At 38.4% G+C, this 64,040-nt stretch overlaps 2 protein-coding genes across 7 annotated transcripts; both read left to right on the top strand.

Moving 5' to 3' along the window:
- Positions 1-6,150: 6,150 nt before the first annotated feature.
- Positions 6,151-31,994, top strand: nubp1 (nucleotide binding protein 1 (MinD homolog, E. coli)). Its single transcript, XM_057817724.1, has 10 exons — positions 6,151-6,210; positions 10,789-10,893; positions 17,268-17,401; positions 17,486-17,554; positions 17,711-17,743; positions 20,158-20,248; positions 20,381-20,535; positions 28,802-28,912; positions 29,222-29,408; positions 31,666-31,994. Exons 1-10 carry the CDS (start codon positions 6,180-6,182, stop codon positions 31,716-31,718), a joined length of 969 nt encoding a protein of 322 aa, XP_057673707.1. The 5' UTR covers positions 6,151-6,179; the 3' UTR covers positions 31,719-31,994.
- A 2,184-nt stretch (positions 31,995-34,178) lies between these two features.
- ciita (class II, major histocompatibility complex, transactivator) lies at positions 34,179-60,475 on the top strand. 6 transcript variants are annotated; one of them, XM_057818022.1, is made up of 22 exons: positions 34,180-34,640; positions 42,475-42,525; positions 44,514-44,561; positions 44,633-44,683; positions 45,458-45,562; positions 45,669-45,737; positions 45,947-46,144; positions 46,290-46,346; positions 48,463-48,558; positions 48,634-48,696; positions 48,768-48,985; positions 52,469-53,682; positions 53,902-54,414; positions 54,516-54,695; positions 54,769-54,840; positions 56,781-56,861; positions 57,570-57,653; positions 59,282-59,365; positions 59,447-59,530; positions 59,664-59,747; positions 59,846-59,945; positions 60,027-60,475. In XM_057818022.1, the coding sequence occupies exons 2-21, from the start codon at positions 42,483-42,485 to the stop codon at positions 59,919-59,921; spliced, it is 3,420 nt and encodes a 1,139-aa protein (XP_057674005.1). In that variant the 5' UTR covers positions 34,180-34,640; positions 42,475-42,482; the 3' UTR covers positions 59,922-59,945; positions 60,027-60,475. The 6 variants fall into 6 exon arrangements, with proteins under 6 accessions (XP_057674006.1, XP_057674007.1, XP_057674005.1 ...); XM_057818023.1 differs by having other exon boundaries at positions 34,179-34,640; positions 45,672-45,737; positions 59,846-60,475; XM_057818024.1 differs by having other exon boundaries at positions 34,179-34,640; positions 45,461-45,562; positions 59,846-60,475.
- Positions 60,476-64,040: the final 3,565 nt, after the last annotated feature.

Consider the following 64,040-nt stretch of genomic DNA (forward strand, 5'->3'; position numbering starts at 1 on the left):
GTGGCTGCTGCTGGCCGAAAAAAAAACTTCTAATATCCCTCCTCTCCGAGGGGTGCGGAGGAGGCGGGATGTTGTCGACATGAATCTGTTGGAGCTGTGTGAGTATGTGTGTCTGTGTTGTGTAGGGGGGGGCGTGGACCGGCACATTCAGCAAGTGAAAAGGGATAAATTTAAGTCTGAATATAATGAAAATAATTCACTTAATAATGGTAGGGTTTGTTCTATCATTACAACATATGGGAAGACAATCTAAATTACCTATGTAACTGAACTCTTTATATAATGCAAATAAAGTTGCTTAAAATTGGGTGGGGACAATTTTGAGCATCCTGAAAAGTTGGTAGTGTTATGTCCCTACCGTCCCGACGCAAACCTACGCCCCTTGAGTAAATGTAACACAGCAACCTCTGTCTACCTGTTGCCACCTATTGATAAGGAAGAGTATTACGTGATTACTCTACTCACTAACTATTGGATAGCAAAACAACAGCACATTTGCGGATTCATCCCCCCCGATTTTTTTTTTTTTTTTTTTTTGACAAAAATTAAGCGAAAAGTGGATGATTTTCCACGCACAACACTACGCCATGGCACAAAGTGGTTGAGACACAATGCAAAATAGCACAATTTGGAAGGATAGACATGAAGGATGACTGGACAACAATATTACATTTTAAGGTACAGACAGCTTTTAAGTATGTATAAATCCCCACTTTTTTTCACCAAAGTTTTTGGCTGCTTTTGAATATCCGTTATATGCCTACGCCCACATATTTATACAAATAGGTGAGACCAATGCCAGTGGCATTTATGGCCTTTAATGCAGGATACTCAGTATTGTTGGGAGTTGAGGGGTTTGGATTTTTGTTTTTAAATACAAGATTAGATGATATATAATAGAGAGATATATAAATATATAAATTAAAACAGTCTGAAGATGAGTCAGAGCTTGGACTAGGATGAGTAGGGAAGCCGCTAAGGATGGACTAGGCGGCCCATAAAATGCTTTAAAAAAGAAAAAGTACTAGTTTTGAATAATTGTACGTTGGATTTGGGTAAATAGGAATGGTCCAAGAATGGATCCCACTCAATCTTTCTTTTAATCGTCAAGGTATGTAATATAGCGAGTTATAACTCATACCAATACCATAGAATGTATTCCAGGTGTGTGCTTTGTAGTGTCAACACTTGCACCCCTTCCTTTAAGGGGATTTTAACATTTACTTTTGTACCTCACTAATCAGGTTTTCCCCCTTTAATCTAACATAGTTCCATTCAATTAAGTAGCGCTCTAATTAGGGCCCGAGCACTAGGCGTGCAAAGGCCCTATTGTTTTGCAAAGGATTTTTTTTTTTTTTTTTCAGGGCAAATGAAAACGGCCAATTTGGAGGCCTGAACATGCACGAAAAGTCACCAAAGTTTGCACATACGTGCGGAAAATTGTAAATTTCGATAATTTTGCAACGTTGAAAAAAAATGTAACAAAATGGCTCAGTGGCGCCCCCTTGAAATTTTAAAATTGGCCTATAACATTAGGGTCTGTCAACGTAGAGCAATGAAATTTGGGGAGTCTATACCTTGTCCAAAACCGCTCCAAAAAAGCATTGGCACCCATATTCCAAACCCAACAGGAAATCGGTTATTTTGGATCGAATATGAAATTTTTATCGATTTACAGGGTGCACATTTGAGGCCTTTTCGCCGAGGGGGTTAGTTGGATCATCTTCAAAATTGGTAAGACTGTTCAGGAGACATATGAGGTCTTAGGTTTTTAAAATGGTGCGTTTTCATTCACGGGTCTGACCTGGGCGTAGTGCCAAAGTCGGCCATTTTTTCGGCAAAATGACAAATTCAGTAAATGACTAATAGTTCCTTCACACAACGTTCAATCTTTTTCATATCTGGCATGTATGTGCGACATCCCACCCTTAACACGAGTGCATTGAAATATTACCCATTAGGCCTAGCGCCCCCTAGTGAGAACAGGAAATGCCTTTTTTTACGAGACAGGTTCTTCCTCCAAGGAAAAAAAATCTGTTGACCTCAAACCTGCATCAGGGGAGCCTTAAAACCTGTGTTCAGGTGCCTGATGAAAAATATTGAGGTTTCGTTGAAGCGGAGGGGTCCAAACAGGAAAGTAAAAATGACCATCAACAATCAGTCTCGCAAAAGACTTTGAACAGTCATAACTCGGCAGATATACAACATATCTGCGCCAAACTTCCCGTGTTTGTTGAGAGTCATACCTTGAAGGTTCTTGTAGGGGTCATTTGCATCAACTCTACAGTGCCAACTAGTGGCGACAGAAAGAAGTTTTAAAAAAGGCCTTTCCTATTGGGTTTTTTCAACATAGAGCGAGGAAATTTGGGGAGTAGATACCTTATGCAAAACTGCTCCAAAAAGTCTATGCACCCATATTCCAAATCCAACAGGAAATTGGGTATTTTGGATCAAATGTGAAATTTTTATCGATTCACAGTAGGAGTTTACATTTGGAGGCTTGAACATGCACGAAAACTCACAAAAACTTGGACATACATGTGGCTTTGCATAACGTTCAATAATTTTGCAACGTTACGAAAACATGTAACAAAATGGCTCAGTGGCGCCCCCTTGAAATTTTCAAAAAGGCCTCTCCATTTAGGTTTTTTCAACGTAGAGGGATGAAATTCGGAGTGTCAATACCTTGTACAAAACTGCTCCAAAAAGTCTCTTGCATGCGTATTCCAAACCCAACAGGAAATCAGGTATTTTGGATTGAATGTGAATTTTTTTTATCGATTTACAGTGTGCAAATTTTACACCTTGGCACCTAGGGAATTAGTTTGATCATTCTCAAAATTGGCGAGACTGTTCATGAGGCATATGAAATCTTAAGTTATCAAAATGATGTGTTTTCATTCACGGGCCTGACCTGGGCGGGGTGCCAAAGTCGGCCATTTTTTCGCCAAAACACCGAATTCGGAAAATGACTGATAACTCCCTCATACAACGTTCAATCTATTTTAAATCTGGCATGTGTGTGAGGTATACCAGCCTGAGCACGACTGGATTGAAAATTTACCATTTTTGCCTGGCGCCTCCTAGTGGGAACAGGAAATGCCCTTTTTTACGGGACACACTCCTCCTCTAAAGGGAAAAAAATCAATCTACCTCAAACATGCTTAAGGGAAGCCTTAAGACCTGTCTTCAGGTGCCTGATGAAAAATATTGAAGTTTCGTTGAAGCGGAGGGGTCCAAACAGGAAAGTGAAAATGACTGTCAACAATTTTTCTCTCCAAAAACTTTGAACAGTCATAACTCGGCAGATATACAACATATCTGCGCCAAACTTCCCTTGCTTGTTGAGAGTCATACCCTGAAGGGCCTTGTAGGGGTCATTTGCATCAACCCTACAGCGCCAACTAGTGGCAATAGAAAGTCACTCGTTTTTCCAAAACATGTCCAGTTCTTTTCAGGTTGGTCATTGTAGTTTCAAGACCTATTAAAATACTTATTTACGGCCCATGTTCACGTGTCTCTGTCTGTTGCCGTGACGACTCTTTGTTCGCCACTTAAAGGAAATATTTTTTTTCAGAGACTCAGGCAGCTTATAGAGGCACAATATTTGGCACACTTGGTCGAATTGGTCCAGTTAGAAGATTAATTTTGGTTTTGAATAAGGGCTTGGCTGCACAGCTCAGTAGTGGCTCCTTTTTTGTAGTACTCTCTCCAATAGGGGTTTTTATCTCTTGGGTGTGGGAATGTAAATAGGCGACTTTCGAGCATATTAGGTTCTAATGAGATGATTAGAGAGGAGGATCTGCCACCACCCTGACCTGCACACAGTCCGAGTTGCGTGACGTCCGAGTTGCGCTAGATTGCGAGGGCCCGTTCAGTCCTGCTTGCAGGCCTAGTTAGTCTTGATTCACAAGAACAGGACTTTTATTCACTTTTTTTGGATTCATACAATTTCGTTTATGTAGCAGTCAGAACAATCATGATAGATTTAGCATTTTTGCATGTTTTGGGACATCAAAGCAATCATTAATGATTTAACTGGAATATTACCGTAATTTTTGGACTATAAGACGCTACTTTTTTCCTTCATTTTAAATCCTGCGGCTCAAAGTACAGTGCGGTTTATTTGTTGATTTATTGGGTTAATAGGTTAAACTTTTTTAATATTATTATTATTTTATTATTACTATTTGACAGCGGCGTCATAAGACTGTCATAAGACCGTCATTATTATGACATGACACTATCATAGGCATTACTGAATACTTATGACAGATGTCATTCAGTGCCATCCGGCAAAATTATGTCACCAACTCCATTTATGTCCAGCTTGAATCTTTTACATCCATTCAAAAGTGAGATAATTTGCCGGATAACACTATGACATCTGATATAAGCATTCATTAATGCTCATGACAGTGTCATGTCATAATTATGATTGTCTAATGACAGTCTTATGGCACCACTGTCAAATAAAGTGTTAGCAAATACCATAACTAGCAATTAATGAAACAACTGGAACAGTAACTGAAGAATTAAATACCACTGAATTTTGATTGTTATTTAAATCTGTAGCGCTGCAATGCGTGCTAGAAGGCATGTTGGACGACAACAGTGTTGACAGCAGGTAGCAGCAGAGGTTGACTGTCTCCCGCAAGGGAGCAGTGATGGCCAAATGACGCTTCTTGAAGCAATGAAGTCCATGAAGCTTTGAACCAATTGGCTGCAAAGCTTCATGGTGGTTCATTTGGTCTTATGACAGTCGTATGATGCCGCTGTCAAATAAAGTGTTACCGGTGAATATATTTGGTGTAAATATCCCATAATACAGTGAGGACAACCACGGCTTGTAGTCCAGTGCGGCTCATCTATGGACAAATGCCGTTTTCAAGCCAGATTTGGTGGGTGCGGCTTATAGTCAAGTGTGCCTTATAGTGCGAAAATTACGGTAATCATGCTAAACATGATAAATGAAATCTCGGGACCCCATGCAACTGCCTGTCTTTGTCCAAACAACCTTTCATTTCAGTATGTCTAGACTCTTTACAGATGGATACGAGGCATTTGCATGAAGCATGTTCACCATGTTTGATGAGTGTGTTGCAGTCAGACTGGACTTTGACAAACTGCTGCAAAACGCAAGTGTTCCACTCATGTCGATAGAGGTCTTATTTGTAATTGAGTTAAGACTGTAAATTGCAACAACATGGGAAATTTACTTGGTTTGATCAAATAAACTGCCCTTGAGCTTCGGGTTTACAGTCGAAGGTTAAATCGTACTGTTTGTACTTCAACGGCCTGAAATAATCTTTACACACACCTTTGTTAGCATACACCGCAATAAAACAATTGATTACTCACATAACTTTTTAATATTTATGTCCATTGTTCCGAAGAATGGGATACATTTGTGATGTATCAGATTACCGGTACATTTCACTTTGACAAATAATAAAGTCAGAAATCCCTCACATTCAACAATCTACTGTTTTATATCACTCTGAGACACAATATAAAAGTTGAGTAATGACAATTAAAACTTAAACACTACAATTATGAGCAAATTTTGACACCACACTTTACACAGACACACAAACAAGTGTCACGCTATTGTATTTGCATGACAACATTTTTATTTATGAAAAAACTCTGGAAAATGAATAGAGGAAAACATTCATTAGTGTACCGATGAGACAACAATAATGAGGATCAGAATAAGGATGGTTATTAAATCTTGTTTGTGACATTTAGAATGGTGGTTTTCAGTTAGAGTTGCCATTATTGCTTACCATAAGTATTTAAGATGTCTCAAGAATGTTAGCAAGTGATTGAAAAGTTTCAGTTAAAGAAACAAAATACCGGTACGTGATCTCGTTATGCTGCGTTTTCGTGGCACAGCATAGAAGCAACACTGTCGCCATCTAGTGGAGAGATGATGTCAAATACTGTCGTTATCCTAAATTCAATGCACACCACACAGGTGTGCGCAGTGATTTATTGCATAATTTTTGCTATAAAACAAAACAAAACAAAACAAAACAAAAAAAAGCATGTCCATCATTTTGTTGTTGTTTTTGTTTTAAAATATCACTTATTCTTGCTCAAGTGATTTGCGTCAGCCTGATATAACATCCGGAACCTTCAATGGGGGGAACTTTTAATAGTCGGACACAAAAAGAATGGACGACGTACCAGCGAACGCAAATGAGCGTAAGTTTTTACACTTATATCAACATTTAAATCAAACTTTAACTACAAAAAGTGAAAACACGAAGTTTAATTTTATGTTTGATTTCTATGTAGTGATATGTAAATTTTTACTGGCCTTACTGCGTCATACCCTGACGCACCTGACTTTCCAGTGAATTGAGTTGTCTATGCAGACGCGATGTTCAAATAAAATCATTTTAGAGGCAACTATTAACGTTATAACCTTAACCGTGTGTAGGGTATTTGTTTGTTGACCAAGAAGAACATAGTAAAATTGCTGAGTCACAGTGACACAACTTTCCGTTTGATAAGGAGATATGGAGATATTAAATATGTGCATTTAATACGTAAAACAAGCTACCTCAATTTCAAAACGAACACTCCGTGTAGGTTATAAATTGCTATTTTTTTCCCTTAATGTATACATGGCTGTAACTATTTCAGGATGTCGTGACCGACCAGTAATATTTTCAACTTGATATGAATGCAAAAATAACAATAACCCAACTCGATGGCATTTTCGATACATTTGCTTTTTCAAAGTTATTTTTTATTAACTCTTTCAGTGTCATTGACGGCAATAGACGTATAGTCATGTAGCGCTTAATTCAAATAATTAAATTTTAACTCTTTAAATGAGTATATAACTAATAGACGGCCAGTCCATTAGAACGGGAAGGGTTGGCAGAGAATGAACAAACGTGCCGCCAATGACAGCCAATGAGTTAACAAAGAAACGTCCTCCAATATTAACAAGAGTAGTGCAAAATCAAATTCACTCCGCAAGAATACATTTCTGGTGACTGGTGGTCGTGCAAAAACAAATAACTGAGTATCGTTACTTTTGCAATCAAATATGGTATCCAGATACATTTCAGTATCAATACTTTGATACTTTTGAAAGTTCTAGTCGTGACTTGTATTTACAGTGCTGGCCAAAAGTATTGGCACCCCTGCAATTCTGTCGGATAATGCTCAATTTCTCCCAGAAAATGATTGCAGTTACAAATGCTTTTGTTGAAATATCCTCATTTATTTTGCTTACAATGAAAAAAAATACAAAAGAGAATGAAAAAAAAATTAAATCATTATCATTATACACAAAACTCTAAAAATGGGCCCGAGTATTGGCACCCTCAGCCTAATACTAGGTAGCACAACCTTTAGACGAAATAAATGCGAACAACCTTCCGGTATCCATCAATGACATTCTTACTAGAGGTGTGCAAAATTTCCGATTCTTAGATTATTCGCGATTCGGCCGTGGAAGATTCGAGAACGATTCACAAACATCCAAATTCCGATTATTGAAATATGCCAAGTAAAGCGGAAGTACAACACACTCAGCGCGCCGCGCGGTCAATGAGGAACGGCGCGAGAGTAGCTAAACATCATGCTTCTCTCTCTCGGGTAATGCCAATGCTCAACTCACGCCACGAGATAAAAAAAAAACACAACAACATACCTGACTGCTGCCAAAAAGCTGCTGCAAAGTACATCCACATAATGTTACGGTAGATATCATTTATATAGGACTAGATGCATTACAGATTCGGTAGCGTTAGCAGCACACCTACAAAAAGCTAGATGCGGGCGTTAGTAAGTGGCCGCCATCTTAAAGCAGTACACTTCCCTGCAAGGCTGTTGAGCGAACCTTCCAAACAAACCTAATTAACTTTTTATCTAAAATACTCCTAAATCGGTAAAATATTGACTTGAATCTATCTTTAAAATTGTTTTAAAACTTTCACATGTCAAAAGTAGACAAAAGGGAAATTATGGAATAAAGGGAGCAATTTTAACAACTTTAACGGTTGATTCACAACATTAAATTAATTGAATGTAGTTTAAAGCTGCTGATACAGAATGGGAACTGGAGTTTTTTATTTACTGTTATTTTTGTATATTTGTTTACTGCTATATGTTAACTTGATACTGAAATAGTAGTTTGGCTGAGAGTATTTTTGAACAATTTTGGAACTAATGTACAAAACATTTTTTTTTTTAATTTAAAAAAAAGGAGGGGGGTGCATCAATAATCATTTTATAATCGAATCGGAGCCTCTGAATCGTAATCGAATCGTTAGGTGCCCAAAGATTCCCAGCTCTAATTCTTACTATGCTCTGCTGGAATTTTAGACCATTCTTCTTTGGCCAACTGCTCCAGGTCTCTGAGATTTGAAGGGTGCCTTCTCCAAACTGCCATTTTCAGATCTCGCCACAGGTGGTCTATGGGATTCAGGTCTGGACTCATTGCTGGCCACTTTAGAAGTCTCCAGTGCTTTCACTCAAACCATTTCCTTGTGCTTTTTGAAGTGTGTTTTGGTTCATTGTCCTGCTGGAAGACCCATGACCTCTGAGGTAGACCTAGCTTTCTCACACTGGCCCCTACATTATGCTGCAAAATTTGTTGGTAGTCTTCAGACTTCATAATGCCGTGCACACGGTCAAGTAGTCCAGTGCCAGACGCAGCAAAGCAACCCCAAAACATAAGGGAAAACTACAACATGTTTGACTGTGGGGACTGTTGTTTTTTTCTTTGAAGGCCTTATTTTTTTCTGTCAACTCTTATGTTGATGCCTTTTCCCAAAAAGCTCTACTTATGTCTCATCTGACCGGAGAACATTCTTCCAAAACATTTTTGGCTTTCTCAGGTAAGTTTTGGCAAACTCCAGCCTGGCTTTTTTATGTCTCTGGGTCACAAGTGGGGTCTTTCTGGGTATCCTACCAGTCCCTTTTCATTCAGACGCCGACGGATAGTACGGGTTGACACTGTAATACCCTCGGACTGCAGGGCAGCTTGAACGGGTTTGGATGTTAATCGAGGTTCTTTATCCACCCTCCGCACAATCTTTCGTTGAAATCTCTCGTCAATTTTTTTTCTGTCCACATCTACGGAGGTTAGCCACAGTGCCATGGGCTTTACACTTATTGATGACTCTGCGTACGGTAGACACAGGAACATCCTGGTCTTTGGAGATGGACTTGTAGCCTTGAGATTGCCTATGCTTCCTCACAATTTTGCTTCTCAAGTCCTCGGACAGTTCTTTGGTCTTCTTTCTTTTCTCCATGCTCAATGTGGTACCACACAAGGACACAGGACAGAGGTTGAGGCAACTTAATCCATATTAACTGGCTGAAAGTCTGATTTAGTTATCGCCACCACCTGTTATAAGCCACAGGTAAGTAACAGGTGCTGGTTATTACACAAATTAGAGAACCATCACATGATTTTTCATAGGATGCCAATAGACCCTACTCACGTGACTTCACAGCCACGCCCCCGCGCCATGATGTCCGCATACTCGCCATAGAAATGCATTAGCGCTTCGTAAATTCTTCCTATTATTGCACGTTTTACTGCTCGTCAACATTAATACTCAAAATGGTGAAGTCGTGTGTGGCGGTCGGTTGCAAAAACAGAGAAGATAGACGGAGAGACTTGAATTTTTACCGTATTCCGAGAGACACGAAGAGGAGGCCGCGATTGACTGCTGCAATTCGACGAGACAACTGGGCTCCAAACGACTACCACAGATTATGTAGTAGTCATTTTATATCTGGTAAGATGCATTTAATATATATTTAGAGGGTTTCGGGCTGACAACCACAATTAAGATCATTGCTAGGCTAATCGCCGACAACATACACGTATGTATGTAGTGAGAGTGCTATCGCTAAACCATATAAACATTAAAAGCCCTAGCTCCATTGACAAATGACATGAAATACATTAGACTTGACAGTGGATGTTAGCAAGAACAAAAGATTTTCAATTGAAAATTTCGTAACTCACCTTCCGAGCACAAGATTCCTGCCGAATTTTCGTGTACGAGGACGTGTTTCACCTAACCAGCAACGTAGCATTTATAAGCCTCCAAGCTCTTAAAGTTTTTCAAACTTTCGTGAGAATAGGCTGATTTTGTGTGGGTATCAGATGTCAGGCGAAGCCAGCGGGTCGAAAAACATCGCTTTAGGCATCAAATACGGATCTGGCGAATGGATAAACTAAAGCTTTTCCACGTAACTCCTTTTATGCAACGGATCCAATGAGTTTACAGCGTCAGATAACACCGGGGCTTCCATGAATTGCTCTATAACTTGCTCGACTAATAGAAAACAATGAGAATAGGTCTGAAAAAGAGGTACAATATGGCGGCCGGAAACAGCGACACGCCCATTTTGTGACGTAGGTGAGTAGGGTCTATACCTTTGTCCGGTCCATTTTTGGAGTTTTTTTAAAAAAATGATAATGAGTTAATTTTTTTTCCCCCATTCCCTTTTGTGTTTTTTAATTGCAAGCAAAATAAATGAGGATATTACTACTGAAGCATTTGTAATTGCAATCATTTTCGGAGAGAAATTGAACATTATCTGACAGAATTGCAGGGGGGCTATACTTTTGGCCAGCACTGTATGACTTTCCTGCTGTGAATTTTCAATAATTGACAATGGGTTATGACTTTGTCGTTCTGATTAGAGAGTTTGCATTTTTCCCCAGATAATGTGGCAGTTTTCTGTTGGTCTAAAAAGAAACTCATGCATAAGGAGACTCATGACATGTTTTTAATCTTTCAGACTGTCCAGGTACCAGGAGTGAGCAGGCTGGGAAGTCTTCATCATGTCAGGGTTGTCCTAATCAGAAACTGTGTGCATCTGGCGCTACCAAGGCCCCAGATCCAGGTGCGGTCTGTTTTTTTTTTTTTTTTTTTTTAATATTCATCACCTCTGCTTTCTAATATGCATATGTGTGCTAAGGGAGTTCTAAAAAATCGATTATTCGATGCATTGCGATTCGAGACGTGACGATTCGATCATGATTCAGAAAGTTTAAAAAACGATGATTTTCTCTAATAACTTTATGACAGCCGCTTGTCGCCGAACGAAATTCAAGACACGTCTGCCGCCCGGATGCACGCACAACGTTATGATGGATGCTGCCGGTTACTGAGCGAGAGATATACTCCTTTTCAAAAGACTTGAAAATAAATTTGTGTATGAGACGGGCAGGGTCCTGGCGGTCGCGCTTCTGTGCGCAAGTTATTTTTTAGAGCGAGAGGGGAAGAGAGATGGTTCGTTGCTCCTTGTCTTTCAGTTGTCCAGCAGTAGGTTCAAGTTGTGTTAATTGGAAAAAGCCCTTAGTGTTTTGCTAAGTCCCGTGTCCGTCTATCAGAGATGAGTAGACCCTCTTGTACTGTTTAGCCTTTATTGTATAACACCATTTACCATTTGAGATGTTACTAGTTAGCGCCAAGCGCTATGCTAATTAGCCACTTCGCTAACATATATTTCAATGTCAAGTTGTTCGTTGTGTGGTAGGCCTGTTGCGATAACAAATTTTATTGGGTGATAAATTCTCTCATAAATTATTGCGATATGCAATATTATTGCGCCCTCCCCCCAAATTTTTTTAACCAATTTACAATAACGCAGTAAAAAAACAGTATATATTAATAATACTAAGTAATATTAAGTACGCCCATTTAAACGCAATAAACGTTAACTCTTAAATTAAAAAATACTTTTTAAGAAATCCCAACTAAAAACAATAGACCATGCCTCTTTTTAGTAAAAGACAACAATATCAATACTGCACAGAAACGCAGAATTAATAAAATGTCTTTTTCAAGGAAAGATAAAATTGCACTTCAATAAGTTAAGCATTTAGGCACAGAGGTATAAAGTTGTAGTAACAAAAAAACAATTGCACTTCAATAGCAGAGAAAAATAGATTAATTAAGTCGCAGTAACAAAAATTTGGCTTCAACAAGGCTAGGTTCATACTGCAGGTCTTAATGCACAAATCCGATTTTTTGTCACGTCTGGTTTTTTGGCGTGCCCTTTCCGACTGCCTTTGTCCATGGAGCCCGTTCAAGTATCACGCATACGCACTAATTCGCAGTCCGAGATGCGCTCAGCAAAGTGACCATATGCGCAGAAGCATAAAAACAAATGACACATGCTAGCTTTATGTCATTCCAGGGTGATCATATTTTGATTTCCAAAAAGAGGACACAAATAACAGACATTAATAATCCCCGTTTAGTCCTATATTCAAAGTAGTGCTGCAACGATTAATCGATTAACTCGAGTATTCGATTAGAAAAAAATATTCAAAAATAAATACAAAATACATTTTGCTGCTTCGAGTATTCGTTTAATTAAAGTGATGTTATAATGGTTTATTTTGAAAGTGTTTGCATTTAGTTTAATTGATTTGGGTGGATACACTGCCTTCTAGTCGGCCTCAATTCACATGGCTGAATCCAGGTGCTCCCTGTTAAGACCAACATAAATTTTTTTTGAGCTAATGTTTTTTTTTTTTTTTTTTTTTTTTTATGCATTTGTAATTTAGTTTAACCCTTGAGAGTCGAAGGACGCGCCGGCGCGTCCTCAGCGCACGTCGTCTTTGAAGCGCCCTCACGTTTTAATTACGTCACCCACATGCCGATGGTTGGTCTCTTTTTAAAGTGCGGAAGTTGCGGTTTACTCTCGTTATTATTTGAAGTCAATCGACCAACTAAAACGTGAAATATTGTCATTTAAGTTTTATAGTTTTATTGTCCTCTCAAAAAAACATTAAAACGCTGCATGGATCATTTGTTTATGTCTATATTTCCATCATTTCTTGTCCTTTTTCAAAACGGAAGCTCCATAAAAAAAACACAAATCAAACGAACCCTTTCGAAGTCACGGTGGAAGCACAAAATGCGTTTTTTTAATAAATATAACTGCCGTGCGAGGTTCCACCGAACGAGAGGGAGGAGTGTTCTGAAGCAGCGAGGTGGCGAGCGACGGCCGTTTGGATCGAGTAGCGACTTTGTGTGACTTTGAGAATGAACGGAAAACTAAATTTAGCGCAAGCAATTGTGCTTTTTGATCAACTTGAGGAAGAGGATGGTCCAAATTCGTCATCGTCTTCTTCGGAAGAGTCCTCGAGTGAAGATAGTGACGGATTTGAACACGTGGGTGACGCCATCGACGAGCAGAGGTAAGCAAACGCACTTTTTTTTTTAATGCTGAAAAAGTTTCTTTTGATATTGCAAGACAAAGTTAATTTTGATGCAATATAAGTGTGTGTTTGTGTATATAATAATAAAATGTGCATATCAGATCAAAGTCGTACGTGCACTGTGTGTATCCAAGGCAGGAATTTATAATTGTGGTGATCTTCTTTCTATAGACCCTACCCACGTGACGTCACAACTCCGCTCTCCTGACTGGTGCCGCCCAATTGTCCGTCAACACATCGTGTTGACCTGTTACGGCTACGTACATACCTCCTATTTACGGCGTGTTTTTCTGCTCGTTAACATTAATAATCAAAATGGTGAAGGCGTGTGTGGCGGTCGGTTGCAATAACAGAGAAGATAGACGGAGAGACTTGAAGTTCTACCGGATTCCGAGAGACACTGAGAGGAGAGAGCGAGATGGGCTGCTGCAATTCGACGAGAAAACTGGGCTCCAAACGATTACCACAGATTATGTAGAAGTCATTTTATATCTGGTAAGATGCATTTAATATATATTTAGAGGGTTTTGGGCTGACAACCACAATTAAGATCATTGCTAGGCTAATCGCCGACAACATACACGTATGTATGTAGTGAGAGTGCTATCGCTAAACCATATAAACATTAAAAGCCCTAGCTCCATTGACAAATGACATGAAATACATTAGACTTGACAGTGGATGTTAGCAAGAACAAAAGATTTTGAATTGTAAATTTCGTAACTCACCTTTCCAAGCACAAGATAGATTCCTGCCGAATTTTCATGGACGAGGACCTGTTTCACCCAACCAGCAACGAAGTATTTATAAGCCTCCAAGCTCTTAAAGTTTTTCAAACTTTCGTGAGAATAGGCTGATTTTGTGTGGACAAGATAATTGTAAATATCAGCGTAGCAGATGTCAGGCAGACAGGGCGAAGACAGTGGGTCGAAAAACATCGATTTGGGCATCAAATATGGATCTGGCGACTGTATAGAACGGAGCTTTTCCACATAACGCCTTTTATGCAACACATCCAGTGAGTTTACGGCATCAGAAAGCACCGGGTCTTCCATGAAATGCATTTTAAATTCCTCGATCAATTGAAACCAATGCTAATACAGAGACAAAATGACGGACAAGTGGGCGGAACCATACAGCGAGCACGTGGTTTTGTGACGTCGGTGGGTAGGGTATATATGAAGATTAGGGATGTAGCACATATTCAGCTATGGTATTCTTTCTATTGTCATACATATAGATTTGCATTATTATTTATTGCTGTATGTATTTTTATTTTATACTTTATCATTTTCATAAATACTGACTTTTTTTTCATGTACATTTATAGTGACAATGGAAGTAAAGTGAAATGAAAATGGAAGGGTGGAAAGAGGACCGACACCCCATGGAAGTGTGGGCTGTGTGATGTCGCCCTGTGTCGAATTCCAGGACGAAACTGCTTTTCGGAGTGGCATGCCTGAAAAAAATTTAACTTGTTTATTGTAAATATTTTTGAAAATACTTTTTTTCCCCCAATGTTATATATATATTTTTTTTCCCACAATCAGTCTTCTCAATTTGTGTATATAAATGTGTGTTCAAGAAGCTTGATTGTGTGTACATAGTTTTCATCGGGTGATGGGCCGCAATACCTAAACTCATAAAGAGATGGCCTCTAAACACTTTTTGTGTTAGATGGTATATATTTTTTCACTGTTCGGTCTGCTGTATATAACCTGTTTTGACTAGAGCATGTATAAAGGCAAAAAAACGCCTATGGCTATATCTGTTGTTAATGTTGAATTGTCAAATATAAGACTATTTATTCTAAATTTTTTTGGTTGAATGTTCATCCTAACATGTTGAATAAATATTACAAAGTTTCAAAACGGTTCGTTACGCATGTTTGGTTGTCAATTGGACATCAATATTAAAAATTTTGACAAAACGATTTTGGAATTTTTGGTCTTTTTGGGCCCAAAATGTTGATTTATAATTGGTCAGTGAAGGAAACAACAGTTTGGACATGAAGTTCAAGGTGTCACAAAAAAAGGGACCAAACCAGGCCATCGTAAACAATTCTTTCTTTGAGATATAAAGGCAACTTCAAAGGCATGCAAAATCAGACAAAATAGGCCCAGACCTTAAAGGGTTAAAGGTATATTTAGCCTATTTTTGTGGGAATATGTGTCTGAGCCATTGGGAATATGTGTCTGAGCCATTTATTAAGAGCATTGTAAAAAAGTTTATAGCATTTTATAGAATTTAAACCAGCGGACTTTTGCGATGTAAATTAACCAATTTTTGCAAATTTTGTTGTACGTAGATCCTCATTGATTTTTTTTTTTTTTTTTTTAAATATCGTTTGAGGCTCAGCTCAGGTAATTCAATTTTTCATGTTGCTTATCCGATTATTCGATTATTCGAACTAATGGTTTATCGATTTATCGATTACTAAAATAATCGATAGCTGCAGCCCTAATTCAAAGTTTATATGGACTGATAGAACGCATACACGCACACACATAAGCCTTGACTTTTGTGCGTGACATGTCGTGGGTGTGTCAATTTGCCCCGTCTCGGCCATGTAAGCAATACTGAAATATTGCTCATTCTGCGCATAGAATTAAAATGAAAAAAAAATTTTATGACCGTGTTCAAGCCCGTTTCGTGCATAAAAGCAGAGTTCAAGCTAGAAGCTAATGCACAGCTACATCGGGTGGGGACGGGATTTAATAAACCCAAGCTTCTCCTGTCAGCCCTTGTCTTTTCTTCGGGTTAACTAATCTTATCGCAATGCTATCTTGTAACTGTCAATGATACCGATGATGATGACAATAAACAACAACATCGCTCCCGTCCTGCCTGCCGCTTTCGCTTTGCTGATATCATTGCTGCATGAATTCCGATTCGGGAGACTTTTCTGGGAAAATGTGATCCAGATCGGATTTAGACCACATACGAAAGTGACCCATATTGGATTTGGAATGGTCCACTTCTATGCGAGTTGTCAAGTTCAGGCCGTCAAGCTAATGCCTCGCTCGAGTCGGAAAAACACAAAAAAATCTCATTCATTCATTAAGACCTGTAGTATGAACATAGCCTTAGGCTAGGTTCAAATGTGTAAAACGAACATACCCAGAAGTCAATAAAACGGAGTGAATCCTCATCACAGCATATTGCTCTGTTGGTAACAAGGAAGCTGAACTTTTAAGAGCATGTGCTCCACACATCCGCTGCACGCGCACGCACGTACGCACGCACGTGAGGCGATAGATCGCAGTGGGAAAATTACCGCCTTCATTTTCATTTACCGTGCGATAAATGGAATTATTGCATATTGTGACAGGCTTATTGTTTGGTGGTGTACGTAAATTACTCCAGATAGAGAACGTTTAAAACCAGGATTAAGTACAGAGGTAACACTACAAACATGTGAAATAGTACAGAAATCTGTGAAAACAAAGTATATTGGTTATGGTCTTATTTTTAAAGCCACTTTGTTTCCAGAAAATATGGAATTCATTCCACCAGTGTAAATTTTATTGTATTGTTGAGAGAAATAAGTACTGCCTTTGAAACAGCTAATGTTTTTGCACCTTCTTGTGAAAAAGAGTATCTCAAGGTCAGCTGTCTGTTGTATGGGCATGTTGAGAAATAAGTACTGCCTTTAAAATGGTTAATGTTTTTGCACTTTCTTGTGAGAAAAAAAAGCCGTTTAAGGGGATTTTTTGTTGTTGTATGGGCATGTTTCCATTGTTCCTGTTGAATCATTAGGGTATTTTAAATAAATAATAGACATAAATGTATTTGGCTACTTTATTAATTAGTAATGTACGATGCCTCGATAATTGTGATAACTGTGATCATCGTCAACACCGTGATCATCGTTTAATAATCGAATCGTAGCATTCTGAATTGTAATCGAATCATGAGGTGCCTAAGATGGAACACCCCTAATGTGTACACTGTGTGTGCATTACATTTAAGCTTGATACAAAATATATTTCAACTAACCAAACGTATCTTGTTTTCTTCCATTCACACCTTTTGGCCTCTGTAGCAATTAAAGAAATAGGATCAAAACTGTCCATGGTCAAACACAAGATCCTGGTGCTGTCTGGGAAAGGAGGCGTGGGGAAGAGTACGTTCAGTGCTCACCTGGCACACGCCTTGGCAAATGATGAGACCAAGGAGGTAATGTTTATTTTTGGACCTTGCATAGCTAAGCAAAAATTATGGAAAAGATGTGACGGTGTTCTCTGCCTTCTTGGATTGTAGGTTGCTCTTTTGGATGTCGACATTTGTGGTCCATCCATTCCTAGAATCATGGGTTTGGAGGGAGAGCAAGTAAGTAATGATTAGTTTTACCAAGAATGCAAATACTATAGCATGAAGAAATTCTTTGCTTTGAATGTCGATAATATTTTGGTATTGATCCAAATCGGTATTAATTTGTATTATTTTCCATTAGGGCCAGTAAGTGATTTATTTCCCTGTCCTTAGGTACACCAGAGCGGATCGGGCTGGTCCCCTGTGGTGAGTCACTTTAGACAACGAGTACAATTCAATATAGTCACTGCTGTTTAATTCAGTACATTGGGCTCCTCTGAGATCCAATACAAGAGGTTATATCACATTTTCTGCCTTTACAAACATAGTCATAATTAGTTAGTAATGTTGGGAATCATACTTTAAAAAAAATAATTAGTTACAGTTACAAATTACCTCTCCCAAAAGTAATAGTTATTAACTCGGTTACCTCATTTTAAGAGTAATTAGTTACTCAGCAAAGTAACTGACTTTACTTTTCATCTTTTAAACATTATTACATTACACAGTCTAAATAACATCTTTCACATTAAAGATGTTGATATTAACTGATAGACGAATAAAAACTACAAACAGTATTTTAGAGCATTTGTTAATTATTTGGATCAAATATATTGTACTCTGTTGACCCTTTAACACCTAAGCCTATTTTGGCCGAATTTGCATGCATTTGATGTTGCCTTTATATTTCAAAGGAAAAAAAGTTTACAATGGCCAAGTTGGGTCCCTTTTTTCAGGACACCTTTAACTTCATGTCCAAACTGTTGTTTTCTTCACTGACCAATTATAATCCACATTTTGGACCCAAAAAGACAAAAAATCCCAAAACCTTTTTCAAAATTTGTAATGTTGTTGTCCCATTGACAACCAAACATGCTCGTCCAACCGTTTTGAAGTTGAATATCTATTCAACTTGTTAGGATAAACATTCAATAGAAAAAAATAACATTGAATAGTTTTATGTGGGCAATTCAACACAAACAGCAGGTATGGTCATAGGCGTTTTTGGCCTTTACACATACTATGGTCAAAACAGGTTATATACAGTGCAAAATAGTGAGAAAAAAGATTATATATATCATCTAACCAACAAAGGGTTTGGAGGATATCTTTTTTTTAAGTTAGGTGTTGTACCCATCACCTTATCAAAAGTATATACGTACATGCAATCAAGCTTCTCAAACAAAGCTTCACGAACACACATCTACATAAAATTGAAAAGATTATAGTGAAGAAAAAATATATATAACATTGAAAAAAAGTATTTTAAAAAATATTGACAAGTAGTTCAGTTCAATTGCAGGCATGCGACCCAATAAAGTTTTTTTTTTTTTTTTTTGCGCACTCAATAAAGCTGCTTCTTGAACAGGTCACGGAGCTGCGTCACACACAATGTTACACAGCCTACTCTTTTGCCGTTTGCGCGCTGCTGTCACTTCTACTCGCCGAGATGGCGACTCATCCAAAGAAAACAACGACAAATACGGCTCATCTTCTTCCTTGAGTTAAAGAAATAATGCATTATCTTGCGCTAAATGTGGTTTTAGATTCATTCTGCACGTTTCAAAGGCACTCGCTCAAACCAACGGGGCGTTGCTTGCTTCGTATGCCTCGCGTTCATTCGGAAATTTATTAAAAATGATCACATTCGGTTCGTCCTTCTTGACATCACAACGGCTCATGGGATATGTAGTCTTTTTTGCTGCTTTCGGTTTTGAAAAAGGACAAGAAATGGAAATATGGAGATAGATACATGGTCCATGCAGCGTTTTAATGCATATTTATGAGTGCAATAAAAATATAAAAATCAAATGACATTATCTCCCGTTTTTCTTGGTCGATTGACTTCAAATAAAAACTGGTGTAGACATCAACTTCCGCACTTTCAAATGAGACCAACCAGAGGCACGTGGGTGACGTAATTACAGCGTGACGAAGCTTCAAAGATGATATGCGTAAACGCGTCGCTGCCGACACGTTCGGTGTTAAAGGGTTAAGAAAACACAAATGTAAACTGACCAATAACCCGTGTAAATCTCTGAAACTGTATGTAAGGCCTACTGCACAATAAGCAAAACACTATCCCTAAATATCCCGTAAAGTAACAATATTAAATACAATTAAAGTATGAGAACGCTACCTTTGAAATTCCCTGGCCCGTCACCATTATCACTGTCTTGTTGTGTTTGCCAGAGCATGCAGTAAAGCAGGGCATGATCCGCTCACCAAGCCAATCATCATCACGTTTGCAACGGCGTCAACACCCCCTTCTCTCCTCCCCCCTCCCGTTCTGCTCTCTCCAGGCAGGCAGCTGATATGTGACAAAATCAGACAACTCGTGCTTCATTCAACCAAATTGTAGTAATGCGCCCCTTCACATTCTCAGGAACGGTAACGGCATTGCAAAGATGGGAAAGTAATTAATTAGATTACCCACTACTGAAAAAAATAACGCCGTTAGAAACGCTGTTATACTCTTACAACACTGGTATAATGAATTAAGACCTCCCCATCAGTGTCAACTGTCAACCAAACTTTTAGATTGAGCTCTTCTCCCAGTTCTCATTTGATTAGATCGTCCAGCCGAACCTGATTGTTTCTGTCTTGTGCCCATGTCTCAGTATGTGGAAGACAACCTAGCTGTCATGTCTATTGGCTTCCTCCTCAGCAGTCCTGATGATGCTGTAATCTGGAGAGGCCCCAAGAAAAATGGTACATTCTACATACCGTGTATACTGTATATATGCAACAGGGATGTGAATATTAGTTTTTATGTAATGTATTATATAAAGGATCAAAGGGGTACTTTATGAGTGTTACAGTAGGTCTGATTTGCAATTCCAGGAATGATCAAACAGTTTCTGAGGGATGTGGATTGGGGGGAACTGGATTACCTGGTAATTGACACACCCCCTGGCACTTCTGACGAGCACCTGTCAGTTGTACAGTACCTAAGCTCAACCCATGTGGACGGAGCTGTCATAATCACCACACCACAGGTAAAAACAAGGACAGTACACTACCACTGATAAGAGCTGTCTTAGAAAGTAAACATGCAGTATAATGTGCAAAAATGCCGCTACTTACTACTGTTGTAACAATACTAAAATTTTCAACTCTATATATCAAAACAAAAAAAAAATGCTCGATACCGTTTTCCACACTACATAAATAAAACCCCCAAATGAAATGTCATTTTTTTATAACTCTTCTAGTGCTACTGACGATTATAGACTTCCAATCACGTGGCATCCGATCATCCTTCTGCTGTGAATTGAAGTGAGTTTGTCACTAGTAGACGTCCAATCCATTTGAAGCGGAAAGGCTTGCAGCAAATGAACATTTGTGCCTTCATTCGTTGCTAGCCCTTCCACTTCAAATGGATTGGATCTCTAGCGCTGTTAATGTCAACCAATGAATTAAAACAGCATTTGTTGCTCGTCTCATCCATTTGGACTGGGAGGGGCGGATTAATAAATTTTCAATTCATCAGAAGTGATCCGTAAATGCCCAAAAGCCAACAGAAATTACCTGAAATGAAAAGGAAATGATCCAAAATGTACAGGAAGTGACCCCAAAATCAATACGAAGTGATGCGTAAGTACCCCAAAATTAACAAGAAAGTGGCCGAAAAAATTACTCATTTGCCATTAGGGGTGTGACAAAATATCGAAATGGTGATATATCGTGATACTTTGTATCCCAAAAGGTTATCGATATGCTCCTGCAAGAATCGAGATATCGTTTTAAAAAGGTGTCAATGTCTTAAAAAAAAAAAAAAAAAAAAAAAAAAGAGGAACCAACCATACCATAATAGTGTTTCAGTTAACTCTAAGGCTGCCTTGACGGTGCTTAACACCCAATCCGTTTAGAAACCAGAGCATTCACAGTCATTCTGTCAGATTTTCAGGGCATTCATAGGTCACATGCTGTTCATTTTAGGGCATTTCCAGGTCATTTCCTGTTGCGTTTGAGTCACTGCCTATTCATTTGGGTGATTCCCAGGTCACTTCCTGTTCTGAAACACAAAATGAACAGGAAGTGAACCATAAAATACCCCAAAATCAACAGGAAGTACCGTATTTTTTGGACTATAAGTCGCAATTTTTTTTCATAGTTTGGCTGGGGGTGCGACTTGTACTCTGGAGCGATTTATGTGTGAAATTATTAACACATTATCATATCATTTCACATGTGTTTTGGAGTGACACAGATGGTTTTTTAAACTTGTTAGCATGTTCTTTCTGCTATAGTTATTTGAATAACTCTTGATACCAGTACGTACCGGCCACGTTCGCATTCCGCTGTTCATGCATCATGTAACATTATTATACTGTACACTTATTCAGCTTGTTGTTCTCTATTGTATTTGTAATTTAAATTGCCTTTTAAAACGACATTTCTGTTCTATGTGTTGTACTTTATCAAGTTAATTTTCCCCAAAAATACGATTTATACTCCGGTGCGACTTATATATGTTTTTTTCCTCTTCGTTGGGCATTTTATGGCTGTTGCGACTTATACTCAGGTGCGACTTATAGTCCCAAAAATACGGTAACTGAAAATCAACAGGTAAATGACCTAAAATGGCCCAAGATTACCTCATTGCCTGACATTGGCTGCTACTGACGGCCATAGACGTTCAATCCGTTTGAAGTGGGAGGGATGGCAGCAAATGTTCATTCGCTGCTACCCACCCAGTTCAAATGGATTGGATGTCTACTAGTGATAAACTCATTCCAATTCACAGCAGAAGCTCGTTTTTCTCTTTATTAGTTGTTTTTAGAATATCCTAGAATGATTTCCTGCTCAATGTATCGATAATCGTTGTATCGCTGTATCGTCAGATCGTTATCGTGAGCTTTGTATCGCAAACCGTATCGTATCGTGAGATATCAAGGGGTTCCCACTCCTATTTGCCATTGACAATTATAGATATTCAATTCATTTAAACTGGGTCAACTGGCTGTGAAAGCTCATTTTTGATGGAGCTAGACGTCCAGTTAATTCGTCCTCTCCCAGTCAAAATGAATGGGATGTTTAGCGTCGTCAATGGCAGTCACTGAGTACATACTACGTACACCTAGCAGGGTTTTTTTTTTTTTTAAACCGAGGATCCTGTCATAATACGTCGGGGAATTCATTTAAACTGGGACGACTAGCTGTGAAAGCTCGTTTTTGATGGCGCTAGACGTCTATGGAGGTAGATTTGTGTCTTTATTATTAAATTTAAAAAAAAAAAAGTTGCTTCAGTCAAATAAAAAGTTGCTTCAATCAAAATATACATTTTCAATCGAAGAAAACGTCACTTCAATAAAAAAAAATGTGAATGCAAAAATAAAATTGAAACTCAAAAAAATATATTTGAAAACTATTTTTGATTGAATTTTTTTTGGGGGGGGGGGTTTAAGTCGGGTTTTTTTTTATTGAAACACCATTTTTGATTGAAGTCATGTAATTTTGCGTTTGGACCACATTTTGGCTAGGACGTTTGTGTCTTCATTATTCAATCAAAAAATAAGTTGCTTCAAACAAAAAAATATATATTTTCAAAAGAAAAATCACTTCAATCAAAAATTTTAAAAAATTCAATCGTAGAAAAAAAGGTTTGAATGTGAAAAAATATTTGAGACTCAGAAATTCGCATTTGAACACTTTATTTTTCATTCAAACTGTTTTCTTTGATTGAAACAATCCTTTTTGTGTTTGAGCCATATTAGGGGTAGGGCATTTGTGTCTAAATCATTCAATCGCAATAAAAGTTGCTTTAATCAAAAAACTTACTTTTAATCAAAGAAAAAAATCATTTGCAAAAATATATATTTTTTATTTGAAATATATATATTTTTTATTGAAGTGTCCCTTTTTTTGAAAAGCAAAAAGTTTTAAACTTTTTTTTTGTTTTTTGTTTTTTGAAGTGGAAAAAGTTTTTAAGGCACTTTTTTTCGATTGAATCATTTTGACACAAAGATTCAACTTCAACACTAGTTCCGGTGTGTTTGAGTGGCAGCTGATTACGCCAATGGCATAAAAGTATGAAGCAAGAATAATGGCCACCAGGGCTCCATCCAGCCATCGGAGTGTCCTGGAGTCCAAGCCGAATATAGGGCACCGGTACGGGGGTGTGACATCGGCATTTCACCGGAGTACCCGCGACGGCATTAAGACCTGTAGTATGAACGTAGCCTTAAAGAGCATATGACACGAGAAAAAAAGTCTAAAATGTCATTATTATGTGAATTAGAATCATATTTTGAGACGATTCGACTATATACAACAATTTAGCAAAGCACAGATGACGAGAAATTAGTCTTTTAATCTGCTGGTTAGCCACGCCTACCATTATAGGGCTTTAGCGTCCCCAACAGGTGGATGACGTCAGCGGTAGACTTGGCTCATCGATTTTACTATTCAGCCCATTGAGGGGAAATTATTCAGAACGAGGAAAACGCGACGAAGAAAGCCGCAAAATGTCATTGTTTCAGTCTCTCTACTCCAATATTTTTACAGGATATTCTTTTTACCCAAGTATTTTTCCCCAATAGCTATATAAATGGCTTGAGAAGGACCAGTCAGCCCGTTGAGGGGGAACTATTCACAACGAGGAAACCGCGACGAAGAGAGCGGCAAAATGTCATTGTTTCTGTCTCTTTACTTCAATATTTTTACAGGATACTCTTTTTATCCAAGTATTTTCCCCAATTGCTAAATAAATGGCATGGTCATGACAAATAACAGTCTTGTGCTGAATGGAATATGAAATAATAAAAATGCATTTATTCAGGACGACATGGCAAAATTAGTCCATAATGGTCAAAACTGTCGACTTCACCTTTACTGTCGCACCTCCCGAACGATATTTTATGACACCTAAATCTGACATATGTCATTTCCCTTCCCCGGCTTCGGAGAATGTAAACAAACCAGAAGGCGTGACAGCTAGCCGACATGCTAACCCGAACCGAGTGATGTTTCAAAGTCTTCAAAGCGGAAAATCACACATAGCTATCCTGGATTATTTGACATGACGACCTGGTTGTCGAATGTCTTAGTGGATCGGCAAACCGCCCGGCGGAGAGCAATTTACAGTTCGTTCCCCGGAGGAGGGTGGCTGGAGCTAACGCAGCTAACGTGCTGCTGCTAATGCATTAGGAGAGCTTTTTACATGCCTATCAATGATCAAACGTAAGTAGTCCTTCATTTAAAGGAAGTTTGTAGTGTTTACTTTGTAATCGCTGTATTCGTATTTGACATAATACAAAACAAGATGTTTACTCACTTCATCGTAAGTCCAATGGTCCCACAGTAAATATCCACGGTGAATGGGAACCTTTTGAAATTCCAAAAAGGCGCATACGCCTCTCCCTCATACAGAATGATTTTTCCGTAGCCGTTTGGCTGGCGTGATGCGAAAAATAAACGTATTAATCCGCAAAATCAGCTGAATCCTTCGTCCTCATACACAACAGTACACTGTAGCGTGAAGAGGACGTCTTCTACCGTACACGTCACAGCGCCCTCCTCCTTAATGCAAGACCGAAGCCGGAAGTCACTCATTTTCCTGGCGCGGGATTCAAAAAACTAAATAAATGTAGCGATCGCTTCCACACACATCCAAGCGGTCCATCTCATTCAGGAGCATAAAATACCGCGTGTATTATGAAATAAACATGCTTTTTCGTGTCACAGGCACTTTAATGCACAAATCCGATTTTTTCGTGTTTTTCCGACTCGAGTGAGGCATTAACTTGACGGTCTGAACATGACAAGTCGCATAGAACTGGACCATTTCAAATCCGATCTGGGTCACTTTCGTATGTGGTTCAAATCCGATCTGGGCCACATTTTTCCAGACTGTCGCGGCGGTCTGTACTGTCCAGTCTCTCAAATCGGAATTCATGCAGCAATTACGTCATCAAAAAGTGAGAGAGACGCCACGGTAGCGGTGCAGCTGTGCGTTATTAGCGCCTAGCTTGCCTTGAACACGGATTTTTAGGAAGGGTCGGACTTGACAACAGTCATAAAAAAAATAAAAATGGGTTGAGGATAAGCCTGAGAATGATCGGTTTTCTGTCTGCTCCATATAAGCAATATTTCAACATTGCTTACACGGCCTAGAGTCGGGGCAAACTGCACGTATGTGTGTGTGACATGCACGGACAGTGCGTGCATGTTATCGATCCATATACTTTGAATATAAGCCTAAACTGGGATTATTTATGTCTGTTATTTGTGTCCTCTTTTTAAAAAGCAAAATATGATATCCCTGGAATGAAGGATGACAGCCAGCATGTGTGGTCATTTGTTTTGATGCTTCTGCGCATGCGGGTCGTCTTGCTCAGCGCTTGTCGGACTGCGAATTAGTGCGCGTGCGTAATACTTGAATGGTGTCAATGGACAAAGGCAGTCTGAACGGGCACGCCAAAAAAACAGATATGACAAAAAATCGGATTCGTGCATTAAGACCTGTAGTATGAACGTAGCCAATGTGGTCCAAATGCAAAATTACATGACTTCAATCAAAAATGCTGTTTCAATCCAAAAAAAAAAAAAACTTGACTTAAAAAAAAAAAAAAAAAAAAAATCCAATCAAAGAAAGTTTCCAAATATATTTTTTTGAGTTTCAAATTTATTTTTGTATTCAAACATTTTTTTTTTTTATTGAAGTGACGTTTTCTTCGATTGAAAATATATATTTTGATTGAAGCAAGTTTTTATTTAATTGAAGGAACTTTTTTTTTTTTTTTTTTGAATAAAAAAGACACAAATCTACCTCCATAGAAGTCCAGTTAATTCGTCCTCTCCCAGTCAAAATGAATGGGATGTTTAGCGCCGTCAATGGCAGTCACTGAGAACATGTCTACGTACACTTAGCAGGATTTTTTTAAAACCGAGGATCCTGTCATAGTGCGTCGTGGAAAAAATAATTACGTCCACACCAGCACGTCTGTAGAAAAAAAGAAGAAAAAAAAAACTTCCACTGTCAACCGCATTCATTCGTTTTTAACTACATTCATAACAATGGGTGAAAAATAATTGTCCGTAATACCCCCAGCCTTCGCATGTGTTCTTCAATATGAAGCACTGCAAAAGTTTGTAAATAAATGGAAGCAAAAAAAGCACCTGTCTAATTTACTCCAAATGTGAACATTGGTCTTGCTAGCCTGTCGCGATAACAAATTTTAGTGTGCGATAATTATTCTCATAAATTATTGCGATATGCGATATTATTGCGCCCCCCAATTTTTTTTAACCAATTTACAATAAAACAGTGCGAATACAGTATATATTAATAGATCAAGTACACCCATTTAAACATGATAAATATTTACTCTTAAATTCAAATATACTTTTTAAGAAATCACAACTAAAAACAATAGACCCTGCCTCTTAAGTAAAAAACAACAATATTGATACCGCACAGAAACACAGAATAAATAAAATGTGTTTAAAAAAAAAAAATGCACTTAATAACTTAAGCATTTTGGAAAATGAAAACATTTCCCGTCATAGCTTCTGCAATGGTGTTCCATAGGGATGCAACGATACAGTTAAGTCATGGTTCGGTACGAATTTTGATACGGGGGACACGATTTTCGATCCGATTCAATACATTTAATGCTCTGTAAAAAAAAAAAAAACAATTGTTTTTTTTTTTTTTTTTTTTTTTTTTTTTTTTTTTTTTTTTTTTTTTTTTTTTTTTTTTTTGCTAACGAGCAAAAATTAAATTGCCATCATATAAACATGCATTTTAGTGCATAATATTTACGTGCTTACTTCTTACTGATATGAAAAAAAATTGTATAAAAGTGCTGAGAACAATCTTTACTGTTTGTAAAGTGAGGCAGGGCACACCGTTGATTGCTACAGCTCTCTTAGCAGCTAGGTTTACTACATGAGCAAGACATCCTATTTATGGTCCGAATCCATCTGTGTCACGTACTGAATTAACAATATTTGCAACATTATCTATAGTAACTGGTATGGATTGATTTGGCCATCTTAACCTCATGTGACAAATGACAGTTTAGAATTCATCGATGTAGTATATGGACTACATGTCCCATAATCACTCTGGGCTCACGTAGCCAATGGCATGGGACGTAGCACATCTAGTTTGCCATTTCATGATATCTAGTGTGTGCGCGCAACCGCGCATTAAAAAAGCTAGCAAGCGCCGCTGAAGTCACGTCTGCTCATTACTACACAACACCAGCATATGACAGCTTTCATAAACAGGACGAGTTTGAAGCACAGCGCTCTTAATTTCATTCAGCTGTTCGTTGTCAAAGTGAGGTTATTCGTAGCAGCCAAGTCGGTAACAATGTTTTGGCGGACTTCGTTGTAAATATCCAGCGTTGTGCCGAAAAATAGCCGCCCCGTGTGAAATGTCACTCCTGACGGGAGCGCCCACACGTCAACAACACCGGCGCGCCATAGATGGTCCACAGTCACTCCGGAGCACTGACGCGGCCGGTATACGTTGAACAATAGGATATAATGGGAACGATTGGCTCTGGCGCTAGTTTTTGCCGGACCTGGAACGAAGATGCATTTTGCGCAGTTGGTAACAAACTTTTAACAGCACGTCTGTCGCACGCGCGCACACACGTGCACGCGAGGCGATAAATCGCAGCGGAAAAATTACCGCCTTCATTTTTATATATCGCGCGATAAATGGAATTATTGCATATTGCGACAGGCTTAGGTCTTGCGTATGATGTAGGGATGTTTGTTGCATTTAGTAACTTTTCTACTGTTAAATCTTCGCTTATCAGTGTCCACATGATGGCGCCACAAACGCAGTATTCGCAAATCTTCACTCTGAAGTTTTTAAGAACCCACGTTTAAATGTGCATGTCCGTGTGGATGATATGCCAAACCGTAGAAAAAGTGTTCTTTTTGCCAACTATCCTGCTACGTGTAGACATGGCCTGAGTTAAAGGAAAATGCAAAATATCATCCATTACTATCAAGAGTAGTGTAAAATCAAATTTACTCCATGACAATAAATTTCTGCTGACCTGTGATAGTGCAAAAACGAATTCATGAGTATCGATACTTTTGCTATGGAATATCGTGTCTGGAATTTTGGATACAACCTTTCAGTAATGATATTTTGATAGTTTTCGATACGTTTGACAATCCTGGCTTCTACTACAGAAATACGAACTAACTAAGAAATAAGAACTGTGTTGGCCTGTTGGTCTGTAAACATATGTCTGAAGTCATTTTAACAGTAAATCATATGCTCACGTGCTATAGGAGGTGTCCTTGCAAGACGTTCGAAAAGAAATCCGCTTCTGTCAGAAGGTTAAACTACCAATTATCGGAGTGGTGGAAAACATGAGTGGCTTTGTGTGTCCAAATTGCAAGGTGAGTGGGGATAAAAACTGCTAACAAATGTGACACAAGTTTTTATAACACTAAACACCACCCTATACTATAGATGAGTGAGCAAAATGTAACTTGAAAGAAATTATAAACAGATTATCTTTTTTTTTTTTTTTTTTAAACACTTAACTATTACAAGAATGCTTTTAAACAATTTGCCATAACACCTTTTAGATCATAAAGCAAAGTGACCAAAATGGGAAATTGCATTTACTGTTCGTACTTACTGTTAAAGGATCTCAAAAGTTTAAAATCCACACATAATAGTTTTTGTCTTATTATGTCTTTTAGAACACATCTCAGATCTTCCCTCCTACTAGTGGGGGTGCTGAGACGATGTGTGCTAACCTAAATCTGCCATTGCTTGGTAAAGTGCCTCTCGATCCAAGGATAGCCAAAAGCTGCGATGAAGGAAAGTCTTTCCTCAACGCGATACCGGACTCTCCTGCTGCTGAAGTCTACAAAAGAATTGTGCAGAGTAAGTCTATTCAAACTCAGTAGTTTTTATTTCATTTAAATATATTAAAAAGTACACACAGGTTTTCAGTTTATGGGTTATTGCAGTCAACCAGACATTAGCTGATTCCTGTTATACTAATTGCATTACTAGATATAATAACTTTGTCTATAACCTCAAAAAGTTGACATTAATGCATTGGCTGCCATTGGCGGTGATAGACGTCCAATTAATTTGGACTGGGAGGGCCAAATGAACAAATGTTCATTCACTCCTCTTAGTCAAAGTGGATTGGACGTCTATCGCCGTGAATGTCAGTGAAATACTATAATCACTCATTGCCAGCCATCCCTGTTGAAATGGATTTAATGTCTACTACTGTTAAAGACAGTGAATGAGTTAAGATAAAAATAAATAACTCTAAATGAGTAATAAGGAAACTAATTTTAAATAAGTAAACATTAAAAAGAAATATCAATGATGACATCCCCTGATTTTCATATATTACACGGACGACTGATAAAGGGATACTGTTGAACTCCTCATCTAACGATTGATTGTTGTAAGTTTACTGCTGCCATCTTAGTGACTTTAAGGCCAGGTTCATACTGCAGGTCTTAATGCACAAATCCGATTCGTGTTTTTCCGACTTCAGTGAGCATTAACTTGACGGTCTAAACGGGACAAGTAGCATATATGATCATTTCAAATCCGATCTAGGTCACTTTCATATGTGGTTTTAAATCCGATCTGGGCCATATTTTTCCAGAATGTGGCTGCGGTCTGAACTCTTAAGTAGTGCTGCAACGATTAATCAATTAACTCAAGTAATTCAATTAGAAAAAAGCTTCGAATCAAATTTTGCTGCTTTGATAATTTTTTTAATTAGAGTAGCGTAATGGTTTGTTATGAAAGTGTTGCATTTAGTTTTATTGATTTGGGTGGATACACAGCCCTCTAGTTGCAATAGTGAATATTTCATAACTCATCTAGAATGGCTGAATTCAGATGCTCCTTCAGGTCTGTTTGAGCTCTTATGTTTAGTTATGCATTGTAATTTTTAGAGAAGCTTTTTGTGGGTATATGTGTTTGAACAATTTGTTAAGAAAAAAAAATGCATGCATTTTATAGCATTTAAGCTAAAGGTCCGACATTTTCTGCGTGTTAGCCAATTGTTCTTTGGTTGGACTTAGATCCTTATTTATTTTTTAATACCGTTTAAGGCGAAGTTCTGGTATGTTATTTTTAAATGCATTGCTCTTGAGAAATGATAGCGCAATTCTGAATAGAAACACTAAGGTATTTTAATTTATATCAGCATTTAATGCTCCGTTGAAAGTGCGATCATAGCAAGCCAAAATAAATGTCATTGCAGGCGTAAACACTTGTTTCTTTGTTTACATCACCTTAAATGTATTCTGCAACGCACTAAATGTTTGTAATCCAATTATTCAAACGAACTAATTGATAGATTAATCGATTACCTGAATAATCGATAGCTGCAGCCCTACTGTAAAGTCTTCCCAATTGGAATGTGGGCGACTGATGATGACGTTAATTTGTATTGCTTAGCAATGGGTTATTCACGCGATGAAATAGCACGGGAAATAAAAACAAACATGGAGGGTGGCTGTGCAAGGATTCGACTACTTCCGTGGCTCGAAAGTTTCCACATAAATCCATAGAGATTATGCTAGCATATGTTGGCACTTCTTTCTTGTGACATGTTTTTCTACATCTGTTTATGAGTGTCACTTTCCTCCGTGCCATTTTGTGACACATCTATTACTGGTCTTCTACCCATGGGTGACTTTTCGGGCCACGATTGAAAACTGTAGTGTAAATTGGCATGCAAAAAGACCAGACATGACACAAAAAGTCAGATTTGTGCATTAAGACCTGCTGTATGAACCTAGCCTAGGTGAACTCATTGCAAGATATTAAAATGGCATTGGTCTCTCTTAAGTCGACGGAAAAAGGAGCTGGAGCTGAGATGGGGACATTATTACTCTTCTTGCTCTTAATTATGCTGCATCTCTTTCAGGAGACAAACGCTGTCTATGTTTGAGTGCAATGTGACACTTCACTGAATGCGTCTAATGCTAGATTCAGACTCACCTGCTCGGTAAAAATCCAATCAAAATGATCGCTTGAAAATCGGCGATATATCAGAGCAATGCGGTGCAATATAGAGGTGTACTGTATTGTTTGTGTTAGAATATATGTTTCATTGTTATAAAAGGTTAACCAAATGTCACTTTCCTTTTTATCTTATCAGGCATCAAGGACTATTGTTACGACCAAGCTCCAGATGAGCAAGAAAATGCTTGAAGCTGCTTTTATGGCAGTTTTCCCAAGTAAAGGCATGATTCCATTTTGAAACACACCTCAAGTAGGAAAGACTACTTAATGTTATCAACCAGCCACCAAGTGGTTCTTTGTTGAAATGTGCAGGTTTTCATTTCATTCCCTTTCACAACAGTATTGTTGAGTCAGAAAATAAATCTTTAAATGAAAATCGTTTTAATAATGTGGTTTCAATTGTTACTTTGTAATGGTATATCTTGCTCAAAAATAAAGGGAACATTTGGAAACATCAGTGCACCCTTCATTTTTTTTTTATCCTCACAGGGTTGCTGGAGCCCATGCCAGCTATTATGACAGGAGGCAGGGTACACACAGAATTGGTTGCCAGCCAATCAGTGGGCACATATTGACAACCTTTCACACTCACTATCAAACCCAGGGAAAATGTAGAGTGTTGAATCTGCCAACCATGCATCGTTTTGGGACATTGGAGGAATCTGGAGAACCTTAAGAAAACCCATGCAGGCATGGAGAAAACATGCAAACACCACACGCGAAGACCGGAGCCCAGGACTGAACCTTTTGATCTCAGACCAGTGAGGCGGACGTGCTAACCACTTGTCCCTGGATCATAAGATGATATTTAAAACACACATATCCACATAGGTTTTGACAATATATCAGTATGGGCATAGACTTTGTATCCCAATAGGCTATTGATATTCTTCTGCTTAGAATCAATATATCATTTTAAATAAAACAACCCAAGAGGGTGCTATCGAAATTTTCCGCTAGACAAAAAATTTCCACAAGAAGTGTATGTTAACTCATTAACTGCCATTGATAGCACTATATGACCAATTTATTTTTACTGAGGAGAGGCAAATACCGGTATTCGTTTCTTCAACATTGCTGTATTTACAGATATGCTGCACTGCAATATTCTCAATCTTTGAGGAGGACACGTTTTGTTGGATGGTCACTCAAAAGTGCCAAAAATAAATTAAGAAGTTAGTATTTTTTTTCAGTTCATTAGTTGTAAATTCATTTGTCGGCCTTCGTATTGATAATTGTATTGCCATATCATGATATAATCATTATCGCAAGCCTTGTATCAAAAGTCCTATCCCATCGTTAGGCACCCAGAGGAGTGTATCTGGTTTGTGTATCTGTACATGTGTACAAATATGAAGTTGTACTTTTTACTCCAATACTTTTAGCTGCATTAAACATTTTTTTTTTTCCTCATAGTGAATAGATATTTTCGTTTTCATGCCTCCGACGCATTGATAAGCCCCGCACAACTACTGTATACCGTAATTGAGCACTAGGGGCAGCAACGTGAATACAAGCAAGACTAGGCAGGTGAACAAGATATTGACCAATAAAACCAACAGTGAGCGCAGCGCACGTCCAGATAAGTGCTGCGCACTCTTGTACAGTAGGTGGCGGTGTGCACCTGATAGTTGCTTGAAATCTGCCATTAGGATAAATTTTGGAGTTTTTGATCTTGTTAAGGTTTTGTTTACAGTACAGTCAGTTTTATTGCTTGTTTTTTCCATTATGCACAGTTTTAAACTGAGCAGTCAATGAATTTTCTGTTTCTGTCCAATATTGACTCAGATCTCTGTATGTATATACATATGTGTGTGTGTGTATATAAACTCACTGGCCACTTTATTAGGTACACCATGCTAGTAACGGGTTGGACCCCCTTTTGCCTTCAGAACTGCCTCAATTCTTCGTGGCATAGATTCAACAAGGTGCTGGAAGCATTCCTCAGAGAGTTTGGTCCATATTGACATGATGGCATCACACAGTTGGTGCAGATTTGTCAGCTGCACATCCATGATGCGAATCTCCCATTCCACCACATCCCAAAGATGCTCTATTGGATTGAGATCTGGTGACTGTGGAGGCCATTTGAGTACAGTGAACTCATTGTCATGTTCAAGAAACCAGTCTGAGATGATTCCAGCTTTATGACATGGCGCATTATCCTGCTGAAAGTAGCCATCAGAAGTTGGGTACATTGTGGTCATAAAGGGATGGACATGGTCAGCAACAATACTCAGGTAGGCTGTGGCGTTCCAACGATGCTCAATTGGTACCAAGGGGCCCCAAAGAGTGCCAAGAAAATATTCCCCACACAATTACACCACCACCACCACCAGCCTGAACCGTTGATACAGGGCAGGATGGATCCATGCTTTCATGTTGTTGACTCCAAATTCTGACCCTACCATCTGAATGTCGCAGCAGAAATCGAGACTCATCAGACCAGGCAACGTTTTTCCAATCTTCTATTGTCCAATTTCGATGAGCTTGTGCAAATTGTTGCCTCAGTTTCCTGTTCTTAGCTGAAAGGAGTGGCACCCGGCGTGGTCTTCTGCTGCTGTAGCCCATCTGCCTCAAAGTTCAGCGTACTGTGCATTCAGAGATGCTCTTCTGCCTACCTTGGTTGTAACGGGTGGTTATTTGAGTCACTGTTGCCTTTCTATCAGTTCGAACCAGTCTGGCCATTCTCCTATGACCTCTGGCATCAACAAGGCATTTCCGCCCACAGAACTGCCGCTCACTGGATATTTTTTTCCTTTTTCGGACCATTCTCTGTAAACCCTAGAGATGGTTGTGCGAGAAAATCCCAGTAGATCAGCAGTTTCTGAAATACTCAGACCAGCCCTTCTGGCACCAACAACCATGCCACGTTCAAAGTCACTCAAATCACCTTTCTACCCCATACTGATGCTCGGTTTGAACTGCAGGAGATTGTCTTAAACCATGTCTACATGCCTAAATGCATTGAGTTGCCGCCATGTGATTGGCTGATTAGAAATTAAGTGTTAACGAGCAGTTGGACAGGTGTACCTAATAAAGTGGCCGGTGAGTGTATATACATACAGTACAGTTTGCGTCAGGAGAAAATCCTTTTACTGTTTACCAGAGGTGAGTAGGAACGCGTTACATTTACTCCGTTACATTTTCTTTAATAACCTTTGGAGAAAAATGTACTGCTTTGAGTAGTTTTACCACGCAGTACTTTTTACTTGAGTAGATTTGTGAAGAAAAAACAATACTCTGCTACTTTGGTTTACACTAGAGTCCTTACATTTTTCCTGTTTATTCTACATATTGACTTTAATTTAGCCAGAGATGCCGCCAGTGGCTGTCTCACGTTCACAAATGAGACATCGCAACAATAATCATATGACCCCATGATACCATTCAGATGTAACATTGTTTTTTTCCCAGTAGTGGGCACTCATGCTGGCGTTGTTCTGGCCTGATTTCAATGATTTTTTTCCTCCTCTCTTTGACCTAATATGGTCATATCATAGATTATTGCACAGTATAATAATAACAATACAGATAAAGTTGTGCTGAGAAAAAATATATACATGGGGGGAAAAAAGACATTTTAAGCAGTTACAATGTTACTCATTACTTGAGTATTTATTACTTGAGTATTCTTATCAACAAATACTTTTTTACTTGATTTAATTTTTGGATGACTACTTTGACTTTTACTTGAGTAAATCTATTTAGAAGTAACACTACTCGAGTAAAATTCTTGACTACTCTACCCACCTATGCTTTTTACTTGTAAATTTTAAAGCAAGTACTTTTTACTTGAATCATTTTTTCTAAGATACTTGTACTTTTAATTTTTAATTTCGCACCTGGATCTGTATTTTTACTTAAATTTAAAAAAAAAAGTGAGTACTTTATCCACCACTGCTTGAAATAAACCTGCATATATATATTTATTATTATTATTATTTATTATTTATCTTCAATGTTTCACTTTGTTCGATTAGAGTCTTTCCTTATTTTCCAAACAATGTCTCCCGTTCACTTTGAGGTCCGTCAAAAAGAAAGTAAAACTATGATTTCGTAACAAATCAGTTGAGGTGTGGATCACACGAAGACGTGCAGCATTTGAGGCGTGTTAGACTTCTGTTGTTTATGCAGCAGTTGGTGAACCGAACTGGCTGGGTAAGTTTCATTGCTTTGCTGGTTCCGATGGGGCACATCGCGGGTGCACACACCGTAAAACTGTTCTTTATACATGTTAATAGTATTTATAAACGATGTGAGCCAGGGTCGTTCGATTTTGTCTGACAAGAAAAACCTGATTATTTTCTCTCAAACGCATTCTTTCGATATCGATTACGATTTCTCCCCCCTGCAAAATAAAAACGACAAAGTATTTGGAATGTCTTCGATTTCAGTGTATTTTTTCTTTATTAGAACTTAAAGTTCCAGTGAATTTTAACTCATTTAATACACACAGAACAAACCCTTGGGATTAAGAGCATTTTATTTATGCTATAGAATAGATAAAGCAATAATGAAAGAAGAAAGTGCATATACCATTTGTAACGAAATCAAACATGAGAAAAGGTAGTCTGTCAGCATAGGCGTAGTTTGACTTTTGGGGCAGGGGGGGGCACAACATGTTGATGACCCCGAAACGCAGTGTCAGCAATAAAATTAACAAGAAAATTTATTATACAGTAATTAGTTAAAAATGGCCGTTTTTTTTTTATTTCCCATCATTCTTGAGGGGAATTCTAAATCAGGCTGCTTAGGACAGCTATACTTTTCGCCAAGATCGTCGTCCATTGAATTTAGTTCTCCCGGCAGCGCCATGCCAATGCATTTACCCTCGTCAAAAATTGTACCTCCTGGGCGGAGCCACTGTGCTGCACGGATTTGCTTGATTTCTATGTTTTGTTGATGTAGTTATCTACGAGGTTTTTAAACATGGCCCATCCATCAAAAAAAACTTTTGTTTTTTTCTTCTATCATATAACGTAACATCAGGGGTGAAAGTGGGCCAGAACGGTCAGGAACGCAGTTCCGGTTTAAGATTCAGGGCCAGAACGCAGTTCTGGTACACGGTGCTTTGATTCCAAAAATATGATGGAAACTGTCAAAACACTATGTAAAAAATAAAAAAATAAAAAAATGCTAAGCTGCCACACAAGCATTTCATCTCCAAGAAGAAAACAATCTACCAACATCAGATTTACATACACAAGTGTTAACAACAAGCATAATAAAGTGCTTGTGTAGCGTAATCCGTTTCCACTAATATTTATTAATTTATTTTATTCCACGGACGGCATGGAGGTTTCCCGAGCTGCTGCAGTTATCCGAGTCTGACGATGATGAGTCACGTCCATAAGCGGAGTTTAAGGGGGGGGGGTGGCTTCTGTGGCTCCTGTGGCTCGGAGATGGGCACGGCGTTGCAGACGCTGCGAGGGTTGTCGGTGGGTAGGTTGCTGTGGTCCCTGATCATCTTGTTGACTGTGGTAAGAGGACAGAATATAGAAACAATGGAGCCTGGCGGCCGAAAAGTGTCATTGCATGTAATTGACTTTTGTATATATGTATAAAAGTTGTAAAGCATTAAAGCAAACAACAAAAATAAATGAACAAAAAAAAGATTTTTATAATGGGTCAAAATTATTTTCCGAACAGGTCATGTGACGAGCACCTTAGACGGTCATTTGCTTTGCATATTATTTTTTTAAAATTAGGGCAATTTTATTTTTCAAATGATTTTTTTTTGTTTGAAAATTTTTTCGGGGGATTGAAGCCACTTTCTTGGGGATTGAATGATCTAGACACAAATGTCCCTACCCATAATATGGCCCAAAAACAAGGCTAGCTGAAATCAAAACTTTTTAAATTAAAAATTAAGTGTTCAAATGCAAATATTTAAGCCTCAAATATTTTTTCGCATTCAAGAACTTTTTTTTCTTTGATTGAAATTTTTCTTTTTTTTTTTTTTTTTTTTTTATTTAAGTGATTTTTTTGTTTGAAGCAACTATTTTTTGATTGAATAATAAAGACACAAATGTCCTAGCCAAAATGTGGCCCGAACGCAAAACATTACTTCAATCAAAAAAGTTGCTTATTTATTTTTGCATTCAAACACTTTTTTTTTTGACCGAATAATGAAGACACAAATCTACCTCCATATGGCTCCGCCCAGGGGGTACAATTTTTGACTGGGGTAACTACATTGGCACGACACCGGCGGCCGTACCATATTCAATGGATGATGATCTTGGCGAAAAGTATAGCTATCCTAAGCAGCCTGATTTAGAATTCCCCTGGAGAATGATGGGAAATTAAAAAACGCTCATTTTCAACTTATTATTATACATATTCTTGTAAGTTAATTTTATTGCTGACACTGTGTTTTGGGGTCATCAAGATGTTGTGCCCCCCTGTATGGAGGTAGAATTGTGTCTTAATTATTCAATCCAAAAAAAAGTTGCTTCAATCAAATAAAAAGTTGCTTCAATCAAAAGATATATTTTCAATCGAAGAAAACGTCTCTTCAATCAAAAAAAATGTGTTTGAATGCAAAAATAAATTTGAAACTCAAAAAAATATATTTGAAAACTATTTTTCTTTGAATTTTTTTTTTTGATTTAAGTCAAGTTTTTTTTTAATTGAAACACCATTTTTGATTGAAGTCATGTCATTTTGCGTTTGGACCACATTTTGGCTAGGACATTTGTGTCTTTATTATTCAATCAAAAATTAAGTCGCTTCAAACAAAAAAAAAATATTTTCAAAAGAAAAATCAATCCAAAATTTTTAAAAATTCAATCGTAGAAAAAAAGGGTTTGAATGTGAAAAAATATTTGAGACTCAGAAATTCGCATTTAAACACTTTATTTTTCATTCAAACCGTTTTCTTTGATTGAAGCAATCCTTTTTGTGTTCAAGCCATATTAGGGGTAGGACATTTGTGTCAAAATCATTCAATCGCAATAAAAGTTGCTTTAATCAAAAAACTATTTTTAATCAAAGAAAAAAATCATTTGCAAAAATATATATTTTTTGAAAATATATTTTTTTATTTGAAATATATATTTTTTTTTATTGTGAAGTATCACTTTTTTTGAAAAGCAAGAAGTTTTAAACTTTTTTTTTTTTCTCAAAGTGGAAAAAGTTTTGAACACACTTTTTTTTTGAAGTGGGAAAAGTTTGGAAGGCACTTTTTTTCGATTGAATCATTTTGACGCAAAGATTCAACTTCAACGCTAGTTCCGGTGTGTTTGAGTGGCAGCTGATTGCGCCAATGGCATAAAAGTATGAAGCAAGAATAATGGCCATTGGCCACCACGTCTCCATCCAGCCATCGGAGTCTCCTGGAGTCCAAGCCGAATATAGGGCACTGGTACGGGGGTGTAACATCGGCATTTCACCGGAGTACCCGCAACGGCACGTTGCCCTGTCGCGGCACACTGGTCGGACCCCGATATCACCCACCAGGCGCGGAGGCCGGCTGTCGAGTGGACGGTCCGCGAATGACACAACACTCATTCAAAGTTGAAGTGATGGGGCTCCAGGCGTGGACGCCGGCGACTCGCCGGTAGTCCACTTTCTTACTGGGCAGGCTAGTGTCGGGCCACTCGCCGACCACTCTTGTACCGGCGCGTCGCGGACACTCCGGTTGGAACCGATTGCCAACCGTCACGTCAGGGTAGCGGGTGAAGTTCGCCGTGTTGAATCACATTAAGCAGCAGGGCACCGTACTCCGGTGAAATGCCGATGTTACACCCCCGTACCAGTGCCCTATATTCGGCTTGGACTCCAGGAGACTCCGATGGCTGGATGGAGACCTAGTGGCCATTATTCTTGCTTCATACTTTTATGCCATTGGCGCAATCAGCTGCCACTCAAACACACCGGAACTAGCATTGAAGTTGAATCTTTGTGTCAAAATGATTCAATGGAAAAAAAAGTGCCCTCAAAACTTTTCCCACTTCAAAAAAAAAAGTGTGTTCAAAACTTTTTCCACTTTGAAAAAAAAAAGTTTAAAACTTTTTGCTTTTCAAAAAAAGTGATACTTCAATAAAAAATATATATATTTCAAATTAAAAAAAAAATTTTCAAAAAATATATATTTTTGCAAATGATTTTTTTCTTTGATTAAAAATAGTTTTTTGATTAAAGCAACTTTTATTGCGATTGAATGATTATGACACAAATGTCCTACCCCTAATATGGCTTGAACACAAAAAGGATTTCTTCAATCAAAGAAAACGGTTTGAATGAAAAATAAAGTGTTCAAATGCGAATTTCTGAGTCTCAAATATTTTTTCACATTCAAACCTTTTTTTCTACGATTGAATTTTTAAAAATTTTGGATTGAAGTGATTTTTCTTTTGAAAATTTTTTTTGTTTTTTTGTTTGAAGCGACTTAATTTTTGATTGAATAATAATGTCCTAGCCAAAATGTGGTCCGAACGCAAAATGACATGACTTCAATCAAAAATGGTGTTTCAATTTAAAAAAAAACTTGACTTAAATCAAAAAAAAATTTTTCAATCAAAGAAAAAGTTTTCAAATATATTTTTTTGAGTTTCAAATTTATTTTTGCATTCAAACACATTTTTTTTTTTGATTGAAGAGACGTTTTCTTCGATTGAAAAAATATATTTTGATTGAAGCAACTTTTTATTTGATTGAAGCAACATTTTTTTTGATTGAATAATAAAGACACAAATCTACCTCCATACCCCTGGCCCAAAAATCAAACTCCGCCTATGGTCACGTCAATGTGCGAATGCACGCAGCAAAGCAAAATTCCTGGACTCATTTATCCGTTTAATTGGCCGACATACTGACATGTGATGAGCAGAGATAATTAGCTCTGATTGGTTCAAATGTGCATGTTTTCTTGAACAGCAAAAAAATTTTTTAAAAAAGTTGAATTGATGCGACAAAAAAAGGCAATACAACATAAAATTGATCAAATCTTTAGGAGCAATGAAAGAGTTGAGGAGGCTTATTTATCATATTTAGTTTTATTTGCTCAGATGGGGAGGTTCAGAACATCTTAGCTGTCAATGTGCACTTTGGACTTATATTTGTTAGGCTACTTATTCATTTCCTTATGATTTAAAAAAAAAAAAAAAGTCAATGTTTGCGCGATCTTCAAAATATATTCCATTTCACTCTGCTTAATATGAGTCCTTTCTACTTATTTTTCTGAATATATGTTACTTAGATCTTTATTATTAAAAATTTTAAAAAGTAAATGTTTACATTATCTTCAATTTTAATATACATCCTATTAAGTAGTTAAAATTGAAATTCGGCATTTAGTATGTGAGGAAATGGGGGGGGGGGGAATTAGGAGATGGAGGTTGGGGTTATTGCTGTTTTTGCTTTTATTTTGCAAATCATTGAAAAAATACAATAAAGAATGAAAATCAGTTTTTCTATATGTTCTAGAACTAACTGCTACAACAGTTTTCTTTGCATTTCAGTAGTTTAAGAGGTTTGACCCGCCCCCCAAAAAATGAAAGAAAAAATAAATAACATTTCTGGCTCCGTGGCGACGTTCACGTCGGGGAGTTACGGCAAGAAATTCTTGCCACTTCCACCCCTGCGTAACATACGTACTGAACGTAAAAAAAGGCAAGGTTTTACCGTTTTACTTGTAGGATGACCTAAAATCTGTTATTACTGTAGTTCAAGTATGACCATCTAAGGTGCTAGTCACATTATCAGTTTGAAAAATAATTTCGTGAGGATGTGCGCCCAGTGCAGTTGAAGAAGCGATGCATACAAAGCGAATCCATTTCTCTTATCCAAAAGTTTATTTTGGCGGCGTCTTGTAATTCTCAAAGCACTCAAATGCTCTTTATCCACATAAAAGTAACAAACCAAAACAATCAAAAACGTATTCAAAACGGAACAAACAAAATGAATGCATTCCTTTCGAGCACAATGCACTAAGCCACTGTCAAAAACTCTTTCACTCACCTAACTACCCCTGTGTGATGATTAGCTGTCATTTTAAGTGTACAGGGGCTGACTCCAGGTCAGTTGAAAGAAACGTTTCACAGCCCTTAGTGGCAAGGAGTAAAATTACAATAACAACACAAATCGGGAATATGGGTCATACAAATTTTGACCCATTATAAAAATATTTTTTTGTTCTTTTCATTGATTTTTGTTGTTTGTTTTATTGATTTGTATTTTTTCTATACAATTTATACTGGAAAACTCAATTTTAAAATAATTTATAGGAAAGTCAATTACATGCAATGACACTTTTCGGCCACCAGGGGGGATGCCCCCTTAAACTCCGCTTATGTCTGTCAGTCTGTAAACCAAATAGTCTGTCAGCAAGCCAGTCTGCCAACCAGCTAGCCTAGAGTGACCAAGCGTGCTCTTTTGCCCGGACATGTCCACTTTTTACATCCTGTCCGGGGTGTTTGGTGCAATTTAGAAATTTATGGAAATTATTTTGTTATAATTTCATATTTTGTTACTGCAGTCCCTGTAACCTGTAATTTTTATTTCTATTTGAGTGAAACAGCATTACTCTTGCAAATGGATATTAGTGTTTTGCTTGCAGCGAGGATAAATCGGCAAGGAGGAATGAAAGGGTTAGGGTTTGAGCTAAGTAACCCACCTAGGTAACATAAACCACTTTTACGTCACAACCTACCAGTTTAGAAAGACTAATACATAACCGTTACAGTGATATATCCCCACTTCTGTCTAGACAAAGTAGAACGGCAGAGTGTAGGGAAAGGTGAAGGAGAGATGTAAGCTGATGAGCATGAGCAGAGGTGAATTGACTATCAACAAGGGATGTCCCAATTTTGATTTTGAATAATGATGGCTGAAAAACAAAAAAAGTTACTTTTTTACTGAAACTTGCATTTTAGTTTGATTATACGTATTTCAGTGTTCCAGAGTTGTAGGAGTCATTCTTTGCACATTCTTTGTGTAGGTTCCACCATGCAGGACACCGATTTCTGGCCTGACCATGAAGCTTTACCTGGTACGATCTTACGCAGGAGAAACACCTGCATTGTATAAATGAATAAAGTCACTGAAACCGCTGACCTTCTCATTTGCCAAATGTAAAAAAGATTGAGAATGATGACTAGGGATGGGAATCGAAATCCGATTCCAATTTGGAACCGGTTCCGAGTGTTTCGAGGCCTCGACATCACAATGAAAAAGCCTTAACGATCTCTTTAACGATTCCTAAAGACGCGTATTGCGTCGTGACGCGTGTTGTTGTCCAGACGCATCAAACTAGCATGGCGCCAAGAACCACTCGCTCCAAAGTTTGACTACACTTCAACAGGAAAGAGTGTGAAAATGAAAGGTTACGACGGGTAAGCACGAGCATTGCAGCCATAAACATAACAATGACAGCACGTAGGTTCAAACGCTCGAAAGTGTGTCTTCACTTCACGAGGAAAAATTACAACAAAGCGACTTGCAGTCATTGCAAGGTGGAGATAACTACATCGGGAGGGAATACGACAGCGCTGTCCTCACAGAGAGGCTAAGGCTCAGTCCTGGCTAGACAGCTAGCTAAACTCCCAAATGACGATGCAGAAGACGTTGGTATAATTTGCTGACTTTATTCAACCATCACTTGAAGAGTGAAACTAAGAATAGAAATGAAACAAATCAATTTCGTCCCCAATAACAAACAGGTTTGCATCAACGTAAATCAGCGATGATTAGCTGCTAATAACAGTATGGTTAGCATTCGTTCGCTAGCATTAGCACATCGTTCAAACCACTACACAACTGGATTTAAGTGTCCGATCGCGAGTGGAAACACAACAACAACAACACAAAAGATGATACATACAGGCGTTGCCTCTGTAGATATTAACATTAACAAAGAACGTAGGCTCGTAGAAGTGTTTCCCTCTCTCACTAACTCGCTCACTCACTTGGATGCTGCATTTCTTCCTTGGGTGTAAGCGCGCTCTTCTTCACGTGAGCGCGTTCGTCTTCGCGTGAGGAAGCGCAAGGGCGCCCCCACTTGAGCGTGTAAGCGCCACAAAAACTAAAAGGCATGCAATTCAATTTAATGGTAAAATAATACACGTTAACCCAGCAGTCCCCAAACTGCGGCCCGCGGCCCAAATACGGCCCGCCTCCACATTTGGTCCGGCCATTTTGAATTTTTTTTTTCTCAATCGTGTTATTTATTTTCTGGCCTTTTCCTTGAAGAATTCAGAGAGGGTTATTTGGTTATTATCTATTTAATTAATAGTGTTTTTATTATTAATTATTATTATTATTATAAAGAATCCAGAAAGGGTTATTTGATTGTGGCTTTCTGAAAAACAATAATTTTTTACATTTATGTGCTTCTGCAATCGTCACACTTTTTCTGTTACAAACTGACCCCGGCCCCTCATCAGAGAAGGGAAAAGTTATGTGGCCCTCACAGGAAAAAGTTTGGGGACCCCTGCTTTAACACATATTGCCAAAGGCAGAACAAAAACCTATCTGCCAATATATACCAATATTTTTTATTTCTATTAGATAAATGTTTCGGTAAAATTTTACACATTCTTGTGTATTTGCCACTTATTGCCACAGTTAACATTGAGGCTTTGGGCCTCTTTTGATCTCGTTGTGAGTTTGTAAGGTTGTGACTTCTGATTAAACAAACTCGATGCCAATCAAAACGTTTGTTCTTCTTTTTCCCCAAATTAGAATCGATAAGAGAATCGATAAAGAATCGAATCGTTAAGCAATATCGATAATGGAATCGGAATCGTAAAAATCCTATCAATTCCCATCCCTAATGATGACAGACCAAGTCAAACAAATATGAGAATTAACTTATATGTACTGGCAACATTATTAATACAGTTTCCATATTTAGTCTTAGTCTTGTGCATGTTATGGCAGCTGAATGGTAACCATATTGTAGTAATGTAATTATAAGCATATCAAAATAACTCAAGAAAGATGTTTCATTAAGTGATCTTTTTTTTTGTTTTGTTTCAGATGATTTAACAGAATTCATGGATGACAGTTACTTGGTGAAGATGCTTGGTATGTTGCCACCAAAAATGATTATGATATCATCTAATATTAAAACAATTAGATTTCTTTTTTCCTTCTAGAAACAGACAGCATCTTTAGTGATGAATCTACATTGACTTTTGATGAAAACAGTAAGGATGTCCTCTCCACTTTTATTTATAAGAGCCAAATACTGATTTTAGATACTTCACTGTGTGGTATTGGCCGACGTACCAATGCAACTTAAAAGATTTTTTAAAAATACTAAAGTACTGCATATGTATTAATGTATTATATATGAATTGCTATCTTGGCTTGATCAGAAATGACGGTGCTTAACTCATTGGCTGCAATTGACAGCGCTAAATGTCCAATTCATTTAAAGTAGGAGATCTGGCAGCGAATTAGTGATTTGCTGCTACCCTCGGACTTCAAATGGATTGGACATTTACAACTGATAAACTCATTTCAATTCAAGCCAGAAACATGAAAAGAGAGTTCATCTCCCCTACCAAAATGGCCTCAGGGCAGCCATGTTGGTAGGAGCAACATTCCCTTTGTACACTTCGTGCGACGTATTTTCTGGGTCAATTGTTTTTGGTTTTTCGCAAAAGCGTCTGTTTGACCAGGGCACGATGTAGGCTAGGACCGCACTGGCAGTACTTTAAATCAAAGGTTGGCATTGAGCATTGAGCAATTTTAATCAGAAGAAACAAAAATAAAATATGATGCCATTTTCATTAGAACAGTCAAAATGAAAGAGGAAGCTTTTGAAATGTCCTGATGCATGCAAAACATTTGAGTTCAAGTAACCCAACGTTTTCATGCCACTTAATGCAAAACGATGCCTTTGCAGATCCTAATGGTGTATGGTATTAAAAAAAAGAACAAGTAAACAGTTTTACAAACTTCCTTGTGATTTGCAGCAGACATTCACTTGGCAAAAGAGCTGCCTAACACACACAGAAAACAGCTGGCAGAAATGTTTGAACCAACAGGAAAAATGGCTATTCCTCAAAAAAGACCCAGAGGTAAACACCCAGTGAGCACTTATTCACCTGCATAAGAAAAGGCTACCTGTCCACGATAACTGCTGGACTTACTAGAACAAAAGTTCTCTTTTTTTCCCCTATTCAGCAGCTACGTTATCAAAACAGAACACTGTGCCAAACGTGAATTCCACATCGAAAAAACAAAAAACTGAAGGTACAAATTTTTGACTGTCTTTTCTGAATATACATGACATTTCATCAAATCCTACTCCCCCATTTTCTCCACTCCACCTACCGAAATTGGAAACTGATATCTTAAATCATGCGCAGCGTTTTCAAAAAGCGGCAGAAATACTGCAATAGACTCAGTAAGAAATTTAAGATTGACTAGATGTGATTACAATTCTCTGGTCTTTTTTCCAGGTACTGATAGAGCATCAGTGCAGAGTCGGGAAGATCAGTCGTGTCCCTCACCACCACAAAGCCTCTTTTATCACCATCCCTCTATCCAGTTTGTCACAATCCCAGACACTACATTTAATCAGTTTAGGACACAAACGATTCCTCTTCCAGTTCTCAGCCTGCCGATACCCACTGTTACTGCACCAATATTGCTTTTGGGTAAGTAAATTATCATTCAGGGGAACAATTGCACAGTTGATGTACTTGTATCTGGGTTAGTACAATATGGAATCAATTCTGTGCCAAATAAAATAATTCCTATAACAGTTCTCAGATTTTTTTCTTTTTTGCTCCATGGCTCTAGCACCTTTTCCTACATCCCTTTCAGGATACAAACTCCAGGTTCCGCCCCTTCCCCCAGGTGGGTGAGCTTTATGCATGTAGTAAAGCTTTGCAAGAATCTATGTATACAGATCCATTTTAGATTTGCCATGCATTACTGCATGTTACTATACCACAGTACTTCTCAAATAGTTTGGGGCGCTCAGAGCGATGCAGGGGGGGGGGGGGGGCACATGTGACCTCAGGGATCTTTTTTTTTTTTTTTTTTAAGTGTAATTGCACATCCACTCAGTAGTTGGCAGTGGCACGCTCATTTTCAGGGTGTGCGCAGTATCTTTTAATTGAAGGAATCTAACCTTTTCGCTAGATTGCCGGAATCACGCCAGCCGAGCCGCTGGAACTGCGCTAGCGCAATTCCAACGACCCGGGCCGGCAGAACCCCGACAACCCGGCCAAAAGGCCAAACTCCACGCGCTCACCTTAGTCTTAACCCCTTGTACTGACTCCATTTTAAAAGCTGTAAAAAAGCTTCGAAACAAAAGTTCACAATTTATTCCAACTCGACAGCAATCATACAATACAGACGGGCCCAGGCGAGGATCCGGGGGTCACCATGTTACAAGTCAACAAAAGATTCCCGAGAAAAATGACAATGATTAGTTAAACATTCAGTCTTTTAAAGGCTCTGGTGAGGCGGGCTGTGGTCTGGAAGAAGGGTGTGTTTGGGCGTTGTTTAGGATTATTGTATGTTTGTGGATTGGATAGGAGGATTTGGCCGTTACTGTTGTCAGGGCAACGAGTTTTGAGGATTTTGCCACTTCAGCGCCACGAGTGCTGAGTGTTCACTTCTCGGTCGCGGGTTCCTCTGTATCAGATGTTCCTTTGGCAATTTTAGATGTCCCGCCATTTGTTGTGGACTGTCCGGAAGAACCTATTGCTGGAGTTGGTGGTGCAGACGTAGGCTTGTAGATATCTTGCCTATGACCTGCTTGTCAGCGTCAATCTTGCTTAGTCAGCTGCATGGCGCGCGCGTTGGGCTCCATGACCAGAAGGCGTCCTGTATCTTTCTATCCTTATCTGCACGTTGTATTGGCGCTGCAAGTTCTAATCATTCCCATTCCAACTGCAACTTTTCATAATATCAAAAATATTCTGCTTGTTTTTTTTAAAACTATGTCTGCCTGTTTTTCTTAAAATATGATATAAATGCTATTTATTTTATATTGGGTGTGTAAGAGGAATACAAACAGTCCAAAAGTCAATACGAGAAAAGAAGCTATTCCCTGATTGATTATATTATATTAAGTCTGTTAGAGTAATACAAACGGTATTACTCAGGTAAATAACAGGTAAACAGGTAAATACGAGAAATGATACTATTCCCTTCATAACCAAACAAGAGCACGCAGCAAAGAGCACTGGCGAAATGAGGAACTAAGACGAGGAAATACGATGAAGCGTATATAGCTTTTGGCTTTGACCTTTAATACAGTAGGAGACGAGGAAAGACCAGTCTGTTTACTGTGTCGAAAAATGTTTGCAGCCTTCAGCAGGAAACCAAATCGATTAAGACGTCACTGAAAGATTTTAGACCCCAATAACATTGATAAGTCGCTTGATTTTTTTTTTTCCTAGAGAAAACGTGCCAAATATTGCCAACAATCATCCCTCTTTGTCAGTGTTACATCATTAAAACAGCGAGCGCTGTTAGCATCAAAGGCATCCATAGCCACAAAGCCATGTGGTGACATACCAATTTGCTCAATGCAAAATAACCCCACACCATAGCAAAAGGGCTGATACTGCCTGCGGCACAAATAAAAACTATCACTCTCTCAAAATAATTGAGAAGCACTGCTATACCTGCATACAATGCCACCGTTTTCCATCTAAATATAATGAAGTGCAGTTGTTATTTTGTACATTTTATTAAATGCTCGCCTTGCAAAATGAATGTAAATATTATTATGTTATGTTAACAGACACCTATTTCGCCTGTTGTTCTCCATTTTATTGTTAATAATAAAATGTTTGTTCTTGGTCTCTGATCAAATAGAATTATCCCCGAAAATGCGATTTATACTCCAGAGCGATTTAAATTTATGATACAACATGACAGTCATTCTAGTACTGCATATGTGTATGGTCATGCATTAAGTTTCTAAGTTCTAAAACATCCCTATCTCTTAATAAAGAGGACAATGCAATAGTACCTGCCGTAAAGAGCTCATCACCAGCTGGAACATTGTCAGACACTACTAGCAGATTCATGTCTCCCCCTTGCAATAATGGTAAGTACAACTGAAAGTTTTTGAGTCTATTTTCTGCAATAGTGTCATTTACTAATACCATGCCTCCATTTTTAGAGATGACTCAAAGTAAGGAGTCAACTGCAGTTCAGAGGTCTCCTGTAAAGTTTGATATGCCTCGTAAGTTTTTTTGTTTTTTTTTAATTCGAAATCTGCCAGCAACCAGTTAAGTGCTTTTGTTTTATCATCAGAGAGTGTAATGAAATACATTCAAATGGCCAAAGCGCATATGCATCAAATCTGCGAGGAGATGGAACCAAGGCAAAATTTGACATCTCATTACGTGGCTGTACAAGTGATCCAAAGAGAGATGTGTCGCTCTGGCAAAAAAAAGAATAGATGTCTGAACAAAGAGATGGCGGTCATGGGAGATATGGACAGACAAGAAAGACTGATCAAGTTGACCCAGGTATATGTTCCCTTTATCTCTTAATGGTGCATTATACATTTTAAAACTATTTCAAGATTATAAAGACTATGTTCACATATAGTATAATATGGTATTACTTGTTTGTATTAGCTTTAGCGTATCAGTACCGATAGGGATACTAGTATTGGTACTGATATGGCAATAAAACAACGGGGAGTACTGAGAGACAATGTGCCGATGCTGCGCAATATGTACTCTTTGAGATCTAGTTTCCAACCACCGATCATCCTAACCAAGATGGCCGCCGGCTGCTCACGATGGCGTAAAAAAAAAGTAGTTTTCGCCCTTCCCAAGATGATGATAGACGTCCAGTTGTGTGGCATCCGATCATCCTTCTGTTTTGAATTTCAATTAGTTTATCCCCAGTAGAAGTCAAATCCATTTGTATCGGGAGGGTGGCAGCGAATGAACCTTCCAGTGGTGGGTAGAGTAGCCAAAAATTTTATTCAAGTAAGAGTCGCATTACTCAAAATAATATTACTCGAGTAAAAGTAAAAGTAGTCATCCAAAAATGTGCCGTATTTTCCGCACTATAGGGCACATCGGAATATAAGGTGCACCTTCAATGAATGGCCTGTTTTAAAGCTGTTTTCATATATAGGGAGCACTGCATTATAAACCCCAGTTGTAGTAATTGTTGGGGTTGCATTATGCGTCCATTATTAAATTAAGCTGCATCAAATGGGAATGTCGTGCCATGATTAACTAATATCGATCCATATATAAGGCGCACTATCGGCTTTTGAGAAAATTGAAGGCTTTTAAGTGCGCCTTATAGTGCAGAAAATATGGTATTCAATGACATGTTAAAAAAAAAAAAGGATTTGATGAAAGAATATTCATGTAATGAGTAACATTGTGAGTAACTGCTGACAATGTTTTTTTTTTTTTTTTAAACAACGGTCATTTTTATCTCAGCACAAAGATATCTATATGAACTGTTATTATCATACTGTCCTGTAACCTGTTACATAACCACATTAAGCCAAAGAAAAAAAAAATCCTTAAATTCCGGTGAGACAAACAAAAATTGACAGAAATTAAGCATGTCCAAAGAGCACGAGTGCCCTCTATTTGAGAAAATAGTTCCTAGTTTGAATAGCTGAATAGTGAATAGTTCCATCACAGTTCCTATTATGAAATTAAAAGTATCATATCTCCGGTTTTTCATGGTCAATCGGTGCCTAATAAAAACTGGGAGAGAGGTTAAAATCTGCACTTTCAAGTCATTTTGAGAGCAGCGCTCTATGTCAAATACTTCCTTTTTTTACGGTGCTTTAAAGACGCCACTTGATTAAACAGGCCGGCGTAATCAAAGAACGGCAAGCCTGAGTCTGATTGGTACAATGTAGTCATGTGGTTATTCTCGCGACGTCTCATTGGTAGGCATGTGCCGATTACCAGTTTTAAGGTATACAGTGGTATGAAAACGTCAAGGTTTCAAAACCGCAAAAAAAATTCTGTCAAGCCGCCCCTAAGGTATTAGCTATTTTTTTGTCCCAAAAATGCAGGGAGAAATCCCTCGCTTGCAACTGCAAGGCTCAACCCTCCCCCACCGGTTGTTGCTCAGTGTCAGTGAGTCAGCTGTGCTACACAATGGCTGGAGGAGTGAAAATCCTTAACTTTTTCCCCAATCTAAGAAAACGAAATCGTTGGTATGGGAATACTTTGGCGACACAAAAGTTACAGACGGCCACGGCTTAGAGGAGGTGGGCCAATTGACATTTAAAACATGTTTGTGGAGGGTGGCTGCCGAGGAGGCAATACCTCCAATATGATTTCGCATTTATACAAAATTAAAGGTTAGTAAGCACTGTCATCAATGTTTCCCACCAGCTAAGAGAGTTAACGCCAGCGTGTTTAGTGTGTCTAGCAGTGGTAAAACGTGGTGAAACTTGTAGAGCGACTGTTGGCTTTGCTGGCAAAAAAAAAGGAAAATCTAATATGTAGAACAAAGAGGAAAAATAGCGTAGCGCAAGTGTAGCGGAGTAAGAGTAGTATTTCTTCTTCACGAATCTACTCAAGTAAAAGTAAAAAGTATGGTGTGGTAAAACTACTATTAGAAGTACATTTTTCTCAAAAAGTTACTGAAGTAAATGTAACGGAGTAAATGTAACGCATTACTACCCCAAATCTGGAACCTTCCCACTTCAAATGGATTGGATGTTTGGCAGCCAATGAGTAAGCAGTGTCTGACCAAGCCATGATAGAATTACTTTACATTCAAGTGAGTATGCAGAAATTTAGTATTAAAGAAAAAAAAATCTGTAAATTTAAAAGTGGTATTGTGACTGGATTTGCCGATACCTGACAGCCAGGTATCAGGAGCCAAAAAATGTCAGTGCAACACTAGTTCGTATACTGTTTTATATATACACTGCTGGCCAAAAGTATTGGCAGCCTTGCAATTCTGTCAGATAATGCTCATTTTCTCCCAGAAAATCATTGCAATTACAAATGCTTTGGTTATAATATCTTCATTTATTTTGCTGGCAATAAAAAAATACAAAAGAGAATGAAAAAAAAATCGTTTTTTCCCTGTAAACTCTATGTTGATGCCTTTTCCCAAATAGCTCTACTTTTGTCTCATCTGACCAGAGAACATTCTTCCAAAACGTTTTTGGCTTTCTCAGGTAGGTTTTGGCAAACTCCAGCCTGGCCTTTAATGTCTCTGGGTCAGAAGTGGGGTCTTCTAGGGTATCCTACCATAGAGTCCCTTTTCATTCAGACGCCGACGGATAGTACGGGTTGACACCGTTGTGCCCTCGGACTGCAGGACAGCTTGAACTTGTTTGGATGTTAGTCGAGGTTCTTTATCCACCATCCGCACAATCTTCCGTTGAAATCTCTCAACAATGTTTCTTTTCCGTCCACATATAGGAAGGTTACCCACACTGCCATGGGCTTTAAACTTATTGATGACACTGGGCACTTTAGACAGAGGAACATTCAGGCCTTAGGGGATGGATTTGGAGCCTTAAGATTGCCCATGCTTCCTCACAATTTTGCTTCTCAAGTCCTCAGACAGTTCTTTGGTCTTCTTTCTTTCACCATGCTCAATGTGGTACACACAAGGACACAGGACAGAGGTTGAGTCAACTTTAATCCATTTTAACTGGCTATTTTAACTGGCTGCTAGTGTGGTTTAGTTATTGCCACCACCTGTTAATTACACAAATTAGAGAAGCATCACATTATTTTTCAAAGGGTGCCAATGCTTTTGTCCGGCCCATTTTTTGAGTTTTTGTCAAATGTAAATGATTTAATTTTTTTCCATTCTCTTTTGTGGTTTTTCATTGCAAGCAAATAAATGAAAGTATTAGTACCAAAGCATTTGTAATTGCAATCATTTTCTGGGAGAAATTGAGCATTATCTGACGGAATTGCAGGGGTGCCAATACTTTTGGCCAGCAGTGTATATATTCTGTATATTGTATGTCATTTTTCCATTTTTCTCCATAGGTATTTGAGAACTCGAATGGAGCCAAACCAAAACGGTACATACTACTACTTGGCAAAACTGGCATGGGAAAGACCACCCTTATTAGGAAGCTATGCCAGGACTGGGCCAAAGACTGCCTTCCACAATTTGACTTTATATTCTTATTGAATAGCAGTGCTCTCGTCACTTTAGGAAAGTCGCACTACAGTCTTCAGACCCTCCTGCTTGACTTTTTTAACATTGCCTCCTGTGACTCCTCCGACACTGAGGAAGTGTACGCTCAAGTCCTTGCAGCCCCTAAACGTGTGCTCTTCATTTTCGATGGATTTAATGTTCGGGACTATGAACTTCTATTTCAGGAAAAAGACTTTACAACCTTGTTAGACAAAGACACTAAAGCGAAGTCATCTACAGCTAGACAGCTATTCTCTGCCATCTTGCAAAGGGTGGTCCTTCCAGGATCCAGTCTTCTGATTTCGGCAAGACCCAGAGGCACTGCCTGCCAACTATTGCGGCGACTTGACAGCATTTTGGAGGCTATTGGATTTACCGCACCAAATATAGAAACATATGTTTCTAAGTACTTTTCTGATCCAGACCTTAGAGAATCTGCTCTCAAATGTTTAGAAAAGTGTAGCTATCTGTGTCATCTTTGTTGGAATCCTAGACTCTGTCGACTTGTGTGTTTGGTTTTGGAACACACCCAAAGTTCAGAGGGACTTCCCAACAGTTTAACTGAGCTCTGCCATAAAGTTGTATATCTTAAAATAGAGAATGACAAGTCGGGATCTTGCACTCAAGCACAAAACACAAGCAAAGCACAAGTGAGCAAAAGAACAATGCGATCAACAAGGAGAGAAAGGAAAATAAAAACAAAGGAGATTAAGACTGGGGAAATCTATGAAAAGAAATTGTTGTCCTGTTTATTCTCTTTGGCCTGGGAAGGAGTGAAGTCCAACACATCCATTCTGCCCAGAGATGTATGCTCGGAACTGAAAGCATTTGGGATCAGGAAGGGACTTTTCCTTTCTTATCGAGGGAGGGCAAGACAGTCCTGTTGCAAGGTCCAAATTCAGCAAGTCCAGGAAAAGAAAGAGAATGTTTTGGAAGAACAACGGCAAAATCAACACAATATGAACTTACAAGAAAATGATGGAGACGATAACAGTCTCTTACAGTGGGCAGATCCCTTCCTTCAGAGTTATCTGGCTGGAATTCATTTGTCCAAGGCAAGGTAAAATGTTTCCTCACTAGCTATAAGAAAGGCTGAAAATTGATAGAGTTTAAAAGAACAAACAAATTCAACAATATTCTAGTGGTAATCTAAACACCCGTCCCCAAAAAAATAATTCACTGTTGTACTGAAAAATTGCTGTAAATATGCAAAGTGTGTCCTTTCATCAACACTATCACCCTTGTGTGTCATGCTGAGCTCATTTTCCTTTCCTCCCAGAAATGTTTGCCCTCAGAACCTCCTGCAGAACCTCTTCTCCCAGTCTGCTGCAACGGGACGTCAACGTCCCCAAGGAGAGGCGCAAGAGCTAACACAGCGATTTGCTTTGGGAATCATGTTCCTTCCAAGAAGCGAGCTACGCAGGCTTCATCTAGACATTAACTCTAGCAGGCGGGCCTTGTTCACTAAGCATCTTACGGGTCTTACCCTTACTAACCTGTGCCCTGATCAGTTCCTAGAGTTATGCCACTATATCTTTGAAGCAGGTCTTTTACATGACAACAACAGTGACATTGGAGAGGCACGATTGGCTACTTACCTGGTAGAAAACCTACCCGAGGTCCTCACCTTTCGTGGAATTCCACTTGGACCGCCAGACGCGTACGTTGTGCAGAAAATTCTTGAAAGGGCTGAGAATGGAAGCAGAGCTTTTTCTTTGGATCTGGAGGACACTGGGATTCCAATTTCAAATCTAAGGTCCTTGGTGGGGCTTGGCAGCTGCAGTACATATAGGTATGGGTTTGTATAACACCTTACCCCCACCATACCTCCAGATAGTGCCAAATAGCCCATCGCTGGGCACTGATCATCAAAGTTATGTGTTTTCTGTTTAGAGCATGCATCGCTGATGTAATTGTACTGTGGCAGCAGTTACAGCAGAGTGGGGGAAGAAAGTCCCTTCAACAATATGTGAAAAAGTTTAACATCAACCCTCTGAAGATCATGCATCTGCATCAAATAGAACATCTATCAAGGCTCGTGAAAATTCATATGAACAAGCGGCTCTTAGACTGGTAACTCACATCAACAAGAGCTCATGCAATACATTTTGACACATACCTGACTTGTACTTTTGGATATCTGTAGCCCTGCAGAACCTGATGTCCTCCTAGAGAAAGGAGTTCCGGCAGTCAACGGGCTGCACAAACTGGAAATAGAGTGAGTAGTTCGGCTTTGGAAATATTTTGACGATATGATGACCTTATCACTGCTATGGTTTTTAAAATTACGTCAGCTGTGATTGATCTTAATGACCACCAGATAGACTACCGGTAGTAGTAGGTTACAAATGAATTCCCTTCCCATGCTGCCGACGTATCCTGAATTTCAGCCTAAATGGAATTAACCCTTAAAGTACCCTGAAATACCCCCTAAATCTCAAAATAACTATCAAAAACATGTATTATAAGTCATTGTACTGTCCTCGCAGAGACATTGGAGCTAAGTTCCAGCTACTAGACAGCGAGCTAAGCTAATCTTTCCCCTCTCTCGCTCGCCCGACTGCGCGACTTCTTCGTGGGAGCAAATGCGCTCTTCCTCGTGTGTGCATGCGCTCTTCTTCATATATGCAAATACTTTCTTCTTCGTGCGTGTACGTGCGCTCTTACTCGCGTGCGGTAGTACTACCTGCTCCACACTTCCTGTGCCAAATTAAAAGCATGCATCACTAAACAAAGTCAAAATTATAATCAATACACATTTCGCCAAAGGGCAGAACAGTCAAAAATATATAAAATAAAGTAAAAAATTTGATACTGTGAGGTACAATAAGGTACTGTTTACGTGACCCAAAAAAACAAAACAAAAACAAAAAATGACTGGAAAAAAAATGGCGGCTGCGTAGGTCGGAGTAGACTCTGGTGTCGTAAAGTCGTAATCCTGTAAATCGGATACTTCATGACCCTGGGACTACCTGTATTTAAACTAATGTAAATCATGTACTTGATCGATCTACCCAAGGGTGTCCAAACCGGTCCTCAAGAGCCGCTGTGGGTCCTGGTTTTTGTTCCTACCAATCGAGCACAGACCGTTTACCCTAATTTTCGCACTATTAGGTGCACCTGACTATAAGCCGCCACCCACCAAATTTGGCACGAAAAGGGCATTTGTTTAGAGATAAGCCGCACTGGACTATAAGCCGCAGCTGTCCTCACTGTATTATGGGATGTTTACACCAAAAGATATTAACCGGTTACACTTCGATTGACAGCGGCATCATACGACTGTCATAAGACCAAATGAACCACCATGAAGCTATGAACCAAATGGCTGCAAATCTTCCTTGCTTCAAGAAGCTTCATTTGGCCATCGCTGCTCCCTTGGGATAGACAGTCAACCTCTGCTGCCACCTGCTGTCAACACTGTTGTTGTCCAACATGCCTCCTAGCATGCATTGCACTGCTACAGATGCAAATAACAATCAAAATTCATGTTCTGTGCTAATTATTTTTTCAGTTACTTTTTCAGTTGTTTCATTAATTGCTAGTTATGGTGTTAGGTAACACTTTATTTGACAGTGGCGCCATAAGGCTGTCATTAGATAAGATAATTATGACATTACACTGTCATGAGCATTAGTGAATGTTTTTAACAGATGTCATTTAGTGCTATCTGGCAAATTATTTCACTTTTGAATGGATGTAAAAGATCCAAGATTGACATAAATGGAGTTAGTGACACAATTTGCCAGATGACACTTAATAACGTAAGCATTCAGCATTCATGGTAGTGTCGTGTTATAGTTATGACAGTTCTTATGACAGTCTTATGATGCCGCTGTCAAATGAAGTGCTACCTATTAACCCATATAAATCAATAAATAAGCCGCACTGGACTATAAACCGCAGGATTCAAAATGACGGGAAAAAGTAGCGGCTTATAGTCCGAAATTTACGGTATGTAAGGAAGTTTTTTCTATAACAAGCAGCACCTGACTGCGATCAACTGATTCCACTTGTAAAACACCAGATTGGTTAAAAGGTGTCGTCTAGTTTTGTTCAAATGAAATCCAGCACCAACTGCGGCCCGATGTGGAATATATTTGGACACCCCTGATTCAACCTAACCTGACAGTGTCACATGGCTTTTTCTCCTTCAAGCATTGGTCCGGAACGTGGGCCCCTAGCTTTCCTGAAGCTGTCGGAGTTTCTACCAAGTCTATGTGAACTACAACATTTAGAGTAATATTCCACTTTTCCATTGTATTTGTTTGTCAGTACTAGTGTTGCACCGAAACCATTTTTTGGGCTCCCGATTCTGGTACCTGGCTTTGTGGTGTTAATACCACGTTGTAATATTTGTTTTCTTTTCACACTAAATTACTGCACTTGAATGTAAAATAATTGGTATCATGGCTTGGTCAGACATTACTTAACTCGTTGTCTACCATTGACTGTGCTGAACGTCCAATCCATTCAAAGTGAGAGGCGAATGAGCAAACGTTCTGTGATTAACTAATTGGTGGGAGGGTGCATCTTGGTCAGAGGAAAAACAAATTTTATATTTTGAATTTATAAGCTGCCCTTGACAGCACTAGACGTCTAATCCAGTTGAAGTGAGAGGGCTGCCAGCAAATCAACGAATGGATTGGACGTCTACTAGTGATAACTCATTTCAGAAGGATGATTAGACAGCACACGATTGGATGTCCATCATCATCTTGGGAAGGGTGACAAGTGGTCCCTTTTTTATGGTGGTGTGCGTTTCTGGCAGCCATCTTGGCCAATCTTGTAAAGTACATATTGCGCAGCATCTGCGCGTTATTTCTTTGTCCTCATTTAAGTGAAGTATCGGTACCGGTAGTGATATTAGTATCCGTATCGGTGCAACACTAGTCAGTACGTCCGTCACTCAATGGCATTCAATGAGTCAATCTTATTACGTTACAGTTTGGAGGGCAACAATATTGGAGACAAAGGAGCTGAGCAATTAGCTGAAACGTTTGGCTCCCTCTGTTTTCTTCAGATACTGAAGTATGTCATATAAATGTAACTCACCATCTACAGTGAGGAGCAGAAGTATTTGCACCCCTTGTGATTTTGCAAGTTCACCCACTTAGAAAATAGAGGTCTGAAATTTCAATCATATATGCATTTCCACTAATAGAGACATAATTGAGAGAAAAAAATCCGGAACTCACATTGTATACAGGATTTTTTAAAAATTATTTATTTACTGGGATTCTTCAGTATTTGTACCCCTGAGAAAATCAGTGCTAATGTTTACTGAAGAAGCCTTTGTTTGCAATTACAGAGGTCAGACGCCTTCTGTAGTTCTTTACTAGGTTTTCACCTGTGGAAGCAGGGATTTTGGCCCATTCCTCCACACAAATCTTCTCTAGATCTGTCAGGTTTCAGGGCTGATGTTGACAAACACGAAGTTTCAGCTCCATCCAGAGATTGTCTATTGGATTGAGGTCTGGAGACAGGCTAGGCCAATCCAGAACCTTGATATGCTTTTTACGGAGCCACTCCTTGGTCAGCTTGGCTGTGTGCTTCGGATCATTGTCATGTTGGAAGATCCTGGCGGCTCATTTTCAAGTCTCTGACTGAGGAAAGGAGGTTGTGGCTCAAAATCTGACGATACATTTCACTATTCGTCCTCTGCTTTATACAGAACAGTCATCCTGTCCCCTTTGCCAAGAAGCAGCCTCAAAGCATGAGGTTTCCACCCCCATACTTCACAGTGGGGATGGTGTTCTTGGGATTGTACTCATCCTTCTCTTTCCTCAACACACAAAGAGTAAAGTTTGCACCAAAAAGTTTTACTTTGGTCTCTTTTGACCATATGACTTTCTCACATGACCCATCTGCATGATTCAAATGGTCCCTGGCAAACTTCAGATGGGCCTTCACATTTACTGGCTTCAACAGAGCAACCTTCTGTGCAATGCATGATTTTAAACCATTGCACCGTAGTGTTCTTTTGACAGTAGCCTTTGAAACTGTGCATCCAGCTCTCTTCAGGTCAATGACCAGCACCTGCCGTGTAGTTCTAGGCTGAGCCCTCACTTTTCTCATCATGAGTGATGCCCTACGAGGAGAGATTTTACATGGAGCTCCAGTCCGAGGTAGATTATCAGTCATGTTTAGCCTTTTCCGTTTTCTAACAATTCCCGCAACTGTTGAATTATTCTCACCAAGCTGCGTTCCAATTCAAACTCTTTGAGTGTCAGAATTACTGCTGATTCTCAGGGGTAAAAATATTTATGAATCCCAGTAAATTACAAATAAATTATTTAAAAATTCATACAATGGGATTTCTAGATTTTTTTAGATTATGTCTCTGAGTGGAAATGCATCTATGACTGAAATTTCAGACCTCTACCTTTTTTATAAGTGGGTGAACTTGCAAAATCGCAAGGGGTGCAAATACTTCTGCTCCTCACTGTATTCTATTAAGATCACAGAATAATATCTAATAACCTACAGTAGATTGCATTGTTAGCACTCTGGTTATTAGAAAGCTAATAATGTGCTATTCTTTTTTTTTTTAATTATTATTTTTTTTTTAGATTTTCCTGCTATCTTTAGTTGCTTTTGCAATGGCTTCCTATAAATACAGTAAATTTATCTGTGTTCTCCTGCTTTGCGGTATACAGTCTATCACAGAATTACATAGGGGACAACGGGGTGCAGAAAATGGTGACGAGACTGACGGATCTATCCAAACTGCGCTGTTTAATGTATGAATACACACATTTGGACACAAACACACATTTGTACAATAGATTTATGTTCTTCCATTTCTTTGTCCCATTTTCCAGCCTCTACAGCAACATGATTTCTGACAATGGTGCCTCAGCCTTAGCTGCTGTTCTCCCTCACATGGCATCACTGACTGACTTAGAGTAAGACTGCATGACTCACATCTTGAAAGCGAGATAGTTGACAGTTCAGCATTTTTAATATTAGGATAGTATTTATTATTATTATTATTGGAATGATGAGACACATACAAAGTATAAACATTTTTCCCGACAGCGTGAAATATAATAAGCTATCAGATGTTGGTGCACAATGCTTGGGAGCCAGCCTGAGAGAATGTAAGAAAATTAAGACATTAAGGTGAGAAAAACCTGTTTTCCCTATCAATGCAGCTACTTAAACAAAAATAAATTGCATATAGTTTTGGTCACACACAAGTTTCCTTTCTCCCATTCCAGAATGTGGAACCAATGTATTCCATACGGTGTATTTGAGAGACTTCAGCAGCAGGATTCCAGGATCCTTTGGCATTAGTACAGTTTAAATAGAGATGGGAAGGTAACCACGTGGGATATTATTTGGCATTGGTTGTACAATTATTTCCACTAAGTGCTTAAATTGCCCCTTTTCATTCCACAGTATGGACTCAAATGTGGTAATGGCTGGTGTGTTTGCATCATTGATTGACACTTAAGACGCACTGTAAATATTTATTTGGGTATAACATTGTTGTGTGGTCTTTATTTTTGTGTTTGTTTTGTATTGTTAACATTTGTGTGTCAATTTTTTGTCAGTTATTCAAATTCAATGTTTTGTTTACTGATTAACATTGATTTATTTATATTTAATACACTAAGCTTGCAAAACCACTTTTCATGAATTGTTTTAACAGGTACATGTTAACATCTATTTTATTGCTATTCAGGATTTTTTTTTATTCAGGTTGCAGTTCTTTTGGTACGACAGCTAGTTGTTTTTAATGTGCACTGGCGCCCCCATGTGGAGACAATGTTACCTTGGTACGCAGAAATCACGTGGTTTCGAAGAAACTACAGTAGAGTCAATGTTTTATTGGTACACAATCTCCATCATCTCACAATAAACAAGTTTTGCTTTTGCCTGTATAGTGTAGTTGCCAACACTCTTTCTTTCACTATTTAATGTGGTAGCACTGGTCACAGTAAACAAAGTAATTAATAATGAACTATTATTAGTTATTAACTCCTGAGCTGCAATTGACGGCGGTCAACGTCCAACCCATTTGAATTGGAAGTTGCTGGCCGTGAATGATCACTGAGACATAATCGTTCACTGCCACCCTCCCATTTCAAATGGATTGGACATCGTTCACCATCATTTGCAGCCTGTAAGTTCATTTATTAGTACATCCAATTCATTTGGACTGTACTAATGTTCATTCGCCCCTCCCAGTCCAAAGGAATTAGACATCTAGCATTTCAGTGGCAGTCAATAAGTTAGGGAAAATGTAAATATATCCTCCATTGCTATCAATAGTAGTGCAAATCAAATTAACCCCATGACAACAAATTTCTGGTGACCTGTAGTAGTGCAAAAACTAATAAATAACCCAGTATCGACACTTTAGCAGATATCATATCCACATTCAATATTTCAGTATCGATTCTACGATACAATCCTGTGAGAACTAAACCAATGTTGCTTCAACTGCCATCAGGCGAATGCACCATGAAGCGATCTCACTCATTATTTAAAATGCATTTAATGAAGTCATAATTGCTTCAAGGTAACATACACTTTTCTTAGAAGAAAAATCTGAATTCATAACAGGATAAAACACAAAATCACTCATTATTCAAAATGCATTTAATGAAGTCATAATTGCCTCAAGTTAACATACACTTTTCTTAGAAGAAAAATCTGAATTCTTAACAGAATAAAACAAAAAAGATATACCTACATCCCGAGAAGGGAGATAAAATAAAACAATTTACAAATAGCATTGTTTTCTGTTACAAGTCTCTCTATATTTAATAAATAATATTTGGAGTTCAATAGAAATTAGATGCTTAAATATGTTTCTTCAAAGTTGTCACCAATTCGTTGTTACTAAATAGTAACAGACATGCCTACAGGAAGCACCATCGTGGAACTAATTGATGCTGGTTACACATACTGAAGAGACAATTTAAATAGTTCAAATGTCTACTCAAAACTAAGAACCAAAATAAACGGTTGCCCACAGTAGTGTATGTCCAATGTCGTGTTTGTGAGGCGCACACTCAAGACACCAGTCCTGATTGACAAGCAAATGTGAATTTACATTAAGTCTAACAAACAACTCTGAGAGTGGTGCCTGAAGATCAGAATACATTCTATTGTGAGCAAATGAGAATGGAACAATCCTCAGAATACAAACGCTCCCATGGCAGGATCACGTCAGTCCTTGGCGCACCCCACTGAGCTTATATGGTATATAATCTTCACTATGCTCCGCATAGCTGGCTCAACATCGTACTTTTAATCCAAAATGGTCTTCTCCATGCAGCAAATTGCACGTCCTCTATTTTCTTCCAATCTGCCTCAGGTGAATGACACAATAGTTTTTGTGGAAGCCCAGGTAGCGGTGAAGGGACAGAATGAGTCTTTCCAAATGATAATTGCTGAACAGTTTTGCCTTTGGTGGTCATCTTCACGCTGTGATGACCTGAAATCATGTCAAACAAGTCATGTAACCAACAATAACATATAACAAGAATGCATAAGTTTAAATTAAAACAAAAAATCATCTAAAATTATCAACCATTTAATAATGCATGTCCTAAGATGCAAATTCATTACCATTGCACATCGAGTTAAAGATCTGTATAAATTATTTTCCCGATAATTTGATAATTGATTTTTGCCCCGTTTGGGTCCTTGTTTGTGTGTAATGTGAGGCTACGTGCACGCGCCAGTGATTAGAGCAAGAGAGAGAGAGTTCACTGCTGCAGCTACTGCTGCTGTTGGGTTGCTAAATCAGTATTACCGTATTGGCCCGAATATAAGACTGTGTTTTTTGCATTCAAATTAGATTGAAAAAGAGGGGGCCGTCTTATATTCGTGGTCTAGATGTTATACCCATTCAGGACATTAGATGGCGCAAGACATCATTGAAGCGATGTTCTGTCATGACAGATCTCAGCTACTCTCAAGTTTAACCAGTTTGCATTATTTTATTGCAATGTTTTTCCTTATTCAGATTTGTTTCAAGACTACAGTTACAGTTAGACTTCACTTTGATGGTTAATGCAGTTATTGCAATTTTGTTGTTTTATCACAATAGATTGGTTTATTTACATTTCAAAAACCAGAATACTTTCATTTACAAATGTGATTGCACTTTAGTTTACATATTTAAATGTTCAAATATTAAGATTTGAATGAGGCAAAATAATATGCTTTTTCTCTCAAATACATTGTTATAATCATTTGTTCTGGGTGTACTGTAATTATTTTCTGTATAAAAATTAATTTGGTGTTCAAAAAGTCTTTTTTCAAACTTGAGTCTTGAAAAAGAAGGGGTCGTCTTATAATCAGGGCCGTCTTATGTTCGGGCCAATACGGTTCTACAAAGTGACGAGAGTTAGATTGTCCTTTGTGTTGTTAGATCCATGTATGCCTCCGTCCGAGGTAGGTATATGAAGCCAGTTGTAGTGTTTGTATTCTTTGTTGGTGAGACATTACTACTAAGCACAGAGCGCTAATCTGATTAGCGATTATGCTAATTAGTGTCTTAAGTGGCTGTTTGTATTGTGTCTTGGGGAAGCATATTAGCACTTGAGTTATAGTTAGATCGTAAAGTCTCATCTACACAAATAACCACTTCATACAATAGCTTATAGAGTCTCCTTTCAACACAAACTCAACTCTGTTCAATCACATGGCGTCTTTAAAGCACTGTAAAAAATGACGTATTTAACATAGGGAGCTGCCCTCAACGTGGCTCAAAAGCTTGGATTTTAACCTCTCTCCCAGTCTTTATTTGGCATCAACTGATCATGGAAAACCGGAGATATGATCCTTTTAATTTTATTATAGTAACAATAGAAGAACTTTTCACTATTCAAACTACAAACTATTTTCTCCACTAGAGGGCACTCATGCTCTTTGGACGAATGATGCTTCATTTCTTTCTTTTCTCTTGCCGATATTCAATGATTTTTTTTTTTTTTTGGTTTAATTTCTTTGACTTAATGTGGTTATGTAATGGGTTATTGTACAGTATCTTTATAACAAGAGTTAATACAGATAAGTTTGTGCTGAGAGAAACAAAATACCAGTCAAAAATAAGCAGTTACTCACAATGTTACTCATCACTTGAGTATTCTTTTCACTGGATACTTTTTTTTACTTGTACTTGAGTACATTTTTGGGATGACTACTTTTACTTTTGTAATATTTTAAAGTAACGCTACTCTTACTTGAGTAAAAGTTTCGGATACTCTACCCACCTCTGGTGGTTGTAGACAACAGTTAAGTCAGGCAGCTATAATAAATTATTATTTTTGAAGGAAAGAGTCATCCATTTGGTCGTCATTGTTACTTACAAAGCAACTCCAAGCTAAATTGTGGAGTTAATTGAAAAAAGTGACATTCATTAGATTCATTGATTAATTAATCATCTCATTGATT

The sequence above is a fragment of the Corythoichthys intestinalis genome, chromosome 16 (assembly GCF_030265065.1).
Source record: "Corythoichthys intestinalis isolate RoL2023-P3 chromosome 16, ASM3026506v1, whole genome shotgun sequence".
Classification (NCBI taxonomy): Eukaryota; Metazoa; Chordata; class Actinopteri; order Syngnathiformes; family Syngnathidae; genus Corythoichthys; species Corythoichthys intestinalis.

What these genes read in the sequence shown, in the direction of transcription:
- nubp1 (XM_057817724.1), top strand. Translation starts at nt 6,180, where the DNA reads ATGGACGACGTACCAGCGAACGCAAATGAGC. An exon ending in ACCAGCGAACGCAAATGAGC is followed by an intron (nt 6,211 to 10,788) that starts GTAAGTTTTTAC and finishes TTAATCTTTCAG; the next exon opens with ACTGTCCAGGTACCAGGAGT. An exon ending in CAAATGATGAGACCAAGGAG is followed by an intron (nt 17,402 to 17,485) that starts GTAATGTTTATT and finishes CTTGGATTGTAG; the next exon opens with GTTGCTCTTTTGGATGTCGA.
- ciita (XM_057818020.1), top strand. Translation starts at nt 42,483, where the DNA reads ATGCAGGACACCGATTTCTGGCCTGACCATGAAGCTTTACCTG. An exon ending in GGTTCCGCCCCTTCCCCCAG is followed by an intron (nt 46,347 to 48,462) that starts GTGGGTGAGCTT and finishes CTCTTAATAAAG; the next exon opens with AGGACAATGCAATAGTACCT. An exon ending in CTGCACAAACTGGAAATAGA is followed by an intron (nt 54,841 to 56,780) that starts GTGAGTAGTTCG and finishes TTCTCCTTCAAG; the next exon opens with CATTGGTCCGGAACGTGGGC.